Source organism: Cryptomeria japonica, chromosome 4 (genome assembly GCF_030272615.1).
Source record: "Cryptomeria japonica chromosome 4, Sugi_1.0, whole genome shotgun sequence".
NCBI classification, from domain to species: Eukaryota; Viridiplantae; Streptophyta; class Pinopsida; order Cupressales; family Cupressaceae; genus Cryptomeria; species Cryptomeria japonica.
Genome location: NC_081408.1, coordinates 61,149,174 through 61,221,262, shown reverse-complemented (window position 1 = coordinate 61,221,262; position 72,089 = coordinate 61,149,174). Strand labels below are relative to the sequence as shown.

Sequence of the window (72,089 nt, the reverse complement as noted above, 5' to 3'; positions counted from 1 at the left end):
TGTAACTTTAACCACAGGTTAAAGAAACCATTTTCTTAAAAACAAAAGAAGCTAAGACAACAGCCATATATTGGCTGATAGCTTATCCCTTGGTTGACTAGGACTCCATCGTGGCTGAGGAAGCCACTATTTTATCCTACTTTGCTGCAGAACCCTGTCACTCCAAATGTGCAGCTAAGAAGTTGAGGATGACTTGAAAATAGGGGAGTCCAATATGCACAATATGTTGCTTCCAGACCTCCTTATCCATGTTTACTATTATACCTTTTCCTTGTGTGCCTCCAGATGATCAGAACAAACCATGAGCATTGATTCTATTCTAGCCACCTTCGAGAAATCATCCGTTGTCAAATATTTTGTTTCCCTAATGAACTGTATCCTTTCCTGGAATATTTTTACCATATCTATAGTAGCTTCGATTTTCTGAATATCTTGTTTCATAATTTGGATGTCAATTCACTTAAGATATTTTTGCATTGTGTCGATTAGATCTATCAATCCTTTCAGCAATCTTGTAGATTCCTCGTGGCCCTGTTTGATGATTGAATTTCACCACTCTACATTCTTCTTCGACACATATAGTACATTGTTATCCAAACTCTCCACAAGTTTCTCAGCCAAGAATTTCATCACACCAAATTTTTGGACATCATTCATTTGCCCAAGTACTACCACCCACTTAGTCCTTTCCTTCTCCCAGGCAACAACTTCAAATTCCAGTTCTTTGATTACAGTTACAACATCTTCATATACTTTTACTAGACTAACAATATAGTCTGAGCCTTATTGTATTATGAGATCAAGCCATTTATAGAACATCTCCACCACCATTTTGTTCCTCTGAACCTGATCTAACATCTTTTGGTTCATTGGAGACTTGGGGTCGAAGGACACTGCCACTTGTAACAAGGGTTGAGGACTTGGATGGTGTATAGCATTAATGTATTCAGACATCTGAGTGATGATTTGCTTCAACTCTTTTTATCATTTTCATCCTTCCATATTCTAGAAATCCTCCTCTTTGTGGAGGATTCCAAGTGTTTGACATCAACCACTCATGAAGAAACCCCCAAATCAAGTTTGTCCATAGTGAAGTCATCTTCAGTGGCTTTGTCTAAGTCTCTACCTAAGATAGGTTTAGCTATCTCACCTATCCAATGACTTGTTTCCTCATCTACCTCAAGAATTATTTGTGTTTTAAGTTTCTTTGGCTTGGACACTTTTCCAAGATAAATGCTAACCATATCTTCCATAAGAATTGTGATTGGTACCATAATGTGTTTCTTCCCAATGGAAGCCTCTAACCATCATGGAGTGCTTGAAGGCTCTTTGGACAAATGGGTTGTCTGAGTACTGGGTGAATTGACAATAGTTAGGGTGCTCATTGGGTTCAGCTCAACCTCTGGTTATTTACTTGTGTCCATATCTTGTGTCGGGGGTTCATTCAATTCCTGTTACTCCATTATTATTTCAACTTCCTCACTTGGATCTAGGTCTACAATAATTTGGCTCATTTTTGGCTCTTTATTCCTCTTCTTGCTTCTTTCCCAAGTCACTCAGACTGCTGAGGAACTCAGCAGGGACCTTTTTGATCTTCTGGGTTGAATTTCTTCAACAACTGGCTTTGTATCACCTGTTACCACCATGGATCCATGAAACCCTCTTAGTAGAGCTGAATTTACCTTTGGCATCTCCAGTTCATTCAATTATAACAGCTATAACCTTTACAAGTTTGCATATGAATTTACATGTCTTTTTAAGAAAACGAGAAGGAAAATTGAGAGAAATCTGCACACACTTCATAATGATTCATTCAAACATGTGAAGTGATAGTGACATGACTAAAAACCTGACACTTTCTTAATTGCCCATCACCTCCACACAAATAGTTAATGTCCTCATGATTACTTTCTAAATTTAGAATTTTAAACTATTAGATGTTGGGAATATTCCTTCTTACGACACTACCTCCAATGTTATCAAAATCCTTAGAATCAACTTAGAGTGAAATTTTTGAACCTTGAACCATCTCACAAGGATTTCAATGGTTCAAGTTCATTCAGTGAGAACAACAGTGAACTAGCAGCTCAAAACAATACCAGGAATGAGCAATAACGATAACTAACAAGTGAAAGAACTTTGAACTTTGAACTGTTGAACCGAGAATACAAAAGGTTCAAGGTTCAAGTTCAATACTGACTTAAACAAATTTACACTTGCTCGTTAAATAAAATTACATAGCTGTGACTCACGTAAAAGGAATTTTTGAACCTTGAACCAAAAAAGGTTAACAGGTTCAAAGTTCAAAACACATAACGACAACGTGCTTTCTTTAGTGAATATAAAGGCCGCTAAATAAATTACCTAAAACGTGCTTTGAACCTTGAACCTTTTGAACTGTTTAAAGGTTCATCGACATAGGTTCAAAGCGAGGAAATAAAAAGACTGAAAAGAAAAGAGATCCCAACAATTGGTATGAAAGACCGGTGCCTCAGAGTAAGTCTAACAGCTTGAGGAAAATCTTGTAACCGGAATCTATGGAGATAAGTTTAAGGAAGGAACTTCAAGTAGCACTTGAAGAATGTGATGTTGAAAGATTGAGGAACATGAAGTTGCAAGATGAGTTGAGATCTTAAAAGGAATTCATTTTTACTTTGAAGGATAGGTTGTCATTTGCCCAAGCTAAAAGGAAGGAACTTTTACAAAATTAGGATGATGAAGAGAAGGATGCCATTAAGGAAAAATGTTGGAAGCTGAGTCAGGAGAATATTGTCACGAAGAATGAAATGCAAGATATAACAATGAGGATGTCTAAGGAGTTTGAATACTAGAAGAAGAATGAAGAAAATATTGCTATATCTCTGAAAGATAGATTTGAGGAATTCATTAGGTTGGCACATGAGAATGATGTGTTGAGAACTAAATTGGTGCAATAACAGAACAATGAACAAGAATTGGAAAGAATGGTAACAATCCTAAGAGTTGATCTGGATGCTACAAATGAATACAAAGATAAGTTCAAGGCTAGTTCTGCTAAGCTTGATGAATTATTGAAAGATCAAAGGGACACTAGAGAAACTAGAGGTCTTGGATTTGAGCATGGAGAAAGCTCCAGTACTACAAATCAGGATAACACATCCGATAGAAAGGTGAATTGGAACCAGAGGTCACTGGTAAGGTAACCGAATGCACATAAAGTTAATGGTAGATGCTTTATTTCCAATAAATTTGGTCATATGGCAAGGCATTGTAAAAATAGAGAAAATCAGAACAATAATGTAGTTCCCAATTAGTGTTCAAATTATAAGAAGTATGGTCATAGGACAAAATATTATAGAATTAATGTGAAATGTCATGTATGTGGAAAGTTTGAAATATGGCTAATCAATTTAGGTCAAGGAATGGTCAAGGTTACAGTAAGGCATTTCAGAAGAACAATGTTACTTGCTATGAGTGCAACAAAGTACGACATATTGCTAAATTTTGTAGAAGCAAGAACCTACTGGCAAGAAGTGATAATCTAATGAGAAGGGAAAGTAGAAGATTGATGACATTTGGAAGGACCATGAGAAGAAGTTGTTTATAATGTTTGAGGCTCAACTGGAAAAATTGATTGCCCCAGATGTTCATTTGGCTGAACGATATACCTTGGTTACTCAACCGATAGAGCAGAATGTTCCTGCACTGGCAGGAAACTCATTCAGTAACTAAGGCATTCCCCTTAGTGGGAGGAAAATTGATGATAGATCTTGCATTGCACCTGGTAGTGGTCTGAAAGCCTATTTCATATCTTTAGAAGTTATTTTGAAGGTTAACCAACAAATATTTATTGGATCTTGGATCTAGTTTGGTTTATCGAGAAGTCACTTTATGAGTTATGGTTTGGTCATACATCTACAATTAAGTATTTTAGAATCTCAGGTAGTGAATTGGAAGTTTGATCCTAGATGTGATGAAGGGATATTTCTTGGTCACTCTAATAAAAGAAAAGCATATAAATGTTATAACAAAAGATTGTAGAGAATGGTGGAGAGCACTAATGTCAAGGTGGATGAGCATAATAGAAGTCAAATCAGAACTTATGAGCAAGAACTGGTAGTGGAAATGGTCATAACTAAACCGACAACACCTTTACCAGAACAAAATATTGAACTAGTCACTCTGATAGTATCAAAAAATTGAACAGTAACTGAAGATCAAAGTAGATGAATAGAAAGTCAGAAGAATCCTATGTATGTAAGGTTGAATCATTTAGAAGATCAGATAATTGGACGAAAATAAGGTTGGCAGCTAATGAGGTATGCTTAATTTCTTTAATTGTATCAACATCGGTTATTGAAACTTGTAAGGATGAATGTTGGACAAAAGCTATGGAAAATGAGTTGGATCAACTAGAAAAGGACAACACATGTAATTGGATGGTATTGGAAGTAGGATTGATTGGTTTGCAATGGATATTCTCAGAAGGAAGGAATTGATTATGTTGAATACTTGCTTCGGTAGCTAGGATTTTCTTATATTTTCAAGGATTTTCCAGTATGGTTTCTATTTTATGATGACTTTGCACTTTAAGCATGTTCAAATGCAGACTGGGCTAGAGATATAGTTAACTGGATAGGTTCATCTAGTGAATCTTTCTTTCTTGTAAAATGAAACTTGTTTCATGGATTAGCAAGAAGCAATCATGTACTTCTTTATCTACTGCTGAAGCTAAGTATGTTGTTGCTGCTACTATTTGTACATAGGTTCTATGGATGAAGCAAATGTTGAAGGATATAAAGCAGGATTGTAATGAACCGGTAGTTATTCATTGTAATAACTCTGCTACTATTGACATATCAAAGAATCTGATATTTCTATCAAGTATAATTTTCTGAAGAAGTAGGTGGAAGCAAATGAAGTCAGATTGGTTTGAAGAATCATTTGAGCATTTGAGAGACAGGCTGGGGTTTCTACCCCTTTGGTAGATACCTGAGTGATGTTGGTTGCATCAGTCTGATATGCATTATCATAGTTGTCATTCATTCTAGCTTGATGTGGTGATGCTACTACTCAGGGGGAGTAGTTAGTCTTGTGTTTCAGTGGTTTATAATTTTTCTTTGATGTTTATGTCAGATTTTTGGCATTGATGTCAAAGGGAGAGAGATATTTATGTGAAAAATAGAGCTTAATAGAGATATCGGTCTAAGGGGGAGATTATTGGCATAAGAAGGAGAAACTGCATTTCAGATTGGTTGTATCCCATTGGGGGATTTTCATTCAGGTCTATAGATGGTTAATTTGTATAGAGATATTTGGTTCAAAACCTCATTTTCATATTATTTTGTGGGAGATTGTTGGTTGTCTTCCATTGGGGGAGACTTTTATGGCATTTCTTGGCACTTGGATGTTTTTCACATCTAGTGTTTCCATGAATACCAAAGGGGGAGATTGCTAGCAATTTGGAGGAATTGATTATGTGTTGCATTGATGTTTTGTCATTGATGGCAACACCAACTATTTTGGATGTTTACCAGTATCTGGTTGGTCTCGGTAGGATGATTGGTTTCTAGTTGGTAAGATCATGTTGATCCGGTATGCTCTGGTATGCTTTGGTCAATGGAATTGGTTTGGATTGGTTATTGATGTGTTCTTGATGTGTATCACATTCAATTGGTTTGGGATTTGATGATCCAGAAGCTATCATTTGTTCTAGTAAGCCTTTTGGTTACTGCTAAGGGTTTTACCGAAAGTGCTTTGTTGAAGATCACTTTAATAAATCCGATAAGTGGTGTTGGTGCATCTTCTAGAAGGTTATCAGGATGATGATGGTTATCATGTTCGTGTTCCATTTGTTCATGGTGTTTCATTTGGCTTATGGTGACCTATTATAGGTCAGGGGGTTTATAGTCCTAGGTTATGGACTGGGTTATGTAACATGTGGGTTGATGCTCGTGATGTGTTACTAGTTGGATTCATTGATTGGATTATGTTGTTTCGGTCTTAGGCCAACTTGGTTGATCATTAAATTATGGGTTTAAGTTATGAATTAATTGTATTATCTTTTAGATGGTTGACCTAATTGTTTAGGTCTCAGGTTGGTATAAATGTTATGTAAGATTTGTTTGTAGATCATGGGATTATGTATTGTATGGGTTATAGGATTACCTATATGCGAACAATGTTGTAATCATATGCAGAGGTTTTGGTCAATCATAGGTCATCGAAGTGGGTTTGTGGAAGAGGTTTAAGGCCTCTGATATTGACCTTAACTGGAACTGTACTCAGGCATGGGAGATGTTATACTTGCAGTTCAATCTTCATTCTGGATTGTTGTCCGATATTTTTTATGGTTAGTGAGACTCCTTTTGTGATGAGTAGTGTGATCTAGGCTATTGTCCTTCCTCCATGTGTAGGCCCCTTATTGTAATCTTTATTCATCTAATCAGTGGATAGATATTGTGGGTCTCCAATCCCACCGTGGTTTTTCCTCTTTGAGGTTTTCCACATATAAATTTGTGGCGTTATGGTGTTCATCTTTGTGGTTTCAGTGTTGCTTATTGTTATATGCTCTTATGTTTACCTCTTGCTGAGTTGTTGTATTTAATTAGGTTAAATTTCTCCATTCTGATAGAACATTGATTCACCCCCCCACCCCCCCTCTAAGTGCTCTTGGATTAAATTTCTCCATTCTGATAGAACACTGATTCACCCCCCCCCCCCCTCTCACTGTTCTTGGATCCCAACACATAATTCTTTCAATAATAATTTTTATAGCTCCTTCTTATGTCACCATTTAATTTTCTCAGCTACAAGGATTTCTTTGTGAATGAGATTGGCAACCTTCTACATACACCAATAATGGATATGTATGATCTCAAATATACCAAACCATGCTTATAAAGATGTGCATAGAGTATAATCATAATTTTTTAACCACTATGAGAATATGGTCAATTTCAAATCTACCAATCAAATTTTTTATTGAAGGTTTTAAGCATGGAGACAAAGTTCTTGATGTTTCTTTCACTAACTTGGAAACTATTGCTAGTCAACATGTCACTTATCTTTATGAAATTACATTTGATTTGTGTTCCTTCTTCTTCTATCATTACAGTTCTAATTTTTGTACTAATATCCTTCTTAGTAAAAGATCCATCCTCTTCATTTCTTCTCACTTCGACTCCCACCTTAAACTCTCGTGCAAGCTTTGCATTTAACCCTTGCTCAAATTATATCGAAAGAGTTATGAGTGATACCCCAAACCTTAATGCTTCTGTCATTGAATTCTAGCCGCAATGAATTAAAAAGGAAATTATAGAAGGATGATTCAAAATGTGTAACTCTGGAACCCACTTTGTCACCACTAATCCTTTTTCCTATAAAATAATTCAAACAAATAGAAGTGGGTTTGATGCAGGAGCATCCCCTATTCTTGGAAATCTTGCATCCACCAAAAATATTTCCTATCTATTTTGGAGCTTCAACATTTCAATCAGAATTTTTTGGCATTGGCTCAGTGGATCTTAAGGAGTTGGATTTTACTTGAGTACTTGATCATATACTTTATTCCCAAATCGTGGAGCATTTGGATAATTTTCTGGCAAGTTATCACTACTAGTTTCCAAGACAAATTTCTAGTACCGGTTGCTTGAGCCTATTTACATTAGTGATCTACCGGATCCCTTTTGTAGCTTGCAGAGCCCTGGGCATTGATTCTAATTTTCCTTGGCATGTGGATGACCTTCCCTTTGATCTACACTTCATCCTTTAGATTTTCCAAAGGAATTTTTTTGGCAGAGGTTGACCTTGTTTTTACATGTTAGGTCTTGATCTTCAGCATTTGATTCATTTTTGGGCCGACTAGATCCCGTAGATTGTATAAATCATTGTGATTAAGCATTAGAATGTAGGTTGAAGGTGGTAGACAAAACATAGAAGCTAGATCTTAAGATTTGAGGTCCCAGTTGTGACCTGTTCTGTAATTGAGCATGTTATAGTATGCTAGTGAGCCGATTTTTGTAACTTGGATGTTACTCATTGATTGTAATCAGTTTTCATGATATAATTTATTATTTTCTACATTACCTCCATCATATCCTTGTGTTTTTGTTGTGTTTACTCTTGCTGACCGATCCAGACTGATCTCTTTGAGGTCCCTCCTAACCGATGACTACACCAAGTGGTATTAGAGCAAGATTTCATTACGGAGATTGTGTTGTCCTGAGAAATTTTGTTGTAGGGTGGCAGAATATGAATCTGACTTATAGTTGTAGAGGATTGGCGTGAAGATGGCGTAGAGAGGAAATAGGAATGGTGGAGTGCGTGGGGATGCAGACTTGGTTGTGATGAAAATATTGAGAGGAATTGCAGCCTGGTTGGAAGTCATTGAGACAACACAAAGAAGAGGCAGACATATTGAAGATGTGAGTGAAAATGAAGGAGAAGAAGCCCCGACGGAACAAGTAAACCCACCGGTGATTGATCCGGATGAAGAGAGGTTTTTGAGGGTTTTGATTAGGGTGAATACTAAACCACATTTTACCCCACTGAAATATGATGGAAAGTTGGATTCAGATGAATTGATGGATTGAATCTCAGAGATGGAGAAATATTTTAATTTTGAGAACACTGCAGAGGAAAGGAAGGTGAGATATGCATGTACCTCATTGAAAGGACATGCATCTCTTTGGTGGGAGCATTTGTAGGTTGATAGATAGAGAAGAGGTAAAGAGAAGATCAAGATATGGGATTGGATGGTTGCTAAGTTGAAATAAAAATTTGTGCTAGCTGACTACCAAGTGAATCTGTTCCAAAAGTTGCAAAATTTGAAGCAGAAGGAATCTAGTGTAAAGGAGTATACTAAAGCATTCTACAAGTTGAATATTAGATTTGGACATGTTGATGAAGAAGTTGAACAAGTTTTAATATATTTGAATGGATTGTGGATGTCTATATAAGATGAACTTAGTTTGATCAAGTTGCAGAGTGTTGAAGAGGCTATTCAGTATGCCCTGAAAGAAGAAGAGAAGGTAAAAAAAATACATGAACAAAGACAAAGAGGTAGAGGTGGAAGGTTTTCTAGAGGAATATTTCAAGGAGGAAGAGGATATACCAGAGGTAAAGAAACATGTACATATCATAACAAGGACAAGGAAGTAAGAAAAGATGGTGGTTCATACCAGAAGGATGATAGAAATTTCTATCAAAGAAGAGAACCTGATGGTTACTGGAATGAGAATTTTGGAAAAGATGACAGAAGACAAGACAAGAGAGTGTTCAAAGGAACTTTCTTTAAGTGTGGAGGAGAAGGAAATCATTCTTTCGAGTGCAAGAAGGCACAAAATACCGAGAGAACAATAGTGGTGGAAGAAAGCCCCACCAGATCAGCTAATAAACTGGAAGATGGAGAACTGTTGATGATTAGGAGAGCTTTGTGTCATACTGGAGGATATGAAGAGCCATTGTAGAGTAGGAATTTACTCAAGACCAAATGTAAGGTATCTGGTAAGTGTTGTAAAGTTGTTATGGATATTTGTCACCTTTTGCTGGGTAGACATTGGTAGTTTGATAGACATGAAATACATGATGTGAGAAAGAATACATACACTATTGTGGTCAATGAGATGAAGAAAACCTTGTTGCCCTTGGAGGAGCCTTTGAAAAGTGAAGTCTGTATGATTTCTAGAATCTATTTGGTGGATGGAAGGAAATTCATGGATGGGATGAGACATGAGAATGTGTTTTTTTTCTTAGTTTCTAAGAAGATTGGTAATCCAGAGCATGAAGAAGAAGAACTAGAAGAGATAAAAGAGTTGCTGACAGAGTATGAAGACATCATATCAAATAATGTGCTTGATGGATTACCACCTGTGAGAAGTATCAGTCATTGCATGAAGTTGGTTCCCAAAGCTAGTTTTCTAACAAAGATTCACACCGGATGACACCAAAAGAGAATGAAGAGATGAATACACAAGTGCAGGGATTGTTGAAGAAAAGTTTGATCAAAGAAAGTCTAAGTCCTTGTGCAGTACCAACAATATTATCACCTAAGAAGAATGGAGAATGGAGATGTCTATCGATTCTAGAGCAATAAACAAGATCACAGTGAAATACCAGTTTCCTTTTCCTAGGATGGATGACATAATGGACTACTTGAGTGGAGCCAAATACTTTACAAAGATAGACTTGAAGAGTGGATATCATCAGATCAGGATCAGAGAAGGAGGTGAGTTGAAGACAACTTTCAAGATAAATGAAGAACTATCTGAATGGTTGGTGATGCCTTTTGGATTGACTAATGTATCGAGTACTTTCATGAGGCTGATGAATGTGGTATTGAAGAAATTATTGGGTAAGTTTGTTATTGTGTATTTTGATGACATTCTAATTTTTAGTAAGACAAAAGAGGAGCATTTGTTGCATTTAAGACAACTTTTGTAAAGGTTGAGAGAACAAAAGTTGTTGATAAACCTTAAGAATTGTACTTTCATGAAGGAAGAGTTATTCTATTTGGGATTTGTGATATCTAAGGATGGTTTGAAGATGGACCCTGAGAAAGTAAAAGCATTTGTTGAATGGCCTACACTAGAAAGAATTGGAGAGGTAAGATCATTTCATGGATTGACTAGTTTCTACCAAAATTTTATTATAAATTGAGTTATGTATGTAGTCCTATGACTGAGACAATGAGGGGAGACAGGAAGTAGTTCAAGTGGACCATCAGAGCAAACAAAAGTTTTGATCTATTGAAGTAGAAAGTAACTGAGCAACCTGTGTTAGCTTTACCAAATTTCAACAAAGTGTTTCAAGTGGATTGTGATGCAAGTGGAACATCAATAGGAGTAGTCTTGAGTTAGGAAGGGAGAGCAGTAGCTTATTTCAGTGAGAAATTGAATGAAGCTTGGAGAAGATATTTAGTGTATGATCAATAATTTTACACCTTAGTTCAAGCCTTGAAGAAGTGGAGAAATTACTTGTTGCCTAAGGAGTTTGTGTTGTATACGGATCATCAAGTTTTCCAGTATTTGAACAGCCATAGTAAGTTGAATCAGAGACATATGAGATGGGTAGAATTTTTGTAGAGTTGCACCTTTGTGTAGAAGCATAGAAGTGATAAATCTAACAAAGTTGTTGATGCATTGAGTAGAACAAGGAATTTGCTGACAGAGATGAGAGTGACCATATTAGGATTTGAGGAGTTGAAGACCTTGTATGATGCTGACCCAGATTTTGTAAGACCTCTAAGAGCATGTATAGAACCAGTTATGGTAGATAGAAGCAAGTGGTTGGATTATTTCATTCGGGATGTGATGTTGTCCAGAGGAGTTTATTTGTGCATACCTAAGAGTTCTATGAGGAAGAATCTGATAAAGGAGAAATATAGTGGAGGATTAGCAGGACACTTTGGTGTTGATAAAATAGTAGCATTGGTGAGTGAGTGTTACTTTTGGCCTCAGATTCATCAAGATGTTAGGAAATATATGCAAAGTTGTAGATTTTGTCAAGTTGCAAAAGGTAGTAGTTAGAATGTGGGATTATATAAGCCTTTGACAATACCAGAGAGACCTTGGGAGGATATAAGCATGGATTTCATACTTGGATTGCCTAAAATAGAGAGAGGGAATGATTCTATATTTGTGGTAGTGGATAGATTCTCAAAGATGGCTCATTTCATACCTTGTAAGAAGACATCAAATGTAGTGCATATAGCTGACCTATATTTCAAGAAAGTGGTGAGATTGCATGGATTACCTAAGAGCATACTTTCAAATAGAGATACTAAGTTTGTTGGTTATTTTTGGAGCACACTTTGGAAGAAGATGAAGACAGATTTGAAGTTTAGCTCTACTTTTCACCCACAAACTGATGGATAGATAGAAGTAGTTAACCAGAGCTTGGGAAATTTGTTAAGATGCTTAGTTGGAGACAAAACCAGAAGTTGGGATTTAATTCTTACACAAGTAGAGTTTGCCTACAATAGTTCAGTAAACAAGAGTACCGGAAGGACACCTTTTGAGATAGTTACTGCAACACACCCTAGAGGTCTATCATAATTAAAAGATATCAGTAGTGAAGACTGAAGAAGTTTGGAAGCAGAATATTTGCAGATCACATAAAGAAATTACATATTCAAGTTAAGCAACATTTGGAGGACATGAACAACAAGTATATGGAGAAAGAAGATGAGAAGAGGAGACTTAAGGAATTTGAAGTTGGTGATGAAGTGGTGGTGTATCTAAGACAAGAAAGATTCTCGGCTGGAATTTATAACAGGTTGTGGATGAGAAAGTTTGGACCTTGCAAGATTTTCAGAAAGTTCAGTTCTTGAAATGCATATGAAGTGGAGTTACCAGATAGTCTGAGTATTTCACCTATATTTAACATTGTAGATCTACATTAGTATCATGAACCAAAATTTAGTGATGGCAGTGTTGCAGACTAGGAGAAACAATTTCCCCAAAAGGAACCAAATCAGATTGAAGACATTTTGGACAGTAGGATTGGGTGTAGTACCCAAAGCAGTCAGTATAAGGAGTATCTTGTGAAGTGGAAAGGTAGGCCAATTAAATATTTATCTTGGATTTATTAGGTAGAGGTAGATGTCCTGTGTTTTCCTCTGACCCCAACAAAGTGAGAGACTCACTTTTTTAACAACCCCGAATGTTTGATGCAGGAGCATCCCCGGTTCTTGGCAATCTTGCATCAACCCAAAATATTTGGACCTTTCTGTTTTGTAATTTTAGTATTTCATTCTTCACTTTCCAGCATTGGCTCACCAGATCTTAAGGAGTTGGATTTTTCTTGAGGACTTAATCATCTACCTTATTCCCAAACCACAGAGCATTTGGATCATTTTTCGGCAAGTTATTGCTACCGGTTTTTGAGATAGTTTTTGTAGTACCCCTACTCGTTTGGACTCATATTTTATTTTGGTTGTTTTCAATGGATACATTACCATGTTTTGTTATTCAAACTTATATGACATTATTCCATGCTTAATCTGAATATGAGATGCATGATTTATTTACACTATTTTTGTACTTGTGGTTTATGGCATTGTATGGTTTATTGCAATGTACTGACACTTTACTTTATTTATGCAATGTATGTTGTGTATCTGTGAGTGTATTGGATGCAAGTGGACGATTTTACTTCATTCATTTTGGCAAGATAGGGAATGTCACGATTCTCCTTCATCGGTGTGTATGTTGTGTTTTCTATATGGTATATATGCATGTGTGGTTCGGTGATGTAGGATATTGTAGGTACAAGTACCAAGTAGATACGGGGTATCATCTCCACTTGGCTACACAGGTCTAAGTGTGCCTTATATTTTCTGATGGAAGTGGAGGAGATAGTAGTTGACCCTATTTTTATTCAGTTACACTCAGGTGAGTGTCGTTAGTTAGTCGTTCTATCAATTTGTTCGATCTTCGTATTTTGTTGTTTGACCTTTATGAGAAGTCGCTTGATGCTTGATCAGTTTATGTGTTTAGTGTTTTTAACTATTGCATGTCATTGGTAATTGTTATGTTTATTTCATCTATAAGAGTAAAAAGTAGTTTTATATTTCGAAGAAAACAAAGGGGTTAAGTGATCTAGTGTCTTAACGTTGTTTACAAATATATGAGTTTCTTATTCATGTTAGTTTGATAATTGCAACTTGATCGTTTGAATATATATAGGTTGTTTACACTAGGGTGACTGTTAGTTATGTGCAGTTGTTTTAAATAATGATTAAGTGATTGAATTATCATTGGATAATATCATCAATTTAAACTATTACGTTTTCGAATATGCATGAATATAAATTAGGATTTTATATATATCATATTTAATATATTTTGTACATTAGATTTGATAAATCGAACGTGTAATATATATAATTCAATTGTTTGAATATATATATGAAAGTCATTAATCATAAATATTGCAAATCAAAATATATAATTGAGGATTAATATTTAAATGTTTATATTAATGAAAGTCATTAATTAAATATTAAACATATAATAATGGAAATTGAAATCAAATAAACAAGAAATAGTTCACGGGGATTAAAGGAGGTTTATTAAAGCAAATAAGAGGGTGGCCAATGGTAATATAGACCACCCCCTTGTTTAAAAGGAGGGGTTGATATTACCACCAACCACCCCTCTCGCTGTTCATTATACTAAACCACCACTCCTCCTTCACAATGGAACTTGCTCCATGATGAACAAACGTTGACCGCTCCTCTCTCTTGGATAACCAACTTCACAGTGGTCTTTGACCGTTTCTTCCAAGGCTTAGCCAACGTGCTAAATGCATGTATCGCTAGTTAAGGATAGGTTAATAATGAGGAGATCATGAGTATTCCTGGCAGTGTAAGCTTTATACTCGCCATGACAACTACCTCGCTCTGCAAAGGAAGACATAGACTATTACATAGTCTATAACCTTTGGTTGATAACAGTAGAAGGAAATTAATGAGAGGGCATGTGTGCCATGGTAATAGGAAAACCATCAATAGGGAGAGTTGCATAGCCGATCCATGCTCTACGAACTACAGTAACATGTTAGACGTGTAGGGTAAAGGAAGGATAAACAATTAGAATAATCAAAGAGTTGAGATTAAGTCAAGATGAAACTCAACATATTCCATTAAAGACTCCTCATCAATCTCCATTATCAAGCCTATGAATGGGGAGAAGTCATAGGGAATTATAGTATAAATAGAGATGGGAGGAAGGAGGAAAGGAGGGAATTCATTTTTGCATCCAAGGAAGGATGGTAGACTCAAGAGGAAAGAATAGGATAGAGGAAAGAGTAGAATAGGGGAAAGAATAGAATAGAGGAAAGAATAGAATAGAGGAGAAAAATAGAATAGGTTAGAGAGATAGTGAGGATACTTTTGAAGTATCAAAGAGAGATAGATTTGAGATAGAGTTGGGAGTAAATTGGAGATAGGTTCACAAGCAAGGAACGTTACTATTTGATGGAAGGGCATTGAGGTCTTGGAAACCAGTCAAGATTACAAGAGGTCAGAAATTACATTAGTTTTTGCTTATTATTTATGGAAGTTTTTTGTTATAATTTATGATTATCATCTTGCTTATATTATGGTTATGGAAAGGTATCATTAGTCATTTGGGATAGTTAAATCAAAAATCATAGGGTTTTAAATGTAATTAAGTTATTAGCTATAGTAGTGGAATTTTGTTTAAATGATTAGAATATTGCAGTTTAAGAACATATTGTACACTTTTTATTATATGAAAGAAATTTATGTTTGCATTCAGGACCTAGGTATTAAGACTTATTAGTCGCTTCTCTAGGAGAGTTTGGGAAGTAATGGCTTATAGTTGAAGCATTAGGTTTATGACTTATTAAATAGTGTATTAATATAGTTGTGATTCTTATTTCTGGAAGTCTTTATTTGCAAGTTGTTTATCCATTTGACTGTTTTAAGGAAAGATTGCCTGTGTTAGGATCATGTGTAAATGGTGTTTTCTATCAAGTTTAAATTCCAATTCTTGTTGCATTATCATTGTGTCCTATGTTATTATGTTTCCTTGGTCAGGTGTCGATGTATAACTTTATGGATGTGAGCCATTGTGTGTTTTCTCCAAACGGTCAATCTTTGGTTAGTAAATCATGTATCGTTCACCTGTGGTTTGTCAGGATTAGGTATGGTTGTCTTTTTCACCATAGAGTTCTCGTAGAGAGACTTTTCCTATAGTGTCCTATGAGAGAGATTGGCTTTTCAGCGGGGGCCGTGCCCGAAGTGGATGATAGGATAACTCGTCGGAAGTCAGTTAAAAAGTGATAACCTAATAATTGATTAGGGGGTGGTTAGAATATACATTAATTAAGATAATGTGCCTCGTGCGTAGGTTTAGTGCTTGTATAGGGCTCATAATGTAACGAGAAGGTCTGGAATGACAAACTTACCACCTTGTCTTCATGAAAGGATTGGTAAGGTCCGCATGAGACTTAGTTGGAGCCAAAAGCTGGGAGAGATTACCAGGATAACCCAAGATGGGGGTCGGGACCTAGGAGGCTGTACCATGGTAACCATCAAGCTATGTGATGACACTCTTTCCTCAGAGTCACTAGTTTTTTGTGAGTTGAGTCACATGGATGTTTGTGAAGTCTTGTAGTCCTTTCATGCTTGTTTTACTTTGTTTGCTTGAGGGTTTCTACTATCTCCTAGCACGATGGGGTGGTTCCATTTCGGGATCACATGGTCGGGTGGTAGTGCCACTTCCCATTGGATGTTCTAGAATGTATCTTTAGGTGAGGAAAGGCTTTGCTGATGTTCTTGGTTTGTGGTTCATGTACCAGCTCTTGTTCATGACCATTGTTCAGTGGAAATCTTGAGGTCTTGTATCGAAACTTTTATGTAACCTTCATTTTGTAACATTTTAATTCATGGTGTAATTTTTGTAAACATGTATTTTCGAATATTGTAAAATAGAGAAACATTGGAATGCATGTTATTTCAGTTACTTAATTATTTTGTATATATTAAATGATTGCTTTGGAGTACTTTGAATTCTTTCATTGTGGAATTTTTATCTTAAACATTTAACTTTCCTAATTGGCTGAACAATAGGATTTTTTGTGGTGTTATTATAATCTACGAAGTAATCTTCGTTGGTAACCCTTAGGGAATTAGGTGTTAGACTTCTGCTGTGTTATTAAATGTGCAAGTGATATAATTAATGCACATAATCTTTAAATAAAAAAGTATTTCACCCTTAGTTGCATAGTTTGTGATGTTTTCCTTTAGGGTTTCTGGTTGGGCATTACAGTTTTTTGGTACTAGTTGCCTAGACCTATTTGAATTAGTGATCTACTGAATCCCTTACATATCTTGTGGAGCCCTGAGCATTGATTTTTATTCTCCTTGGCATGTGTTCAACCTTCCCTTTAATGTACACTTCATCTTTTGGATTTTCTGGAGGAATTTCTTTGGCGGAGGCCGACCTTGTTGTCTTTACACGTTAGGTTTTGTTCTTCGGTATTTGATCCCTTTTTGGGTCGGCTGGATCCCTTGGATTGTATAAATTGTTGTAATTAAGCATTAGAATGTAGATCAAAGGTGCTAGACAGAACATAGAAGCTAGATCTTAAGATTTGAGGCCCCGGTTGTGACCTGTTCTGTAATTGAGCATGTTTTAGTAGGTCTGTGAGTCAGTTTCTATAACCTGAATGTTACTAGTTGATTATAATCAGTTTTCATGATATAATTTATTTTTCTCTGCATTGCCTCCATCATATCCTTGTGTTTTCGTTGTGTTTATCTTTGTTATCCGGTCCGTACCGATCTCTTTGAAGTCCCTCCTAACTGGTGACTGCGCTAGGGTTTCAAATACAACACTCCCCAATATGTTATCTTGATAAGAGAAAATAAATAATTGATCTCTTATTTAATGAATTTAACATACCTTGATTTGATTTTAGTAGCTTTGAAGCAAGTCATTTTTGGTAAGCAGAACCCAAAGGAATCACACACTAGTCTCCAATAGGCCCATTGCAATAGTAGAAAGCTCTTTGTGGGTTAGAAAACACTCACTTCCATAAGAAATGACCTCCATTGGAGCAATGGGCTACCTATCGAGCCATTGTAAGCAAATTTAATCAGTGATTCTATCTTGTCTTTCTGCTTCTTTGTGACCTCCTTCGTAGTGCAAAAAACTTAGAGCTCTTATTGTTGCATGTTCAGGATGAAAAATAAGTTAGAAAGATGATGGCTATTTTTAAGAATTAGGAAATTAATGCATTTAATTTTGGTGGCTAAGGTATTGTAACATCTCTTGAAAATTGTGCTAACACACTTCTAATGTCTTTTACTATATGGTGTATATGAATACACTGAACTCGCTAATGGCACGAAAAGACAGTGTCTCGAGTGCTGAAAATACTTTGATTTGGGTAGTCAACAAAATATTGAACTGCTAAACCAAGCTAGTGAAGAACACAAATGTTCCAATATTTTTTGATTGATCATCTATGATCATTCATACATCATGAAGACTGACAATTTTCTAAGGAGGGTCAATTTGTTGGGGATGTGAATCAAAAGGAAAGGTTTGAGGACATGTTATCTTGTCGACCAGGTACTAAGGCCCAATGAAATCCTGACTATAAACAAGGCTAGCCAAAGCTAATTGAGCATGTCCCATAGTATAGAGTGACATATGAACTTAGATTATACGCTTGGGGAAGGAAAAATGAAAAATTTGAAGTATTGCTCCAACTCATATGTACATATAACATGTAACATTGAATACTAAAGTGGGTATGCAATTTAAATATTTAGTCATAAAAATAAAAATAGAGATTAGTTGTGAATATTTTAGAGGTTAATAATGAAAATAATTAAGATAAGAAATAATTATGTAAAAGAGGCATTAATTACAAAGAAGACACAAAAGTACCTTCAATGCCATAAGTAGAGTAATGGTGAAATTGACATGATCAATCAATTTGGAGTTTTTAGAATATCATGACTATTAGTACAATGGTATGAAACTTAACTACTTGATGCATTAAAATGAAAACAAATAAAGTGATGAGATGTAAGCAATCAAAATTAAATTTCAAGTGTGTGAATGAATCAAGAACGATGACATTCAGGGTTGACAAATTATTAATATTAACTGATATATTTTTTAATATGGTGAATTTAATATCATAGATGACTATAAAATATAAAAAATATTGCATTTTATAATATATCGGTCAAATTATTAAAAGCATTTAGTTTAATTGTTTTACATAGATCATCTCATAGATTATTGCAAGAAGTGTATTTTATGCTTTGCTTCCTTTCATTTTTAAATATGCTTAAATTTTAGTGTTGTACTGTCAAATTGCAGCTACTAACCATTCATAAAAATTAATTGCAACATTCTCTTTATACCTACCTTTGTATATCCACAAACTTTAGTTCTATCATATGCATGTGATCTCTAGCCTACCTTATTTGTATGATCTATGTCTTCCTCCACTTCATTCCACATCTTTTGTGCTTTAATTGACTCACACTTGAATGGTCTTGAATTATTTTTCTTTATTATACTTAAATTATAAGATAGTCACATGACACATCCTTTCATGTTTAGGAGAAACTATAACAAAGAAAAGGATAAATAATGCACTTCTCAATGACCAATATCTTTACCTAAAAATCTATTTGATGCAAAATATTACCCTTGATTAATGTAAAAACAATTAGGTTGTCTCCTCATGTGAATGGGAAATTGAAATGGAATATGTCACCTCTTATAAGGATATCCACCACATAGGTCCAAACTATATTCAACCACCATAAGGGTACAAGTTTCTTGGTCATGTACTCTACATGACCTTAGGGCTCTATCTTTCTTTGCTTCAACCTTGGTGCAAATCACTTAAAGATTTAATCTATTGATTTAGCCCATAATTTTTTCAATAGTAGTTTTTAAAGCTCCTTGTTATGCAACCATTTAATTTTGTCAACTACAAGGATTTTTTTGTGAATTATCTTTTTAAGCTTTTGTGTCCACTAATAATGGATATGTATGATCTAAAATATACCAAACCATACTTATAAAGAAGTGCATAGAGTCTTATCATAATTTTCTAACCACTATGAGAATATAGAAAATTTCAAATCTATCAACCAAATTATTTATTGAAGGTTTTGAGCATGAAGACAAAGCTCCTCAAGTTTCTTTCACTAACCCAACAAGATCTCATTGCAATAGCAATGGATATGCTCGAGAGCATGATGTCATTCCTTTGGGTTCAACCTGCTGAAAATGAATTGTTTCATGGCTTCCAAGATCAGATTAGGGTATGTTAGCCTCATTATATCAATTATCTATTCTATCTTTTCTCTTGTCAAGATCATAAATTGGTGTGTTGTATTTGAAATTTTCTTTTAATTGTTTGAATTATTTTATAGGAAAAGGGATTGGTGGCGACAAAGTGGACTCCACAATAACATATTTTGAATCATTCTTCTATATGTATATTTTAAACTCATTGTGGGTGGAATTAAATAAAACAAGGGTTAAGGTTTGGGGTGCTTGATGAATTAAATAATTTATTTAAGGTAAATAATCAAATGATAAGAAAAATTTAAGATTTAGAGGTGAGATTAAGTATGCCAAGAGGTATTCTATAATAGTAGTAATACATAAAATCATGTCAATTTCATGATAATGTACATAAAATTTAAAATATAGATGAAAAAACTAAAGCTAGAAAACTATAAATATAGTATGCATCTAAAGTAATTCATTAAACAAAAGAGCTTGCTGAATGGTGCATAAGAGATATTCCTTATTTTACATATTAAGTTTGTAAAAAAAAGAGGATCATACTTAATACAACTATCTCTCAACTGACTTAGGTAAATTATGCATACTTAGTTGCATATTTGGTTCTACTATGACTTCTTATCATCACACATCAAATTAATTTCAGTTACATATAAAATATGGTGACCTTGAAAATAATATAGCCATTATATGTTTGAATATGTATGCAACATACATATTTTATGCTTTAAACAAAATGTGGCTACTTAAAACAAATATTAAAGTCTTGAGATTTATTTATAGGTCATTATTTGTACCAACCATAATCCATTGTTTTCCACTTTACAATAGAATGTTAATATGGTAAATGCACCATTACTTATATTCAAAAAGCTTGTTCAAAATGCTTCAAGAGTTGCATGTGTCATATGCTCAACTCAATCTACCAAGTCATAGATAATTTTATTGATTATTCTACTAAACCTATATTTGTGAACTCTTATATATTTTAATATTCAAGCAATGGTCAAACTAGCCATTTTTTAGTGTTATGTTTTTCTATACCATAAAGTGTATTGTTCAATGTAGCAATAATAGTAGACAATATTGTTTTTATGAATAAGTGTTAGCATTATTGTTGGTGTAATTAATTATTCATGTTGGATATTATTACACCTTACTTAAGTTTACTTAGGAAATGCATTTCATAATAGTTTGGATATGAGACACATGGGTGTTTGTGCCACATTGGGATAGTGTGTGTAGGAGAATTTCCACCTTTTATGGTGTTGATCTTCTTACTACTCTATCATATCCACTTATTGTGGAGTGATAATTCCACCTTCGGTGGGTGATCCACCTCATGTGGAATATTTTATTGTTTCTCCTACCTACCACACCTATTTCCTACCTACCCTTGTTTCTTATTGAGTCACATGTCATGTTTGTGTGCTCACATATCCATATAGCCTTGCCTATATATGTAGGCTCATATTCATTGTATGTAATGATTGATGATCCAGATGATAAGTAATTTCATCTTGATAGAATACAATTTATTCCTATCAATATTTTGTCTCTCTATTGTACTTTTCATTGAGCTCTTGATCTTGGCAAAATATCACAATTATATTAATTAGGAAATATTTAAGGACACATTAAAAAAAATGTGGGTGGATGTACAAAATCACACCTTGAGATTCAAACATGGAAAATCCTAAAATAAAACATAGAACCAAACAAAGTGATTAAATAGTGAGAGTAATAAGACATAGAAGAGGCAGAGGGTTCGAATCACTTGACTTTCCCCATACATTGGTGGGATTCAAAATGATGTTAGGAATATCATATCCTTTATCTATGTCCTTATCAAGTTATCTTTATCCTTAGTAAAAGTAAAAGAAAACATCAAAGCTATTTGAGGAAACAACTTCAAAGAGTTAGCATTAGGCCACAAAGGAGTAGCACTAATTGACATCCTAGTGCACCCATAGAAGGGTACCCAAAAGTGGCACCTTGAGGGGGAGGTGATGTGGAGCAATACTATCTAGGCTACAATGCACTTCTATGACCACCAACATAATGAAAAGGAGCCTAGGACTAAAGGAACTAAGTGTGATAAGAAGAGTGGCTCCTCCCTTGATGATAACCATAAGAAAGAGTATGATCATGAAAAGAATTTGGACTTGGAGGAACTCTAGAAATAGTACATAACTGTGACATTGCCCTAATAACCAAGAAATCCTAGAGGTGACCTAATTCAAGGGAAACCTTATGAGATTGTACCTAGATTCATCAAAAATTATTTGAACAAATAATAGGTTTAAAATAAAGTGAAACATTCTAATCAATAATACAATGAAAAAATAGTAGAATTTTTTATATTTCCAAATGCTAAAAAAATGTTCACCCTGAAAAAGCATGCTAGATCCAAATATATTTATTGGGACTATAAATCTAATCCTCTAGAAGAGCCATTTCCTAGGAGGAATATTTTGATATAAAAGGTAGAAAGAAGTCATGGATCCATTTCCAAATTTTTTGAGCTTTATGATGGAACTACAAGGAATATTTGAAAGATTCCATCTAACCACAAAAAGGAAATGAGGATCCTAGACACACATTTGATGGGGCCTTGACCCTACTATATTAAACTTCATTTAAATTATGAAAAAAAAGACTAAATGAAAAGTGAGATGAACTATAAAAACAGATAGGAATTACTTTACTATACTTCATAAAAATTAAGAACTAAAAATTAACTAAAGGAAATTACATGTTATTCCATTTACCAATACTTCCCCTATGTTTCTACAAGTAGGATTAGATTCCTTTTGGATCCATTATCTTTGTTTAAAGATTTATTATGCTATAAATGATACTAAAATAAGGAATTTATGCCACATGTACATATAACATGTAACATTGAATACTAAAGTGGGTATGCCGCTTAAATATTTAGTCATAATGATAAAAATGAGAGATTAGGTGTGAATATTTTAGAAGTTAATGATTTAAATAATTAAGAGAAGTGATAGTTATATAAAGGAGGTATTAAGTACAAGGAAGGAACAATGGCAAAAGTAAAGTAATAGTGAAATTGAAATGATCAATCAATTTGGAGTTTTTAGAGTATGATAACTATTAGTTTAATGGTACATAACTAAACTACTTAATGAAATGAAATGATAAGAAATAAAATGATGAGATGTAAGAAATGTGAATTAAATTTCAAGTGTATTAATGAATAAAGAAGTTTTGACATTTAGGATTGACAAATTGTTTTTTATTAGATTATCAAGGAGACAACCCTGACCGAAAGAAGAGATACAACATTACAAAATTAATAATTCACCAACTATAAAATAGCTAGTAGTAGGATACTAGTTCTAATTAAAAATGATCAAAAAATTTCATGCACCTGAAACTATTTCTGTAGATACTAGTATCATTCCTATTACTAATTACATAAGTATCATAGTAGTTGTTTCCATAAACCAAACTACTAATGTTGCTACCAACATTATCCTTATCAACCTTTAACGAACCAATCTTAGCATAATTAATTAACATTAAGTCTTTCAAAGTGTACACGTAGGCCCCAAAATACCACTAGTTGCAAAACATAACAAAAATGTTAAACACAGGAAGTAAAATGACCATTACTCCTTGATTAGGTTTCAGTCCTGCTTGAGCTTGCCTAACTTCTGCATCCAGGTATCCTATTGATCTTCTTCCTCCTCATCAGTCATCTTCCTTGCACCCTTCTTGTCCTTCTTCTTCCTGATTTTCTTCAATCGACCTTGACCAGATACCATGCACAGGACTACATTCTTCATTACCCCATCTATTATAGTGCAAAGGGCATTGAAAGCATCGCACTTATGTTTCACCTTCCTGTCTTGTTCCTCATAGTTATTCTCCAACATGGCCATTTTTTCCTTCATTTAATTCAATTGCTCCTCCAAGTTGTTGTTAGCCTCCTGGACTGGCCTCATAGATGAACAAAGAACCATTTCCTCATTCTCAGAGGTGTCAGGGTTATTGGGGTTTTTGAAAGGAGACTCATGCTCGCTTTCTGACTTGTTGTTCTCTTCTTCTCCTTCCTCTTCTTCTTATAGGTCCTCACTGGGGCTTTCAGTTGGTTCCTCTTCCTCCACTTGGATATCTTCATCCTCAGAATTTTCCTTTGAGTCTTCCTCATCTTTCATAAAGGATAGTATTAGTCTTGTTCTCTTCACTCTTGATGGAATTTTTCCTCTCTTTAGCTCGGAGCCTAGTAGACTTTCTTTCCCCTGAGCTTCTTTCAATTTTTTCCTACTTCATTCCCTTCTCACCTTCATCTTTAGAATTTTGTATCTCTAGGTTGATGGTAATGCTCTTTCCTGCTGACTCACTACCATACCTCTTCTCTTTTCTTTGGGTGTTTCTTGGCGTTTCAATTTTCCTCTTGTCAAGTGTTAAGTCCAACAAGGCCAGCTCAAGGGAATTATTTTTCAAGGCCACAATAGGACTTTTACCCATGTTTTTAACTGGACAAGAGAGGTTAGGCATGTCCTTAGGTTTCTTAGGGGTTAAACTGGGGTTTTTTTAAGGGGTTTTCTTGTAGCTACCCTCACTACCAGAGGCCAAAGAAATACAACTCATGGTGGGGGTATGTTCCACTGCATATTTGTACATTATGTAAATTAAACCCTGGTGTAAAGGTGGGTTCACCCCATTTTGAATATAGGCACTAAGGGACGAAAACAAAAAATTGACATATTAATTTTAACATTGTGTCTAATGTGGTTCAGAATGGGGAAATGGTAGCCATGGATAGTAGGAAAATGACCCTCTAAGGTAAAATATTTCATTACATGATAATTGATGAATGGGAAAGGCTTGGGAAGGGTCAAACGATCATACTCGTTTTAAAATGGAACTGATTTTTGACCTTTCTCAAAGAATCTCTTCATGTAACCTTTGTAATCTCTCGTGCTCTTATTCTCAAATTTATCTCCTTTATTATGTAAGCTTGTCACCTCCACAATATACTCTGACGACACAGTAATGGTGATTCTTCCAACTGTAACCACACCATTCTACCAAGAATTGCAAACCCTAACCGAGATATCCTTATTGTAGCCCTTCATGGCCAGGAAAAAAGGAGTGAAACCCGCCATTTGAAAGAGCTCCCATATCTCTCTATTATCTCTCAAGGCCACACAGTTACTGAGTTCAATATATTTCAAAGCGCCCCCATCTTGACATAGGAAAGAGAAGAACTATAACAGACTCTATGAAAATGACTGAGCAGAAGGCAACACAATCAAGAACTTTGGCTTATTTTGGAAGGGATGAATATAAAATTTCTTTTCCTCATATCACTCAAATGATATTTATCTCATGTGCAACACTCGGGCTAATCATTTCCAATAAAGGCAATGTAAAAATCACTCCTTTTTGTGTTCATAGAAAAGGAAAAATCTCTCCTTTTTACAACCCTTCTAATGAATACATTGTCTTCCCAAATCCAAGCATAGTCATCATCCATCACCATCATTCTTTTATTTAGAATATTTCTATCTAGTTCATTAGCCATGTAGGCCATCCAAGTGTAGAAGAGACCCCAATCATCTAGGCATTGAGTCATCATCTTGTAAGCACTCCAGTTGTGTGGGCCCAATGGACAATTCAAAATGTTTGAGAATGCGGACATAAAAAAATTAAAAGATATCATTCCAACAACTCAATAGTCCCACTTCGCGCCTTCTTTTTTATGATTCCTCTTTCCTGTGTAAGGATTCCCTTCAACTCTCTAGAGCTGTTCTCAAACTTGAAGACCTGCCAATCTGGCATATGAAGACTTTGATTGGCAATGAGGTCAGCTGACCTATTGCTTTCTATGTAGACATGTTGTATTCTGATGTCTTCAAACAATTACACCAAACATTTACATTTACCAACTATCTCTCTAATCTCCCACAGAGGAGAGATGACATTAGTGAGGCAGTCAATAATAAGTTTGGAATCTCCTTCCAAAAGTACATTCCTTCTAGTGAAATCATATAGTCTCTGAAGACCCATCCAGGACGCCCAAGCTTTCACCTTATTGTTAGTAGTTGTCCCCAAACCTGAGCTAATTCCAACTAACAAGAAGCCTTTATGATCATCAATTAAGCCTCATGCTCCCCCCTTTCTTGCTTGGAACATCTGGATAGAAGGGAACAACAGGATATTCAGAGAAGAGAAGAGAAGCAGCAAAATCCTAGCCACTACCATTATACAACAGATTAAGGAAAATATTAATGTGGAATCGACTGGTTTCTCCAAAATCCTACCTTCTTATTGATCTCCAATTAAAAAAGGTTAAGGGAATTTGACACAAATTTTTGAATGTTAATTGGCAAGGAATGATCCTAAGAAATTTCTATTTATGGCAACCTCCTCAAATAGGATGGATTAAGTGTAACTTTGATGGTTGTTCTAAAGGTAATCTTGGGATCTCGGGTGAGAGTAAGGGGATAACTGCCATGCTTCAAGGAAATCTTTGAAAGAGTTAAGTTGCACCCAATTAATGTTAAACTTCTTCCACATTTCTTCCCATATGTCCCGAGCAAAGCTACAATGTTAAAAAATATGTTCAATGCTTTCTGATTCCATATAACAGAATTCACAACTATTGATGAGAGAAAACCCCCTTTTGTTTAGGTTGTCAATAGTAATAATTTGACCATGAGTAGTTGCCCACCAAAAACAATTAATTTTTGGGATTAGCCCCTTGATCCAAATTGCCTTCCATATTAAATCTCTGTCATTATTTTCCTCCAAAAGGTGGTAGGTAGACTTAATAGTGAAATTCCCTAACACACTCCTTTTCCATATCCATTCATCCTCCCCACTAAGAGTGTAAAGAGAACAATTAGGAAGCATGGTAGTGAGGTCGGGTGCTTCCTTCAAGATTAACCTTCCAGTGGTGGGATGAACTTTCGGTCTAGAGGAAACAATTCTTCTCAAATCAATCCAGGAAGCATATCTTGTATTCTTCGTTGTCATGCACCTTTCCCCCCCAATGATATCTTAGGAAGTTCTTAATATTCTTCAAGTTTGGGAGGGAATCCATAGACTGTCCAAGCATCCAAGTGTCTTTCCAGAACTCAATATTTCTTCCATTTCCTATAATCATCTTGTCATTTCTTTTGATGTTGTGTCTAGTTTTAGCCACACTATTCCAAATGGTGGAACCCATGGGTAGATCCTCTTGATTGATAAATTTTTCCCCATTGTTACTCGAGAAGTATTTGGCTTTCAAAATTTTAGTCCAGTCTTTTTGTTCCCTAGTTAATTGCCAACCTATTTTAGAAATAAGATCTTTATTAAAAGTTTTAATCTTTCTTATGCCCGATCCACCACAATTACAAGGTCTGCACACTTTATCCCAGGAGACCAAGGAAAGTTTGCCTTTTTCTTCCATGCCTAACCATAGGAACCTCCTTCAGATCCTTTCAATTTTTTCAAAAACCACCCCAAGTATCTTGAACATAGAGAGGTAATAGATGGGCATATTTTTAAGGAAAGGTTTAACAAGTTGTATCTTGCCTTCCAAGCTGAGAAGTTTCCCTTTCTAGCTAGCTAACTTATTTTGAAATCTCTCGAGAAAGCCATTCTAGAAATTTAGATTAGGACTTTTGGAGACAAGGGGCAACCTGAGATAAGAGTCTGGGAGGATGGCAGCTTGGCAACCAAGGATGGAGGATATTTTTGCTTTGAGGGTGGGTTTGACATTTAAAAAAAATAGTTTTCTCTTAACAAAGTTTATGTGTTGGCTTGAGATGATAGCATATTTGTCCAAGGTCTTTTTCCATTGCCTTTCCTTAGAGACAAAAGCTTCAACAAAGATGATGGTATCATCAACAAATTGTTGATGGGTGGTAGGATTTAGGGATGAAGCATCTTTAAAACCTTTTAGAGCACCCTCACATCTAAGCTTTTCAAAATTTCTCCCTAACACTTCAACAACAATGATGAAAAGATAGGGGAGAGGGGGTCACCCTATCTTAGCCCTTTTCCCATGCAGGAAAAGTATCCCTTGGGGAAGCCATTAAGGAGGATCAAGAATGTAGGGGTGCAGACACATTGCTCAATCAAATCTAAGAATCTAACCTTAAACCCATATCTCTTAAGGACTTCAAGGAGAAATTCCCAAGACACTTTATCATAGGCTTTAAAAATATCTAGTTTGAAATCCATCGAAGGTTTCTTGCTACTATCCATGGAGTGAACTAGTTCATGGGCCACCATGACCACATCTAAAATGTGTCTTCCTTCCACAAAACCTTTTTGGTGCTTGGAGATCATTTTATCAATTAGAGGTTTCATTCTATTGACCATGGTTTTGGAGATAATTTTATAAACAATATTACATAAGATGATAGGCCTAAAATTCTTGGTGGAGACAACATTGTCATTCTTCATAATTAAAGCAACAAAGGTGGCATTTAGTTGTTTAAGGAGATTACTTGTTCTGAAGAAGTCTCTGACAGCATTGAATAAATCACTCCAATTATATCCTAGAAGTCTTGAAAAATGGCAGGCGGAAATCCATCAGGGCCAGGGGACTTATTAGGAGAGAAGGAGACAAAGAAGTATACACCTCCTACATGGTAACTCTTTTGTTGAGGTCTAGGAGATCCAAATCATCAATACCTTTTGGTAAATTATATCCAACAAGTTGTTCATATCCTAATTTGCCCCATAAATTGAAAGTTGATTAGGTTTAAAAGAGTCAATGAAAAGGGATGCCATATCCTCTTCATCCTCCACCTTGGTTCCATCTTCTCTTAGAAGATATCTTATTTTATTTTGACTTCTATGTTTAAGAGTGGATTGATGGAAAAACTTTGAATTCTTATCCCCTTCCTTTAGCCACTGGAGCCTCAATTTTTGTTTTCAAAACAATTATTCTTTTATTTTGAGAATAAGCCACTGATTTCTAATGTCCAATTCCTCCTTGGCATCCACCTTTGCATCCTTCTTGATGCAGAGAGTCTTGGATCTTGGTTCTATTCACCTTCTTCAGTGACTTGTCGTACTCAACCCTTTAACTACTCATGTCCTTCCAATGACACTTAGTAGGGGTTATGATAATGATAACTCAAAGGTTTGATCCTCTTTGTATTTCCTCCTAGGTATAGCCAATGGTGTTGGACAATCAACTCCACCACTTGAGGTTGCCACCTCAATCACACACACACTCCTCTCTTGGGCTCCAACCACCCCTACAAGGATCTTAACACACAAACACTTCCTATAGGTCCCCAATGCATCTGCCAGGTTTCTTTAAATTATTTTGAGGTTTTAGGCTCACAAAACCCATTGCTTTAGATTCCTAACCTTTCTAGGTCTCTACCGGCTCAAAATAGGCCTAATTGCATTAGCCCTCCCTTGGTGGTTTTAGGGTCTTAGTTTGTAAAGGTCTCAAAGAAGGATAGAAATAAATCATGTATTCGAGTACCCTTTTAGATTTTATAGGCAATACTAGAAAAGTGCATCTGGGTTATTCCTAAAAGTGGGTTTTCCAATGCTGCACTATTTTGAAGGGTTTAGGCCTCACCGGGTGACTTGGCAAGATGGGACTAAAACTCTTCACTAATAAAATCTCCTACTCAAAAAAATGTGGGAATATTCAAGGGTACTTAGAGGGCTTTCCATTCATATGACACTTGGTCCTACACCAATTCCCATGAGCTTATAAATCACACTTTTCTTGCTATCCTACCTCACCTACTCCCAACGGTGAGCCTAGTCATTGTTCCTCCTCCACAAGGACCTGCAAAACCAAAAATCCTATCCTAAATCTATGTAAAAACCCTAACCTATTATTCTTAGTGATTTCAATAGGTGCCATCAAAGAATGGCTAGGTTAGAGCCATTTCTTGCTCTTAAACCCTTCTTGCAAGGGTTTTGTACCTAGTTGCAAAGAATGGAAGAAATCTCTACAACCTAGGACAATCAAACCTGAAAATCAACCTGAATGACAAAAAATACAATGAGCACTCAAGAATGGAAATTAGTTTTACACCATCTAGTCCGTACTGGACCGTACAAGCAATGAAAACAAGTCAAAAATTATCAAAACTGGTGGCAACAAGGTTGCTTCACAAAACAAAAACTTGCTCTTGAATTTCCAATCCTCCAACCCATAAAATGAAGTGAATTTAATCTTTTATCCTCCTTTTTAATTTGGTTCAACCAACTTTTAATGCCTATAACCAAAAAAAATGCAACTTTTGCAAGAAATTGCAAAATGTTGCTCAACAACTTTTTGTAATTTTTGGCTCTAGGGTGCAATTTTGCATTCTAATGCACTTTAAGACTCTCGAAGGTCCTCAACCACCCTAGAAGACCTAAACACAACACAATTGACCCTTAATACATGAATACATTCATCTGGAGTACTTTACGTGTGAACTACCTAAGCATCACACTTCTGAGGCTGTCAGCATCCTGAACACAATTTGACTCAAACAAAAACTTAGACAACTCAACCATGGCTCTACTAAGTCCTAAATGATTGTTCCATTATTAAATTATAAATATAACACACAAACTTGAAAGAAAACAAAAACTTTCAACTTGGAGTGCTAGGTGCCCTGCACCATACTCCCCTGGGTCAAAGAACTCAAGTCTCTTGAGTTATAAGGTTTGCAATCTCCACTCCATGCTGAAGTATATCTACCTCTTACATCCACATGGCATATGAATCAGGTAACGCTTTCCACTTGACAAGATAGTGCTTGTAGGCTCCTTTCCTTGTCTTCTTTACTATCTTGGTATCCAAGATACTCTCTAACTCAACCGGTTGACTAGGTGGAAATCCTTTATCCAATCTTCATGAACTAGTGATGGCATGTCTATCTAATTTGTTGGTGACTCTCCCTTGTATGGATAGAGATCACATACATTAAAAATAGGAGATATCCCCAAGGTAGGAGGAAGTTCAACCTCATATGCATTCTGCCCATACTTGTGCACCACCTTGAGAGGCCCAATTTTCTTCATCATGAGCTTGATAGGATTCCCTTTTGGAAGTTTCTCCTTTCTAAGGTATGCCAGCACTAAGTCTCCTACTTTAAATTGTACTTTCCTCCTTGTTTTATCAGCTTGAACCTTATACTACTCGGATTTTTGTTGTAAGGTCTACCTTACCTTATCATGCACCTCTTTAATACCTTCTGCAAAGCTCTCCCCTTGTGCACTCTTGGTTGCCATTAAACTAAGATCTCTGAGCTCTAATATGCCCCTAGGATGGAATCCATACACTATCTCAAAAGAACTTTTACCTATGCTACGATACACTGAGTCATTATATGCATATTCTGCCTGTCCAGGTACTAGATCCCAAGTTTGCCCATGTTGTTTTGTAAGACATCTTAGCAAGTTACCCAATGAATAGTTAACTACCTTTGCCTGACCATCTTATTGACGATGATAGGCAGATGAAAAAGATAACTTGGTGCCCAACTTCCTCCAAAGTGTCCTCCAAAAGTGGCTCAAAAACTTCACATCTCTATCACTAACAATGCTGATTGGAAGAAAATGAATTTAGACTATCTCTTTGAAGAAGAGGCCTGTAATATAGGTGGCATCATTGGTGCTCTTGTAAGGTATGAAATGTGTCATTTTGCTGAATCTATCTACCACCACATACACACTATCAAATCCTCTTGGGGTCCTAGGCAAGCCTAACACAAAATCCATGCTCAAACATTCCCAAGGCCTCTAAGGTATGACCAAGGGTTGATATACACCTACATTACTTGAGGTTCCTTTTTCTCTTTGACAGATGACACATTTCTCTACAAATCTTCTCACTTCTGATTTCAACTTGGGCCAATAGTAAAACCTATCAACTTGCTCCAAAGTCTTATCAATGCCAAAATGACCTCCTAGACCTCCTTGATGCTTCTCTTGAATAATATTTTGCCTCATAGAACATTGGGGTATGCAAAGAAGATTACCTTTGAACAGAAAACCCTCTTGTATCATGTATTTTGAATAAGAGACATGTGAGGTGTTAGAAAAATCTAGAAACAAACATTATATATCTCTGCAAAATCCTTATCATCCTTGTACAGGTTTTTTAACTCACTCAAACACACACTTTGTGTTTGCATCTCCTACATAGTCATGACTCTCCTACTTAGTGCATTAGCTACTTTTTTGGCTGTCCCTTTCTTGTGTTTGATAGTGAATGTATAGGATTGTAAGTACTCAACCCACTTTAGGTGTCTTTGGTTCAAATTCTCTTGCCCATTGACGAAACTATGGGCATGGTTGTCAGTGAAGACTACAAATTCTTTGGGCAGAAAGTAATGACAACACTTTTTCAATGCTTGAACCATTGCATACAACTGCAATTCATATGTGGAGTACCTTTTCTTAGCTTTATTTAACTTTTCTGAGAAGAAAGCTATAGGATGTCCCTCTTGGATTAAAACTGCCCCTATTGCCCTTTGGCTTGCATCACATTCTACTGCAAACAATTGATTGAAATAAGGCAATATAAGGGTTAGAAGCTCTGCAATCTTGGTTTCCAACATTTCAAACCCCTTATTGGCTTCCTCTGTCCACTTAAAGTGACACTTAATCCCTCCTTTAATGGTATTGAGAATAGGAGCACAAACATGGCTGGAGTTTCTCACAAACTTCATATAAAAAGATGCCATTCCATGAAAGCTTCTAACTTTACTTATGCCCCTAGGGATAGGAAAATTAATTATTGCTTCTATCTTACTTGGATCCATCTTTAAACATCCATGAGAAATAACAAAACCAAGGTATACAAGCTTTGTTTTCAAAAACTCACATTTTTCAAGGTTAATCTTGAGTTGAGCCTCCTTCAACTTCTTCAAGAACATCTCCATATTCTTAAGGTGTTCCTCCTTGGACCTGCTATAGATCAAACTTTCATCAAGATACACAATAACAAATCTACCAATAAACTCAACTAAGACTTCATTCATGAGCCTTTGGAAGGTACTACGTGCATTGGTGAGGCCAAATGGCATCACCAACCACTCATATAGGCCTACATTGGTTCTAAAGGTTGTCTTCCATTCATCTCTAGGTCTGATTCTAACCTGATGATAACTAGACTTCAAGTCCACCTTAGTGAAGTAGCTTGCACCTCCTAGATTGTCCAATAGGTCCTCAATCCTTGGCATGGGAAATCGGTACCTTATAGTAATCTTGTTGATTTCTCTGGAGTCTGTGCACATTCTCCATTTGCCTCCCTTTTTAGGCACTAACAGAGTGGGTACAACACTTGGAATCAATCTCTTCTTGATAAACTCTTTTTCCAAAAATTCTTGCACTTGTTTGGTGATCTCTTCATTTTGACTAGTTGTCATTTTATAAGCAACTTTGTTTGGCAGATTGGCCCTTGGTATTAAGTATATTTGATGATTCACATCTCTCATTGGAGGAAAGGAATCAGGCATTTCATCATCTATCATTTCTTCATATTGTTTGAGTAGACCTTGCACCTCTTGAGGCACTTCACTCATTGGATCTGCCTTAGCTTCATCTCTAGGCTTCTACACTATAGCATGGCCTTGATGACCTTCTTTCTTCAATACTTTGAGAAACTCTTTACCTCTCATCAGCATTACACTTGAGCCTATTTTCTTTTCTTCCTTTGGATCAAGTAGTGGATCCATTTGGCACTTCTTCCCATTCTTGGTGATAAGATAGTTATTCCTTTCTCCATAATGAGTAGCTCTCACATCATATTGCCATGGACGGCCCAACAAAAAATGGCAAGCATCCATAGGCAATATGTAGCATAGTAATCTTTCCTTATACTCACCAATTTCAAAATCCACCCATGCTTGTTCATCAACCAAGAAATTTTGACCCCAGTTGAGCCATGATAACTTGTAAGGAGTGGGATGAGGTAACCTTTTCAGGTTGAGTTTGTCCACCATTTCAACTGAGACAATATTCTCAGTGGAACTTGAATCTACAATCACTTTACAAATCTTCCCATGTGACCTACAACTGGTCCTAAACAAACTTTTCCTCTATGGTGGCTCTTGAGCTTGGGGTATCTTGAGCATTGTTCTCCTCATCATCAAATTTTCTCCATCTGTCACTGGTCCTACCTTACTGATTGAAGAAGTTATACTTTCAGTGTCCTCCTCTTGCAACAATTGAGTTCTTCTTTCCCCCATGTATGAGCTTGTGGAGGTTGAGGCTTTTCCCGGGCACTTACTCATGGTATGCCCAACTTGATTGCAGTGATAACACCTACCAGTGAAGACTGTGTTTCCTCTTCCTAAGTTTCCAAACCCGCCCCTAAAATTACTCCTTCCTCTATAGGATCCTCTAGATGCTCCTCTCTGAGAGTCCCCACTACCTTCTTGGCCTTGGTGCTCTTCATTTCTTAGTGATTGTTGCCCTTTACCAAAGCTTCCTCTACCTCTAAAATTCTTACTTCCCTTATGTTTATGATTTTGTTCACTTCTCCTTTTGATCTCCTCTTCTTCCCTTAGGGCCAACTGAAAACACTTATGGACAGTGTCTAGTGTGAGGATACTTATCTCATCTTGAATATTCTGTCTAAGGCCATTCATGTACCTGGCCAACTTCTCCACTTCATTCTCATGCTTCCTAGCCCTTGAACTGAGTTTATGGAATTCCTCAGTCTATGCATTGACATCTAACTCCCTTTGTTTCATATTTTACAATCTCTTATGGATTTGAACTTCATAATCTCCTAGAAGGAATTGTGCCTTAATTCTGATCTTCATACGCTCCCATGAAGTTATCTTCTTCTTTCCTTCTTGTATCCTTTCTTCTTGCATCATATTCCATCTTTATTGGGAGCCTCTATCCAATCTAGCAACTCCTCTCCATTGAGGTTTCGTCCATAGGTGGGTAATCCATCCAAGTTGTCTTTAGAAATGGATTTGACTGCATCCAAGAATAGATTTTGATCTTGAGGCATGACTACTACTGCTAGTTCCTCTCCATCTTCCACTTCTTCATCAGTCTCATCACCCCATTCTGTCTTAACCTTCTCCTTCTCCTTCTTAACCTCTCTAGTTCCTCTGCTTCCTTCTGCATCCTTCAATCCTTCTATCATCTTTGCCACCATCTGTCAGATGGCTTCTGGATTCATTGCCTTTGGAGGCATTGAACTTACTTCTGATTCTTCACAATATGACATACACCAAATTTTTCAAAGAATGGCTTTGATACCACTCTGATGCAGAGAGTCTTGGAGCTTGGTTCTATTCACCTTCTTGAGTGACTTGTCCTACTCAATCCTTCAACTACTCAAGTCATTCCAATGGCACTTAGTAGGGGTTATGCTAAGGAGACATCCAAGGTCTAAACCTCTTTAGCTTTCCTCCTAGGTATAGCCAATGGTTTTGGACAATCAACTCCACCACTTGAGGTTGCCACCTCAATCACACACACACACTCCTCTCCTAGGCTCCAACCACCCCTGCAAGGATATTAACACACAACCACTTCCCATGGGTCCCTAATGCATCTACCAGATGTCTTTGAAGTATTTTGAGGTTTTAGGCTCACAAAAACCATCTCTTTAGCTTCTTAACCTTTCTAGGTCTCTACCGGCTCAAAATAGGCTTAATTGCATTAGCCCTCTCTTGGTAGTTTTAGGGTCTTAGTTTGTAAAAGTCTCAAACAAGGATATAAATAAATCATGGGTTCTATTACCCTAATGGAAGTTACAGAAAATACTGGAAAAGTGCATCTGGGTTATCCATACAAGTGGGGTTTCCAATGCTGCACTATTTTGAAGTGTTTAGGCCTCATTGGGTGACTTGGCAAGATGTGACTAAAAATATTCACCAGTCAAATCTCCTGCTCCAAAAAATGTGGGAATCTTCAAGGGAACTCAGAGGGATTTCCATTCATATGAAATTTGGTCCTGCACCAATCCCCATGTGCTCATAAATAACACTTTTCTTGTTGTCCTACCTCACCTACTCCGAGTGGTGAGTCTAGGGCTTCATTGTTCCTCCTCCACAAGGACCTGCAAACCCACAAATTCTATCCTAAAGCTATGTATATACCCTAACCTATCATTCTTAGTGATTTCAACACGTGCCATCAAAGAATGCCTAGGTTAGAGCCATTTCTTGCTCTTAAACCCCACTTGCAAGGGTTTTGTACCTAGTTGCAAAGAATGGAAGAAATCTCCGCAACCTAGGACAATCAAACCTAAAAATCAACCTAAATAAAAACAAATACAATGAACACTCAAAAATGGAAATTATTTTTACACCATCTAGTGTGTACTGGACCATACAAGCAATGAAAACAAGTCAAAAATTGTCAAAACCAGTGGAAATAAGGTTGTTTCATGAACCAAAAACTTTCTCTTGCATTTCCAATCCTCCAACCCATACAATGAAGTTAAATTTGGCTTTTATCCACCTATTTCAGTTGGTTCAACCAAATTTTAACACCTATAACAAAAAAAAATGCAACTTTTGCAAGAAATTGCAAAATGTTGCTCAACAACCTTTTACAATTTTTGGCTCCAAGGTGCAATTTTACATTCTAATGCATTTTAAGACTCCTAAAGGTCCTCAAACACCCTTTATGACCTAAAAACAATACAATGGACCCTTAATACATGAATAAATTCATCTAGAGTACTTTACCTGTGAACTACCTAAGCATCTCACTTCTCAGGTTGTCAGCATCCTAAACACAATTTAACTCAAACCAAAACTTGGACAACTCAACCATGGCTCTACTGAGTCCTAAATGGTTGGTCCATTATTGAATTACAAATATAACACATGAACTTGAAAGAAAACAAAAACTTTCAACTTGGAGTGCTAGGTGCCCTGCAACACTTCTTTTCTTCAATTTTAGTTTGGATGGCCTATAGTTCATTAATTATGTTCTTCTTTTTCTCAAAGATATTATGAAGGGAATACCTATTCCAACCCTTGATTCTTTCTTTGAGGATCTTAATTTTTTGGGCAATTTTAAACATCGGCATGCCCACAACAAGAGTGTTCCACCATTCTTCAACCAACCCTCTTAAATCTTTATGTTGAGCCCACATCAATTCATACCTAAGAGGGTATGGCTTTCTAATCTCAAGATCATCCAATCTTAAGAGGATAGCATTGTGGTCAAATCTCGAGTGAGGAGATAACCAGAGATAGAAAGAATCGAGGCAGTTCTAATGGGAAGAGATCAACACTCTATCAAGTCTCACCTGAATCAAATAGTCCCCTTGCCTTCTATTGGTCCAGGTAAATTTGGACCCATTGAGAGGGATGTCCAAGAGGCTAGAGGAGGTCATAAAATCAGCCAGCTCATTCATACTATCCAAGAAGTCCTCATTTCCACCAGCTTTCTCTGATGGGTAGAGGGGGGAGTTGAAGTCTCCAGCAATCATCCATAACTCATCAGCTCTATTTTCACTCTATAAATTTATGGATCTCCATAAGTTGGCCCTGGTATTGCGGATATTTGGGGCATAAACATTAACCAGAAGCCATTGCAAATTTGACTTAATGTTTCTCATTTTGATAATAAGGGGGTTCCTTTCAGAAGAAACCAAAGTTCCTTCAAATAGATTGGGGTTCGAGAGGGTAGAAATTTCCACCAAGGCACCTTCAGAGTCGCTATTCAAGAAATGAGCCAAGGGCCAGAAAGAGTTAATGGTTTTCTGAAAATTATCCATATTCATCTTAGTTTCCTGAATCATAAGAATACCCACCTTCTATTCCAATAACTTACATTTGAGCATTTGTTTAAAGGGGTTGTTAAGGCCCCTAACATTCCAAAAGATGATAATAATAGAAATATAAGTCTTAAGAGCCCTACTCACATGAATAAGGGATAAACCCATCAACTTTAGGGTAATTTCTCTTTTTCTTGTTTTCTAGGATTCCATCCAAGGTTGACTGCTTTCCTATTGCTACCTCCTATTCCACTTCCTTCTATCTAGAGTCTTTGTTAGTTGGTCGACTCATTTAGATGTTGCCCCCCCACATCATCTTTCTTCTTCTTCTTCTTGAAAGGCACTTGTTCCCATCCCTTTTCTTCTTTTTCATCCTCCTCAAACCAGAGTTTTTTCTTGCTTTGCAGTGGAGTACCAAAAAAACCCAGCATCTGTAAGTTTTCTTTTAGGTTAGCAAAACCACCATTGAACATTTTCTTGGGAGTCACCATCAATGTATTCCTCACTTCCAAACTTAAGTTAGATGAGATGGGGGGAACATTTTCCTTGGGTAAAGTTTCATTTTTCTTTCCTTATTTTGTACTTTATTCCTTGCATTCTGGTTGGTTCAAATCAATGACAATCTCATTAGTAGCTACAGGATTCAATATTAGGGGTTCCTCAAAGGAGAGAGGAAGAGATGGACCCACCACAAGCAACTCAGCACCAGAGGTTGATGTCGAAAGGTCATCCACACTCTTCTTCTTATCTTTGTACAAAGTAGACACAATCACCTCTCACGAGAGGGCTACCAATTTTTGAAGGTCTTCACCTAAGAAGGAGTCTCCCTTTGAATCATTATTAGCATGAGGTGGTTCCTCATTATTTGTGTTCTCCATTTGATGAATCTTCTCAGAGTTAGTGGTCAACTATTGTTTCTTGTTTATGTTCCTTTTACATGTCGAGCTCAAATCACCATATCTTCCACAGTTTTGACATAAGGCTTTCGCGTTCTCATATTCTATCTATTGAACCCAAGACCCAAGTCTGGACTGCATAGTAATTTTGGTGGGTAAGACCATATTGATGGCCACATTAACACAGACATGTGTAAATAGGAGCCTGGATTTACATTATGTTAGACTATCAATAGCCAGATACATACCAAATGAGTTTGCTATCCCTTTAAGAATCTCGATAGACGAATATAGGTCAGATCCATAACACCTAGATCAGACCAAGGGTTGAGGTTCAGTTTCCGTAGTGAGAGGTAGTTCGAGGATCCAAAGAACCATGGAAACTCTGTGAGAAAATGAGCCAAGTTAGCTTGATTTGAGAATCTGAAGAGGAAGAGTCCATTGGCCATGGCATTGGACGAGACACTCCCTTTCAACTTCCAATTATAGGACACCTATTTATTCACCAATTCCGGAGATAGTTGAAAAGCCACAAACTTCCCCACCAAGGATAGGCTTAGTTCAGCAATAGCTTTGTTGACAAAAACATCTAGTACTTCAACTTTATTTTCACTGAAAACACATGTAGTTAGGGGAGATGGGCCTTCCGGGATTTTCACCATTTTTGCAAGACTTTCACCTTTTGGTTTATCTGCATAAGTCCCCGATTCAAGTTCTGCAAAGATATCATGATGGTATTGAGGAACAAAGAGGTGATAGGATGAATCTGCCACTAGAGGGTCTTCTAGAAGAGGGGAACCAGCACGTGGGTCAAAAGTATGGGAGCCCGGTTGGGCCCCTTCCCCAAACTTAAAAATTGCTAACCACAACCCTCGAGGAGGGAAAAAACACAAGGTCCCAAGGAAATGGCAAGGGACGAGGTGCAGGAAACGAGAGTTTGACAGATTGTTAATATTAATCGATATATTTTAAAATGGTGAATTTAATATCTTGGATGGATATAAAATATTAAAAAATATTGTATTTTAGAAGTGTGAGGTAGGAAATTAGGTAAAGGATCGAAGCAACCAATTAGGCAACCACAAAACCTAAAATGAAATGGAATTAAGTCCTAACACATTCAATAAAGGAAATGAAGACAAGACAATCAAAGAAATGCAAACCACATGCAAATGTCTCCTCCATTAACCTCCATTGTTCTTCTTTCTCCTTCAAATTATGTGGGTGTCACCTACAAATGCAAGTGAAAATGAAAGCAAGTTGGATTGCAAAAGATGGATTCAAAAGTGATAGAGTAAGGATACTCGAAAAGTGGTTGGGAATTATGAGAAAAGGTGCTAAATTGTAACATTCTCTCTTTACACTTACCTTTGTCTATCCACAAAATTTACTTCTATCATATGCATGTTATCTCTTCTATAAAAAATTTCTTCTCTAGCTTGCCTTATTTTTATGCTCCATGTTTTCCTCCACTTCATTCCACCTCGTTTATGCTTTAATTGACTCACATTTGAATGATGGCCTTCCATTATTGTGCTTTATTATACTTAATTTAAACAAGCTAGTCACACGACACACCCTTTCATGTAAGGAGAAACTATAACAAACCAAAGGATTTAATGCACTTCTCAATGACCAATATCTTCACTCGAAAAATTTATTTGATGCAAATTATTTCTCTTGATTGATGTAAGAAAAATTTAGAAGCTCTCATCATTTGAATGGTGTATTAAAATGGAATATATCACCACTTACAAAAATATCCACCATATGTGTCCAAACTATATTCAGCCACTCTAAGGGTGCAAGTTCTACAAGACCTTAGTGCTATATCTTTCTTTGCTTCAACCTCGGTGCAAACCACTTAAAGATTTTATCTATTGATTTAGGCCATAATTTTGTCAATAGTAGTTTTTATAGCTCCTTCTTATGTCACCATTTAATTTTCTCAAGTACAAGGATTTCTTTGTGAATGAGCTTGTCAAACTTTTTTGTCCACCAATAATGGATATATATGATCTAAAATCTACCAAACCATGCTTATAAAGAAGTACATAGACTCTAATCACAATTTTATAACCACTATGACAATATAGACTATTTCAAATCTACCAAACAAATTATTTATTGAAGGTTCTAAGTGTGGAGACAAAGTTCCGCATGTTTCTTTCACTAACTTGGAAATTATTGCTAGTCAACATGTCACTTATATTTGTGACATTGTATTTGATTTGTGCTCCTTCTTCTTCTATCATTATGACTTTAATTGCTTTACTAATATCCTCTTTAGTAAAAGATCCATCCTCTTCATTTTTTCTCACTTCCACTCCCACCTTAAGCTTTTCTGCAAGCTTTGCATTTAACCCTTGCTCAAATTGCATCGAAAGAATTATAAGTGGTACCCCAAAGCTTAACCCTTCTGTCATTGAATTCCATCCACAGTGAGTTAAAAAGGCACCTGTAAAAGGAGGATTCAAAATATCTAACTGTGGAACCCACTTTGTCTCCACCAATCCTTTTTCCTATAAAATAATTCAAACAATTAGAAGTGGGTTTCCATACCCTAATTTATGATCTTGACCAGGGAAAATGAATAAACAATAGATCATTGAGATAATGAGTCTAACATAACCCGATCTGATCTTAGAAGCCTTGCAGCAACTCGTTTCCGGCAGGCAGAACCCAGAGGAACGACACACTGCTTTCCACCAAACCCATTGCCATTGCGGCAAGCTCCTGCTGGGTTAGAACGCACTCGCTGCCAAAAGACAAGACCACCAACGAACCAGAGGGCTGCCTATCGAGCCACTGCAAGCAAATGTCATCAGTGGGTACTGGCGTGAGTTTAGGCATGAGTAATCCAACAGGGTACACTAGCCGCTTCACGAGCCTCTGCAAATACTCGACGTATACCCCTTCCAACTCCAAACACGTATTGCACACCACTGCCCGACTCTCCCGCACGCAGATGCTGGCCCTGTCGACAACGCTGAGGCCATTAAAATTCTTCTGGTATAGCTGAAAATGGGCTCTCCGCGCTTCAAATAACCTTTGCTAAATAATCGATCAAGGAAATCCGGGCGGGGAGACAGTGAGGTCCTGGACAGTTGGGTTTCCCAGTGCGCTGTCCAGCTGCCCTTGCTCAAAGCTGAAGCTCGCCACTCCCAATATGAGGAATAGCATTGTGGGAATGGGATTGGCCACACGAGGAGCCCAGGGCTGCACCAAATTGTGGATTACAAAGTCGGGTAAGAGCTGTTTCAATAGCGCTTCAAAGGGTTTCTCCAAAAGGTCCATGGCGGCTATGAGCAAAGGGATTAGGACTGGCGCTTCTCCTCTTTTGCCAACATCTGCGGTTGATTCTACCCCAGCTGGCAGTCCCTCCACGGAGGGCATCGCCAACTCCACCAGATCTATCCCCGGTGCATCGAACATTTGCGGTCTGATTCGTTTAATATTCAGCGGGGTTGAGACGAAGAAAATTTTAAGACCATGAGTGGCCAGGCTTTTGGCGAGCTGGACGAAGGGCGCTATGTGACCGTGGGCAAGCCACGGAAACATGACCACACAAAGCTCTCTCTGGTTTTCCTCTGCCATTGTTGATGCACCTCAAGTTTCAGCGTCCATGGCGTTTTTATAGACGAATTTCCAATAGATATGGTCAAAGGGGCATCCGACTGACTGGTAGGCAGACGTCGTGGGATGCTAAGATTTTTCAATCATTGGGCCCTCTTCCCCTATTTTTGTTTATTGAGCGCATCACTGCTTACTAAGGGTCCACTAATGGCGACTTGAAAATTGAAGTAGTGGAGTAGTTACGGTCATGAATATTTAAATATTTATTAATATTGTGATAAGTAGTTGATTTTATATAATAATATGAGTCCATTTAAGACATTTTTATAATAGGATTGTAAAAGAACTAATCACATTTTTTAAACTGTTGTTGCATGGGATCTTCAACCTTCCTCGACATCCTAACCTTTTCATTGGTGCCCTCACTAACAGTTCAAACTTTTGGTGTAGTGGTAGCTGGTTTTTGTTATAAAAATGGTGACTGTGCTGGGGAGGGAACTTATTCGCCTCGTGGTTGACTATGTTCAGTACGAACTTCTCAGCTTGGGTGACTAAACTGTTGTCACGTGGGACTCTCAACCCTCCTCAATACCCTAACCTCTCTAGTGGTGTTCTCACTAACAATCTGAACTTTTGGTGTAGTGGTAGATAATCTATGTTAACAAAACTAGCTAAATTGTTGTCACGTGGGACCCTCAACCCTCCTTGACACCCTAACCTCTCTAGTGGTGCTCTCATTAACAATTCAAACTTTTGGTGTAGTGGTAGCTAGTCTATGTTAATAAAACTAGCTAAATTGTTGTTGTGTGGGACCCTCAACCCTCTTTGACACCCTAACCTCTCCAGTGGTGCTCTCACTAATAGTTCGAACTTTTAATGTAGTGGTAGCTATTATGTGTTAACAAAACTAGCTAAATTGTTGTCGTGTGGGACCCTCAACCCTCCTTGACATCCAAACCTCTCTAGTGGTGCTCTCACTAACAGTTTGAACTTTTGGTGTAGTGTTAGCTAGTTTGTGTTCACAAAACTGTTGACTTTGCTGGGGAAGGTTTGACTCCCACCGACAATAGCCTATTGGCCTCATGGTCGACTATGTGCAGTACGGACTGTTGGCATTTTGAGATTGTTGGCATTTCACATAGAGATTGCATTAATGATATGTTGTCATTGATGTCAATTGAACCGGTAATGGTATTCATGTTATTGTTGATATTGTTGTTTTTTATATTGGCTAGTAACTAGTAAGAAGAGATTTGTGGAAGATGTTGTAAACCGGTATGTTAAGTTTGTGGGTTGAACCAGTAAAACGGTGTAAAGGATTAAACCTTTCTATGCAATGTAACCGATAAACCCTATCAGTTGTTAAACCCTAACCGATCAAGTTTGTTGGTTTATTATCTGATGAGCAGTAATGATGAAGACATGTGTGATCATTGTATAAGGATAAGTTCAAATTGTTTTGGCGCGTTTGTTTATTGTCTAGGGAAGGAGCAAAGTGGATTGCATCTAATGCACAATGCGTGATGAGTTACAAAGTCCGATGGAGCGGGGATCATGGAGCAGTTGGAATTTTCTTGAAGAATGTGAAGAGATTGTCATGATTTCTAACGGTCAAGATCGTACCAACTTATTTGTAATCTCAATTATGAGAATTAGATTTTTGTTGTGTTACCGATCTAATTGATTTGTATTTAAGGTCAATGAAGTTGCTTGTAAAATTTGTTGGCAAGATTGGTAGAAACTTGTTGAGTGTGTTGTTGCCTAACCAGTGAATGGATCTGCACTTTGAGTGAAGCCAAATTGAAGCTTAAAAGGATCTGATCAAGAAAATGTAGTGCTATTCAGATAGAACAAGAAAACCTATCATTTTCTAACAATTACACCAGAAGTGAAATCCCTTAACCGGGTAAGCTCTAATAAGCTTCATACCATCACGGACCTCTCAGCTCGAGAGGCTAAATTGTTGTCATGTGGGACCCTTAACCCTCCTTGACACCCTAACCTCTCTAGTGGTGCTCTCACTAACAGTTCAAACTTTTGGTGTAGTGGTAGCTGGTCTGTGTTAACAGTAACAACAAAAATCAAGGCATGTTACATTTTTAAGAGAGTATCTTTTTTAATTTATAAAATTTCAACAATTCATTTAAAGTAAATAATCAAATAATAATAAAACTTTAAGATTTAGAGGTGAGATTAATTATACTAAGAGGTATGTTATAATAGCATTAAGATAAAGTATCATGCCAATGTCATAATAGTGTACATGAAACTAAAACATAGTTGAGAAAACTAAAATTAGATAACTATAAATATAGCATACCTCTAAAGTAATTCAAAATGAAATAGCTTGATCAATTGTTCAAATTGCATTCATCCTTTCTACAATTGATCATGGAGGTGTTTTGGTTTAATCCAATGACATTGAAATTAGAATATGACATAAAAAATGAAAGAGATACAGATCAAACATCTTTCCACTATGGAATCTTATAAAGAGTTGCAAGAAAAATGAAAAAGAAGTTAAATAACTAATAGTGTTGTGGCAATTTCCATAGAAAACAACATGTGCACAAATTATTCATAGATGGTAATGCCTTTTCATGGAAAACCTTGCTTTTGAACCTAAAAAAAGGTTTGCTAGCATGGGTGTGTTTACATTGTTCTATCTCATGTTAAAAGCATTGGATGATTGTATTTGTTGAATAAACCACAACATCAAAACTTCAAAGTGTCATATTTATTTGAGATGGTGCAATTACATATTTTGACAACAATGGACACATTAAGGTCTTGTTTCATTAGTTTGCACTCATTTTAACATTTTTTTTTAACAGATAATTATGTTTTGCATGCAAATAACATACTTCATAATCAAAGATCATACGAGAGAATGTGTTATTTTAAAGAAACTAGAACCAAGATATTTGATTAAATAGCATTGCTATGTGTTGCATTAAATATGTTGTTTTGCAATATTCAAGAAAAATTATAATGTTATGATAAAAAAGTCAACTTAATAAAAATTGAAATGTAAGAAAATTTAAATTATTGATTCTTGTGCTTTAATGATTTACAAATTGCGAACACGCATTTGGTGATAGGAGCTCCCAATTTTTAAATATTTGCTTTGATAGAAAATACCCTTGCTACATTAGCATTTAACTCTAGAATAGTTTTGAGTAAAGATTTGAATATTGACATGTTAGAAGAAACAAATAGAAACTTTAGCTTAAAAAATGCAAAAGCATAAGCTCTAATTGGTTATGAGCAAGAAAAATATAAATGCAAGCACTCTAATAGATAATTTTATGGGGTTCTAATTTTGATTATACCAATATTCATTTCCTACTAGTTTTGTTAGCATCTTCTAATGTATATTTGATACTATCAAAATCCAATATCATTTTTTAAAGTACATATATTCGTAACTACTTTTTAGCGTTTTGAATACAATTTTCAGATTAAACTATAAAATATGTCTAACCAAAATAATTTAATATTTGTATATTTCTATCTAGGATTTAACTTTTTTCTAGCATACTTTAATAGTTAAATTAAAAGTATTAGAGTCAAATATTTAGATTTCTTACTTTCACCTTGCCTTTGGTGTTAAAAGAATTCATGTGTAATAAATAAATTATAATTCAAAATTATTATATATTTCTTGCTAGTACTATTTCTATAAAGGATTAGATTCTACAAGTATATTACAACCATTACTACTAAATAATACATTGAGTTGCTTTACAATATGACATTTTTCTCTCAATGAGGTTTTTGACCCATGCAAATCATTATGTTATGGGTATTTATTTTGCCTTTATTTCCTTTTAACTATATGATTAGTTAAATTTTTGCATGTACTCCCTCTCTTAGATTATTGTATGAATTATATTTCACACCTCTAGTTTCTTTCAATTCTAAAAGTGCTTAACTTGTAGTATTTTTATATTAAAGTTTGGCTAGTAACCCTTCATAAAAGTTTATTGAAACATTCTCCCAATACACATAAATTTGAATGTCCACAAATATTCTTACTAGCACTTGCATGCAATCTCTTCTATAATAACTTATTTCTCTATTTCACCTTATTTGTATGCTCTATGTATTCCTCCACTTCAATTATTCTACCTATTTTGTGCTTTAATTAAATCACACTTGAATGATGGACAAGTTCCATTATTCTACTCTATTATTTCTAAATTATAAGATACTCACCTTCTATAGAGCATGTCATTTCATGTAAGGAGGAATTGTTCCATAAGAAAAGGTTTAATAGACTTCTCAATGAGCAACATCTTCACCCAAAACTTTGTTTGATACAAAAATGAATTTTGAAAGGTATCATCCTTTGAATGGTACATTAAAATGGAAATTTATATCTTTCTAGTGCCTCTAATAAGAACATGCACTACATGGGTCCAAACTATAAGAAACAACTACAAATGTGAAATTTTTTCAGTCGTGTACTCTACATGATATTAGTGCTCTATTTTTTTGTGCTTCAACCTTACCACAAGCCAATTAAATTTTTGATGTATTGACTTAGCCCAAAATTCTTTCTATTGTAGTTTTTAAAGATCCTCCCTATGCCACTATTTAATTTTTCCACCTCCAAGGATCTCTTAGTGAATGAGCTTGTCAACCTTCTCTACATATTGGTTCCCCCCAACACTAGTTGGTTGAAATTAAACTTAAATAGTCTTCTAGAGGTAACTTGAGTTGGTTGTGTGGGGGTGGGGTCATTAGAGATTCGAGTGGAAAAGTCATGGTGGCCTACATGGCTAACTTGGGCATTCAAATGTCTAATGTGGTAGAAGTGATGGCAAATTTTTTTGGCAACTCTATTGCCAAGGATAGGGGCTACTAAAATATCATCATCAAATGTGATTCTATAAACATCATCTTGATGTTGCAAGGAAAGGAAAAACCTAGATGGTGGATGGTGGCTCTAATCAACAATTGATAAGGTATTATTGCTATGTTCGACCATGTAAGACCTCGACACACCTACTAGAAGGTAGTAGGACTATGGACAAGCTAGCTAACTTAGGTCCTTTTTCCAAGGGGCTTAAAATTTGGATGCCACAACAAGAATTATTTGAAGATATTCATTTCATGCTCCTTGAAGACATTAATCCAATTGAGAACTAAATATTTAAAATTGCCTTTTTTGTCACCAGGGTGGCCATATTGTACTTCAATCATTTATTCATAGGGAATGGCCTTGTTAAATCTAGTAAAGTTATGTTTTGTGTAATATTAACTTTTTCTATGTCCTTCCCAAAGTTGGCTTTAGCAACCCCTTTCTGGGCCCTATCCTTGACTTTATTGTGCAAACCATGGGTGGGGACCTTATTCAAACCGAGCTAAACAATTATAACAAATCAAAACAAAATGGGGTTCTTTGGAATAAAGTGGTCGAAGGGAAACTTGGAGACTTGTGTTGAAGGAATGTGTTAGCACCTTCAAATTTTAGCAAAATTTAAAGTGCCTTTGATGAAAAAGTTCATTGCAACATTCATAGATACCTCTATCAATTTTTCTCAAGTGGGCTACTTTGAAGGAATATAATTTGAAAAATTGATTATCATGACACATGGCTTGGTAGGAATGTTCATGTGTCATAACAAAACACATTTACTGAGTTGCAAGATTCTGTTATCAGATATGACATGTTTTTGATAGCCCTCAATTTTTGTGTCCTCAAAAGATTTATTATTTGCACGTTGATTGATCTACTTAAGTGGCTCACTTCAGAGGTAGATGCTTTAGAGGCTGATGAATGCCAAGAAAATTTCATTGTCTGTTATGATTTTCCTTATGACGATATACTCTTGCACTCATTCTAAGGACCTCAAGATCACATTTGGTATTTTTTCCTTGCCCAAAGCAAATAGGAGTTTTAAGGTTTTGTTGTTGTTTGTTATATCTATTAAGGTAGCCAAATTTGGAGCTTAATATCTCAAATCAGTGAGATTGTCTTGAGAAACCAATTATTTCCCGCAATTTTCCTCATCTTAATGTGCTTCTGTGTCCATTTTCAAAGCCCCAACACCCCATTTCGTATTTTTCACGAGCCCAAAGCAAATGTAGTTTGTTAAATTTTGCTATCTGCATAGTTTTTAGCTTGTTGGAGGAATTAGTTTGAGATTCAATATTTTGAACTTGGATGATTGTAAAGAAGGATGGATGGGTTCCTATGATTCTCTCCACCTTCATGCACCCCTTTCCTAACTTGCAAAGTTTTTGAGTAATGACTGGTATTTTTGCAAAGCCAAAACCAAATAGTGTTTATAGTGTTTTGTTGTTTGCATGTTCCAAAAGGTTTTGTAGAGGTCAACTTTGGCTATTAATATCTTGCACAAAAAATGGAGTTTGGAAAATCCATCTAGTAAATGTGCTCATTATACCTAAATGAACTAATTCCCCTAGTCACAAACTCCTAGGATGTTATTTGCTATTTTTGCAAACCACATGGATTGCAAGGTTCACATAGGCTCTAGCATGTGTAGTCACAGAAAAGATTAAGTGAACTTTTTTTATAGTAAATATTTTGCAACTATGATAATGTCATGATATACCAATTGGCAGTCATATTTTAATGTCGGGTGTAAGCATATTTGTTCAAGATCGTGTTCTCATGACAAAGTTTGGTCAGTTTTTGAAGGCAACTTCGAAGTCTACTTGCTTGTTTCGAGCATTTGCAAAATAGGTCAAAATTAGAATTCAACAACTATGCACTTCATGTTTTTTTTATCAGGATGCATGCAAAAGATGTTTCAAGGAGTTTTCGAGGTCCAATTGTCTCAAAACGATTTTTTTTTAGCTGGGCCCACAAGGGACCCAACTTATATCTTGACATCTAAAATTGATTTTAAATTTGATTATAAAGTTTATATGATTTAAATAATAAAGTGATTAACATATGGGTGAAAGTAATAGATCTCGTTTAATTTTGTATTGCTAAAAGATTCTATTCTAAAATTGAAAATATTTTTAACCACTTCCATTCCCTGTGTAAATTTGCTGCACAATATAAAGAGGTTTTGATTAATAATTTACAAAATTGTAGGCCTTTGGTCAAATAACCATAAGATTGAAAGCTTATTATCGGAGAGAAAAATAAAATGTCTCCTCTATTTGCCTAAGTCTATTCGATGGACAGGAGATGATAGACAAATCAAGTCCCCTAGTGATAAATAGGTTTATGTCTCATCGATGGAGGTTGGAAAAGTTTGACAGAGGGGAAGATCATGTCGGCGAAGAGAGAAAAATAATGTCCCTTCGAAATGCTACTGTCTCTTCGATGAGGAACGATGAGGCCGTAAATGACTCCACATGCGATATGTGGAATCATGGGCAAGGCACGTGAGTAATCTCACAGAATGCCTCAACAAAATGCCATTGCATGGAATGAAACGATTGCATTATGTGCACACAATGAATTTTACAGCGAAGCTCTCAAAACTCTTTGAATTAATGAAGCACTCTGGAACCCATCTTAACATTGTAAGCTTTGTTTGTGCTCTGGGCCCATACAACCGCATAGGTTTGGGAGATGTGGGTTGTACATACTTTAATTACGCGAAGAACCCTTAATGCATTACATATATAGTTGATCGATCCTATATGAATTGGGTAGATGTGTGAAGTTCACATAATAAGGATATCGATGAAAGAACATAACTAAAACGGTGCCTGGATGGAGTTGGATTGAAGGTCATCAAATGGCATAGATATACATGCAGAATGTAACATCATAGACTACGCATCTGAATTGTTTAATAGAATGCTGCTTGAATTGTTTGATAGAATTCCCAGGGAGATGTCATATCAAGAAATGCAATGATTGTAGGATATGCATGCAAACTGCAGAGTCATCGACAATATACTTGAATTATTTGTTAAAATGCCTTAGGAAATGTGGTCTCACAACATGGATACAAAACGTGGAAACAAATGTTTGACATAATTCCTCAAAGAAATTATAGCTTCCTGCGATGCAATAATTGCAGCTAATGCGTAAAGTCGATATTTTGAAAAGGCTATAGAAGTTTTCAAAGAAATGCAATTGGCGAGTATAGGTATAATGAGAAGGTTTTTTGTCAGATATTATGGTTCGAAGTGTTACAGAAAAGCATGCAAAATGTGAATACTAAACAATGCAAGTGAATTGCTGATAGTATGCCATAAATGTGGGACATCATCTAAAAGAGAGTAAAAGTTAAAATGAAGGCCAAGATAATCAGAGTTAAAGGCTATTGGGGCATGCTTACCAGAAATTTTAAGCACTTGAAGTGCAGGGAATCAATTTTTAGAGAAGGCAAAAGGGGGGAATTATTTTATTGTTAACGTATTTCTATCATGGAGTTTATTCATGGGAATGTGAGGGGTGTAGTTGAAAGAGAAAATTAAATAAATCATTTCGGTTGTATTGTAAAGTGCTAACTTAACTGAATGTAAACTGTCTGAAGGGATCCCTTGTTCTATAAAAGGGAAATCAAGATTGTATAGGGGTTCAGAACTAGAGTGATGAGGGCAGATTGAATAGACAGTATTCTAGCCAAGAAGTGGATGTTCTTCATGAAGGATCAATGTATATTCTTGTGCAGTGTCAATTAGTTTATGAGCATTAAATAACCAGTTGTAGTATTGTCTTCAAATTGTGTTTTCTAATTATATATTAATCGTAAATATAGTATATTTCTGATTTGTCATTGTAGTTTCTTTTTAATTGTGCAAATTTGTATGTGGGTTCCTTTCAAGGAAAGCATTAAATTCTATGTGCAGGTTGTCGTGGGTTGGAAATTACAATCTAGATTAAAAAATATGATTTTGCATAAGCATAAGAGGTTGCATTAATATCGGACATTAATGCTAAGAGGCCCACTAATTAGATTGGATCTGCAACTTGAAATTGGATTCATATCCTAGTATTTGACTCCATACCCTAGGGATTGGGTACTGGTGTATGAGACTCTTGAAACCATAGTTGAACTACTCGCGACTCGGCTCGACTCGCCAAGCCCTTGAGAAAAAAACTCGATGAAAACTCAAGAAAAACTCGGCGAAAACTCGGGAAAAACTCGGCGAAAAACTCGGCAACGTAAAAACACGCTTAATTTTAATAAAAAATGCATTTTTTTTGCAAAATTTAATGAGAAGATGCATCCAATGAGTCAATAAATGATAACACAAAAGAAACAAGCTGATTCTAGATATATTTAAATGCAAAGTGTCTACAAAATCGCATCCTCATGAGAAATGCTGATGGCTGGAAGCAAAATAGTAAATAGTTTTTGTAAAACCAAAAGTAAATACAACTTCCTCTTCCTAGCTCTAGCTAAAACTACTTTCAAACTTTCATCATATTTGAAATTTCATCATTCATACTCATAGTTTCAAACTTTCAACTCTAAAATGTATAATACCAGGATTTCTTCAATGCTAATTATGTTGTTATATGAAGCCTAATCAAACTCGGAGGTTAAATTTTCCCTACTTCCATCAGCACAGTTTCCCCCTATATTTTTCGACAGGGGTTTGGGGGTAGCGCCCCCAAGTTGGGGTCAAGGGGCATCGCTGAAGGATCCTGAAATTGACTAAGTCTGGAAAATTGAAGAATCCTCCAAAAACTAGATTTTGCATTATAACTCCTGGAGGTCCGAAACCACTCTCAAACATCCTGACAATATATATGGAATATAACTTAAAGTATAATATTCCATATATGAATCCTGACGGACAGACCAAAAAACTCGACGATTACTTGAGGGCATAGTGGGCTCTCAGCGTGGCCCTTCCAAGTGAGTTTACCCCTTCTCAGCCCAAAACCATATAGAAAAACAAAAAATGCATGTATTTTTGGCCATTTTCTGCTGTTATGCTAACCCAGGCAAGTTTTTCTTTAAAACTCGCTGAGTTTTTGACAAAAACTTGCCAAAAACTTGGCGAGTTTTCCTGGCGAGTAGAAGTCATTACTACTCGCCAGGTCCAAAAACTCGGCGAGTTTTTGTCACTCGCCGAGTTTTCGGCGAGTGTGCCATCTATGCTTGAAACTAGTTCAGATACACCCAATTATATAAATCCTTTTGTTTAGTTTATTTTAGTCCTAACATCTTCATGGTGTTTAAAGAATACAAAGGTTGAATTGGGAAGATTTTTATCTAAACTACCTTTATGTGCTGAGATGAAGATGTTTAAATTATTTGTTCTCAAATGAATTCAATGTAATGGGATTGTGCTTGAACTTGGTAAACTGTGAGATGCCCACCTCTCATATGCCTGAGAACCATCCACATTTGTAGGTCTGAAATTCAATGTTCAACATATGTTTAACATTCTATCAGGCCTCCATATAGGAATACCCTCCCGAGTCTTGTGGAGCTCAACGTGTAGAAGGTTAAATTAAGAATCTTTTCCATTGGTTTTTCTTGTCCTCAATTTGTTGATAGTGCAGATCCTATGTCTTAAATGTCTAATCTCATGGTTTAAGTATTGTGCATTTCTTAGGATTAATGGTTGCAAGAAAAAACACCAATAGAATGAAGGTTACAACCCTGCTCTATCTAAGTAGTTTGCTCAATCATGGGACAAAGGTAAAGTTCAAGTGGGTAGGGTAAAATTAATTGTGTCTATGGAAACCATTGCAACTCCTAAGGGTCTTGTGGTGGAAGGCACGACCTTCTCAATTTAATTGAAGGGTAATCACAAGGAGAATTTCAAGAGGTTCCTAAAGCGAGGGGAGAAAGTGGCTCGCTTGCAAAGTGGTTTCAATAGGAATGACCTACCCGGGGTTTGGAATGGGATGATATACATAACAAAATATAGTGGCTTCTATAAGCCTGATCACATTATCTCACATATAATTACATATGCTATTATTGTAATTACTCACTAAACACTAACACATATTAACTTATGAACCTTAGTTTATAATCTATAACAAACAAACACATTATAATAATCTAAACCTAGTAAGGTCTTTACATCATAAGGACCACAAAATAAAACACTATTTAGATAATAATTTTTTTAAACTATGTCGATAAAGATAAATTTAGGTGTATTAGCCTAATTATTTGTTCAATGTTCTAAGCATGGAGACAAAATTTCTCATGTTTCTTTCACTAACTTGAAAATTATTGCTAGTCAGCATGCTATTTATCTTTGTGACATTATATTTGATTCATGCTCCTTCTTCTTCTTCTTCTTCTATTAAGACTCTAATGGCTTTACTAATATCCTCCTTAGTAAACCATCCTCTTCATTTCTTCTCACTTCCACTCCTACTTTAAGCTTTTGTACAAGCTTTGCATTTAACCCTTGGTCATATTGCATGGGAAGAGTTATAAGTGGCACCCCAAACCTTAACCCTTCCGTCATTGAATTTCACCCGCAATGGGTTAAAAATGCACTTGTAGAAGGATGATTCAAAATGTGTAACTGTGGAGCCTAGTTTGTCACCACTAATCTATGGTTTAATTTGTAACTTAATGTTCAACAGAGTTGAGACGAAGAAGATTTCAAGACCTTGATTGGACAGGCTTTTGGCAAGCTCAATGAAGGGTGTTATGTGACCTTGGGCAAGCTAGGGAAACATCACCACACAAATCTCTCTTTGGTTTTCCTTCGCCATTGTTGGTGCATCTCTAAGTTTTGAGAGCTTATCCTATATAATAATAGGAGGTGGACATTCATTCCAGAGCTTATCGTATATAACAATAAGTGTCAAAGAACTATCTGAGTGTCTGTATTTTTAAGATTGTAATAAAAATATTTATTGTCTAATTGATAGATGAATTGTTGCAACCACTTAGATGAATGGTGGCTACCACTTAGAGGTGTGATAGATAGAATTTGAGATAAATAATTTTTCTTAGATGAATATTATATTATAGACGTCATGTAAACATGTGTAGCACTCACAAGCTCTCGAGTCTAATGCGGACGAGATAACACGTACATAGGGATTGCACCACAATGAAGGACTTAACACAGGAATTCGAGTCACTAAACCAGAACAAAGTGGGCTCAAGAGAGTATAGATTGGGATGACTGCTCAAATCTTTGGAGATTCTCCAGAGGAGCGAAAATCAAGTTACAAAGAGAGACATCAACATTTCTGATGAAGAATATATGTGGGCCTATCTGAGACAATTTTTCAAACTAGAACATACTGTTTTGACTTATGGTCACTAGTAGTAGTTACCTTAACTCTTTTTTTAAAACAATGTAATGACAAAAATAAAGCTACCATCAGGTAGTTGAAAGAAGTATGAAACCATAATTTGTCAATTTTTTTTAATTCTGATCAAAGATGAACGAAATTTTTTTTAATAAGTTTTTTGATTTATTGAAGTTTCAATAGTTGTTACATTAACATATCCAACTTTCATATTTATCAAGACAAAATATTTGTGATCTACCCACCTATTTTGATCTACCCACCTATTCATATTTTTTCGCAGATGCCCAGTTCCATTATGACAGAAACTATACCAATGATGACTCTTCTACTATTTAAAATGCAATTTTTGATGAATAATGCACTTTAATTCAACTGTTTTCTCAAAAAAGTAAAAGCAAAACAGTTCCAATCAATTTTCACTATAATTTTTATTAAATTAATGAAAAATTTAAAGTGCTTGTCTTATATAAAAATGATCTGATCTGATTTACAAATCTTTTGTTTTCGGTCCCACACTACCAACTTTAAATTTTAGTAATTTTTTATTTATGCTTGAATCTATTTAAATCAATTTCTAAAATGATTTAAACTTTAAACATATTAAGTTGATGGTTAAATTTTTCTTCATATTTTATGTTTAGTTAAGTCCAATCAAATTTAGAAATGTAACTAGGGAAAGGTTGAATGGAGACATCTTTTTTATTTTTATTTAAAAAGTTATTATAATGTATTTAGAGTAAATAACTAAATATTATTGAAACTTTAAAATTTAGATGTGAGATTAATTATATTGAACGATGTAATATATTAGTAGCAAGGCACAAAGCATCTTATCAATCTTTTATCTTGTAATAGTGAACAAAAAAATAAAACATAGTCAAAATATAATTGAAAAAGTTAAAACTAGAAAATTATAAATATAACATAGCTCCAAAATAAATCTAAACAAAATTGTTTGGTTAATAATGCATATGGCATATTCAAGATTTTAACAATTGACCATGAAGGTGATGATTAGGTTTGATCCAACGATAATGAAATTAAAAAACAATGATGTAAAAAATGCAATAGCTATACAGATCAAACATCTCTACATTGTGGAATCTTATAACAAAAGTGACAAGAAAAGTAAAAATAGAGAAACAACTAATAGTGTGGTTGCAATTTCCATTGAAAATAACATGTGCAAAGACTATTCATTAATGGTAAGGACTTTCCATGGAAAAACATACTTTTGATCCTAATTTATTTTACTAGCATGGGTTTGTTTACATTGTTCTATCTCACATTAAAAGTATTTGATCCTTGTATTTGTTAAATAAACTACAACACAAAAATTTCTAAGTGTCACCAAAAAGTGTTATTTGAGATGGTGAAATTACAAAATTTGGTATATTGGAAACATTATGTCTTTTCTCAATAGATTGTACTCATTTTAATATATGTTCTTTAAACACATCCAATTTTTCCCTGCTTTCAAATAACATAATGATCACAATCTTATGAGAGAAAATGTGTTCTATTTTTAAGAAACTAGAAAATAACATTTGTTTAGATGGCATTGTTGGATGTTGCATTGAACGGGTTGTTTTGCATAAATATTTTAAATCAATTTCAACATGTTATAACAAAACAAAACTTAAAATGATAAGAATTGAAACATTTGTAAAATAATATTTAGAAGCTCTCACTATTGATTATTATGATTTAATAGTTCTCTATGAATTGCATAAATATTTATTTAGTGGTAGGAGCTCCCATTTTTATAATCTTGGTCTTTGTAGAAAGCACCCTTGCTACATTTCCACTTTAAAGATCTAAATTATTATTTGCCAAATATTTCAACATTGACATGCTACAAGAAGAGGTAGAGACTCTTTTTAATAAAAATTCTCATTATTTATGTGTAAATGTATTTCCTATCAAATATTAGTTAAGATTTTTAAAGAAAAATTTCACTATCTCTCCCACTAGATTAGTTTTAGCAAGCATTTTTTGTACCTTTTTTTTTTCTTTCAAAACCTAGTAGAGGTTAAAACCTTTTTTTCAAAATCCTTGCACCTATCCATGAAGGAGTAGTGGGGAAATTACAAAAATGAGGATTTAAAGGTGTTTATGAGAATATTTTGTGATAGATATATACAAAGGTTGTGATAGGGGTTCATTTAATAGTATCAATTATAGCTTCTTGGAGTATTCAAATGAAGAACAATATCAACACTAGAGGGAAAGCCTTATAGAAAACATCAAGTTGAAATAAACTCAACATGATAGTAGGATTTTTATATCAGGCCAAGTCATAGTAAGGAACAAGAATAGAAAATGATAGTCCTAGTATTAGACATAAAGCATGAAATATTCAAGAGGATATACTAAGAATTAGTCATGTGGAATGAAGGTTAAAGATCATAGAAGGTTACAGTCATGTAATGTAGTCATATTTATGATAATGCACAAATGGAGAGGGTAGAACACAATCATAGAAGGTTGTAGAAAAGAAACAAAAAAACATTTTTAAATCTCTTATAAAACCCTTAACATGAATCATTTTCTAATTTATGAATGAGCGAAAGGAGAACTATAATAGATAAGTATATTGCAATCCCACATAGGCGTCCATGGTGACTTCAACCCCCAAGAACATCAAACCCGCGTCGAAGGCAATCCCACATGGGAGGTAGATTCAAATTGCCCTAGTTTTTAATTTCATGTTGCAAAAAAATATACATGTGGTGGTTAATTGTCCTAGTTTAATCTCGTAAAACCATAGAACTGTGATTGAGGAGTGAGCATTCAATTTTGTATCAGCAATCCCTTCCTCCCATATATGCGCGTGTTGATTGTTCACTTGAGATCACATCTCTTTGTGGCATCGTATCAAACAATTCACGAGCCTTGTCCATGTTTCCACATTTTGCATTCATGTCAAGCAGGGCATTTGCAAGTACAACACTTAACAAAATTCCTCTATCCGTTATGCTTTGATGGATGTCCATACCCTGTTCCAAAGCTCCCATTTTTGCACAGGCAGGGAGGGTGCTGGCAAAGGTTGTGGAATTTGGCTTTATGCCTTCCAATTTCATTTGCTTGAAAGTGTCTAAATCCTTTTCGACAAATCCATTTTGTGCATATCTAGCAATCGTTGTAGTCCACGAGATAACATTTCTTTCAGGCATTCTATCAAATAGTTCACATGCCTTGTCTATGCTTCCACATTTTGCATACATGTCTACCAAGGCAGTTACAACTACAACATCTAACAAAATTTCTCTATCCTTTATGCTTTGATGAATGTCCATACCCTGTTCCAAATCTCCCATTTTGGCACAGGCAGGGAGGATAGTAGCAATGTTCATGGAATTTGGCTTTACACCTACCGATTGCATTTGCTTGAGAGTTTCTAAAGCCTTCTCACCAAATCCATTTTTTGTAGTTGCAACTACATCTAACAAAATTCCTTTATCTTTTATGCTTTGATGGATGTCCATACCCTGTTCCAAAGCTCCCATTTTGGCATAGGCTGGGAGTAGGCTAGCAAACGTAACTAAAGAAATGCAATGATTAGCTCCAAAGACATCAAACCACTACTAACAAAACCGAGAGTCTAAAATATGATAGGGAATAGTGTGAGTTGTCCTGAAATAAAATATTTTATTTTCAATTTCTACTAAAACATAATTACTCAGCCATTTAATGTTATTAATAAGTGTTTAATTTATGAAAGAGATAAATGGTTGGCCACAAGTACATGAGTTACTAAATGCACATGAATAAGTGAATTTGATATTCAAAACTATCTACAATGAATTCAATTCTTGTCCATTAGTCATTTATGTTTGCAATAAGCATATTTCTTTGTTTTTCTTAATCTTTATTCATAGTTATGTGCATATTTCACATTCTATAATTAGGATATCAATTGTTATGGTTGAACACTAGCATGATGTTTGTGTTGTGGTATATATGCGTGGAAACAAAATTATTGGATTGTTATATTATAGAGATCATAAATCTAGATATCGCATATTAGTTATAGCTCTTCTTGGATTGAGTCTAAAGTTGACATACAGTCATAAAGCCATTATTAGCAGATCTATCCATTTCGAGTAAAGACAATTGAGAAAGTCATTTTGATATTGAGAGTTTCTTATCTGTTTACCTATTGACCATTATTAAGCCATAATATTTAGGTCTATTTATCTCTCTTGCAAAACCTCCGTAAGTGTCCTAGATTGTCCCTACTACTCACTCTTCAATTCAAAAAAATGGAGTTCTAAAGATTTGTTGCACAAGATGGTGTTGAACGTATCAACAAGGCTAGCATGGAAGGCATGTTCAAGCTTCCACTTGTACAACTTACAACAAATGATTTGTTGATAGAAGAAATTCTTGAAATAGGGATACAATCGAAAGACAAGTAAGTACATACAAACCTCCTTAGTTGAAAGTAAAATCTATGTATAGAAAAAGTACATTGAATCCCAATCCATAAACACAATAGAGATACCGATGGAGACTTAATTGGGTGTAGCATGTCGCACCAAAGTTGTTAGAGTATGCTAAGCTAGTACATAATGTTTCATAAAGCCACATTAGTATTTTACCTAGATCACTATCTACCAAAACTAACTATAGTAATCCTTTTGAGGATTAATTTCATGGTGCTAGATCTTCATTTAGTTCCACTTCTTGTTGGAGATAAGAACAATTATTTCTTGAGGTAGATGAATGTCCCATCAACAAAGCACAAGACCCTTTCTAGAATATAACAAATTCTACTCCAACAAAAGATCAGGGGGGTTTCACTAGAGATATTGAATAAGAGATAGACTTTTACTGCTGCATTAAAAGCATTGGCATGTTCTTCATTTATTGATGTAAACTCTCTATGACGCCACCACAACCAACAAAGGTGTAAAAAGTTGTTTACAATGCATGGATTTTTAGGATTGTCCTTTGAGAAAATAGAATTAAAGTATGGAAGCAGGATCTGCCAGCTCCTGAGGGAAAGACCATGTCAGACAATAATTTCTATTTTCTTGCTTGTGAAGAAAAACCATGTCAGACAATATCAACGAACAAAAAAATAAGGAGACAATTGCTAGATTGTGGTCTAACTTGAAAAGAAAAGGTGATGGAAAATGTTATTGTCCGTGCAAAATTTGCAAGGGGTTAAAGACTAGAAGACTTCTAATCAAAACAATGAAGAAACATTGTAGGCTGCATGGTCACATTGAAGGTGGACATGATTATCATCCATTGGTAAGTTTTTCATTATATTTTTTTGACAATTTATATACATAATAAATCACGTGATGATGAGATCATGATCATGGTTTATTTATGTATATCAATTTTATATAGGTCGAGCACCCCGGAGCACATGGTATGGATCAACACAACCCTGAGAATATGGTTTTCGAAGTGGATGAACATGGAGGTGTGAATATCGAAGCTGAAGATAATGATCCCATGGAAGATGACAATCATGAGCTAGAAAACACAATTGAAGATGATGGTACAAATACATTGATCCATGACTCATTTAGTACTCATGCAGCTAATCATGATTATGAAGATGACCTTGATGTTGTTCATGATGTCCCTCTACTTGAGAAGGCATCTGAGGCCCTTTATGAAGGCTCACAGGCAACTCTTCTCTCCGCTGTATTGTTGTTGGTGAACTTGAAGGTTATGAATGGTTTATCCAACATAACAATGTCACGTATGTTAAGGCATGCCATATATGTCATAATAAACTATGAATCATGTTGTACCATTAATATTTGTTATTATAACAAATTATATTTTATTTCTGTAGATTGATAGGTGAGTTTTTGTTACCACCATCAAATATTCTACCTTGCTCATACCGAGAATTATCTGCCGTTATGAAAGATATTGGAATGGAGTATCAAGCAATAGATGCTTGTCACAATGATCATATTATATATCACAAACAACATGAATTTTGAACTAAATGCCCTGAATGTCATATCAGTAGATGTCAAACATATCAAATAACAAAAAGGGTTCCTCGCAAGGTTCTTCGCTATATTCCCATTATTCCACATATGCAATGATTATTCAAGTGCACTACCTTGGCACAATTTATGGATTACCATGCACGCAATAGAAGTCGAGATGACATTATTTGAATGCCTGTGGATGGTTCAGCATTTATGGACATAGAGGAAAAGTGGCCACACTTTAAAGAAGAACCTCATAATCTCAGGCTTTCATTGGCAGCGGACGGTGTCAATCCATTTGGAGAGATGAGATCTGTTTACTCAGTGTGGCCTGTTTTTGTTATCAACAATAACATTCCTCCATGGATGTCAATAAAGAGGGAGCACATAATATTGGCAATGATTGTTCCAGGCATTTTATCATTTAAATATAGTCATCTAAATTTAATTATAAATATTTCAATAAAATGGTCATAATAATTATGTAATGTTTTTGTTCATTCGATTAGGTAAGTACCAAGTTAAAGATATGAATGTATATATCGAGCCTCTTATTAATGAGTTGTTGGAGTTATGGAATGGTGTCACTGTGTATGACGTCTCTAGACCAATAGGACAAAGACAATTTCAATTCCATGCGATGCTTCTATGGACAATACATGATGCCCCGGGGCTAACACATTTTTGTGGTATGTTATAGTGTTTAAGTTGTGTATGAACATTATAATTCAAAAAATTATCATATTTAATCCAATTATACATTATCTTGTAGGTCTTCAAACAAAGGGAAAATTTGCATGTCCTGTTTTTGGTCCAAAGATGAAATCTCATCATTCAAAAAGTTTAGGAAAGCAAGTGTTTGATGAGTATAGGCACTTTCTCCACAAAAATCATAAGTATCGAAATAATGAAAAACATCTTTTCAATGGGAAAGGAGAGAATACATCAAAGCCACGAAGAATGACACCTCACCCGTGGAAGTTGGAATATAATAGAATTAATCATCAAGGTAATGCCATTCCATCTATTGGTTTGTCATAAAACATCTTTTCTATTTTGTTTTGTTTACTGATGACGTGATTGATGATCATGATGGTCGTGAAGGCATAAATGACCACCTTCCTAAGGGAATAAAAAGTTATCCCTGACAATTTAGTAGGTTGCCCTACTACGAGCAGTTACAAATTGTTCATTTGTTTGATAGTATGCATATTGGAAAGAATATAACAGAGACATTATGGAAAATATTGGATGGAAGGCGTGAAAAAGAAAAAATTGTCAAAATATGTAGTGACATTCAGGATTCCAATCATGCAATGATAAATGTCATTCAATCAAATAGCCATGGAGACCAGATTAATATAAGTGAGCTTCCTTGGTTATTAACGAACCAGCAAAGCAATGCTATAAAAGAAGTCATACGAAAAATTCCATTTCTCACACGATTTGCTGCGAACATAAACAATTTCATATCAAAGAAAAGTGAATTTGGGCCAGGGATGAAAACATATGATTGGCATACCTTCATAAAGCTAATTCATGCTCTTGTGTTTTTAGTATGTATTTAAGTACTGAGCGTACGTGTACTTTTCATTATGTTACAAAAAAATGAAAACATAATTTTATAATTGTTGCAGTACGTTCTACCTCTATCTCTCCCAGACAACTTTGACAATAATGTCAAGCAAGTCATATATGATCTTGGAAAATACATAAGGTAAGTAGTGATATTTGTTTAGTTTGTTGTATAGATATTATATTTGTGATTTATTTTACTTCTTATGTAATATATTTTTTTGCATTTTGAATACCTTGTAGGTGGTTGTCATGTAAATAAATCCATAAAGACGATATAAAATATTGGAAGAGAAAAATTCCTCATTTAATGTGTGAAATGCAAAAGTGTCTACCTCCAGCTTTTTTCAATGCACAAGAACACTACCTCATACACCAAGTTGAGGAGATTGAATTGTGTGGACCTGTACACACTAGGTCAATGTGGATGGTTGAGAGGCACTTGAAATTTTTGAAGGCTTTGGTTCGATAAAGAGCACATCCTGAGGGTTCTATGGTGGAGGGATATATGGTATACCAGACTATGGTGTACATTTCTGAATATCTTCCTAAGTTTGCAGCAAAGATCCACATGGATCGCATTTGGGATCCCAACACCATTAACAAATTCGAAGGGGAGTACTTGACGGGGAAAGGTAGATTGAGGAAAGTGAGAGGTAATTATAAGATGTTATTGTAGTTAATTAATTATTAATCTTCAAAATAAATTGATTGTAAGACATCTATTTATTTTTTGTATAGTTGGTCGAGAGTGGGATGCACTACATTTGTATATTGCAAACAATCTTGATTGGATGACGGTATGGATTGAACGTTGTCAACATTCTAGACGCACGTTAACATGGGAAGGTGTTGCTTCATTGGTTAAAGAAGCACATCGTAATGGAGATTCCAATGTTACGCAAAGGGAAATTGATTTAGCATATGGTTTAAGAGATAAACAAGTACGTATAAATTTATTAATCACCCATATGTTTATCAACTCACAATGCAATAAATTTTACATGTTTGACATATCGCAGGTCAAACACCACAACGCTATGTGCTGCAATGGTCATAAATTTCACATAAAAAAGTTGGATGACACGAAGAAAACTTGTGATTCTGGCATCACTGCAGTCTTTGAGGTGACAAATATTTCATCAAGAAATGACATTCATCCTCAACAGTCTCAAAATCGATACTATGGCATTTTGGATGATATACTTGAGTGTGACTTTAATTCCTTCAAATTAGTTTTGTTCATCGTCAAATGGTACAGGCTACGATTAAATAGAAATGATCCTGATAGAACTGTTATTGAACATGATAATGGTTTTATAATGCTAAATACAAGGTCATTTGAACCAGTTGGAGATGAGCCCTATTTTCTTCCAAGCCAATGTGAGCAAGTATTTTACTCTGAGGTTCCACATAAACTGGGTTGGTCATTTGTTGTTAGACATGATCCAAGAGGAAGGCCGATAAAGTATAATGTGATGGAAGAAGAAGATACCGAAGAAGAAGATACCGAAGAAGTAGAAGATGAAGTGGATGATGATCACGATTGATAGTTTCACAATGATGATGAAGAAGAACAAGAAGAAGAAGAAGATGATGATGATGATGATGATGATGTTGCTGATGATGATGATGGTGATGGTGATAGTGATGATGGTGATGATGATGGCAAAGATGTTGATGATGATGATGACGACGACGACGACGATGATGATGATGATGATGATGATGATGATGATGATGATGATGATGATGATGATGATGATGATGATGATGATGGCGATGATGACCTTGATGTTCATGATGATGAGGAATGAAATGTATGAGGAATGTGATTAGTATATTATTTATTGAATATTGACTTCTTGATAGAATTTTTTTTACATAATTAATTCATTTTGTTTTGAATTCTAATGCCATTACATAATTAATTCATGATGCACCTTTTAATATGGAGATGGAGATAGGGGTGTGACTATTTATGTGACAATTTTTAAACTGTGTTTATTTATGGAAATTGGATTGTTTATTAGCTATGTGACTATTTATGTGACCATTTAGTTGAGGATCTTGCATAGTCTACATAAAGTAAAGGTAAGGAATTACAAAATTTACAATGATTTTGATGACAACGTCTTTTTATTATTTAATACTCTTTTTGTCTACAAAGTTCATGTTGTTCATGTTGTGTATGATGTAATTTTGCTAACGTTTTTTACATTTTTTCTTTCTCACAGGCCGACATGGATCCATCACATATCGCAGACAGAGATGTACCTTGCGACACTTCTACCAAGCAAGTAAACCTCATTGTAATTGTACAAATTAGGTAGAAGCAAACTGTTACATTATTATGTTCCTTTTTTTAGTGATTTATACTAATTTTTTAATTGTTAATGATATTCTTGACACAGACGGATGTTTGGGGAAAGGGAAAGGGAGTTGCAGTACCTAAGCACCTTTCTATGGATGTGGAATCATTAGGGTTAAGCAATGATGACCCTGAAGATCCCACAGACCTTGTGAAATTATTTAAAATGCCTCTTATAAAAATTAGAAAAGAGATTGTTGCTTTGGTAATCGTGCATCCTACCACTAATGAGATATGACAGAGGGTGGAATTATTGTATAAGACAGTAGAAAACTTGCAAGTAAGTAGTAATGAAAGCTTTAATTATTACAAAAGTTCAATAATGGTTTATATTTTATTCTCTTTTTATGTCATTAACTAAAATATGTACGTATTGTTTTTACAACAATTTATCCGCCCTCATGAAAGTCGTTCCTATGATCAGGGTGTTGCAGGATTAGGTGATGACGATTTTCTTGTATTATCACTTGCTTGGCTTATCACTCTGAGTACCCAAAACACATCATACTTGATACTGTCAATTTTCAAAATAAAGGTTCATCCTTGTTTACAATTCTTGCACTTTTCATATATTTAATGTTTGATATATTAATGTATTATTCTTTAGGTGTTGTCAATGATACTGTGCAAATGCCGACACCACCTCATCAGAGGTCACCCTCACCTATATTGCCGACTACAATGTCAGCAACACGTAGCATGCAAACATCCTCTAGTGCACGTCATATTGGCCCGCCCACTATTGGTAGATCCCTCTTTTTCTCTATCTTATGTCATGTGTTTATTTCCCTTCAAGCATTCTTTCTTAAATTATAATGCCATTTCATAGTGTATTCATTTTTTGCAGGAGGAGATGCACATGAGGATGTGCCATAGGCGACTATTGCTGATAACATAGCATCATTTCCTAGATCTTCTCGTATTGCTAGTACGGGAACATTGTAGGCCACATTCATGGTGAGCAATGAAGAAATGCTTCCCTTAAAGATACAAAAGGTTCTAGGTACTTTAAAATTATTATTATATATACTCTAATTGTAATTTACTTTATGATCACTCATTTTGGACTAATATTGATCCCATGAATTTTTTGCAGGCAATGATATTTTCTATAAACATCTTAGTGACATTGCATTGCAGATATTTGGGCCCACCATACGTAAAAGGTGGTACATCATATGTGAACTAACCCTTATCCACTTTTGATTTCATATCATTGCTAGAATACTTTTCCTTTGATCCATTTCTTCAAGTGTAATAAATGTAGCTTCAGTTCATTTCTGAGTCTAACAGGTTTGTTTTTTCTTTAAAAGGTGGAATGACCAAGAAAAAAGGTTAAAAGATGAATTGACAAACCAAATGGTTGAGTGGTTTGGAAATGACACCTTTGACAAAACCAAGCTCCTTGAAAAAGCTGGCATATATCTAAAGTATGTGAGGGACCAATACAGGACCCATTTGGAGAGGAACCTAAAGTACGAGCATCCCCCCATGATTCCAGAGAGGGAGTGGAAGGACCTAATTTTGGATGCCAAGGAGAGAATTGAAAGGAAAAAAGGAAATACACCAGTAGACGCCAGAAGAAGGTATGGGATACTATTAAGAATGTAATTATGTACTAATTAATTACTCTTTATATTTATATAATCTAACATATTTCAAACTTTTTATAGACTGAGTGACACGTCAAAGGCAACCAAGGCAAGGTAAGAAAAGCACGGGCAACACAAACTCGGCTCTGGTGGTTACATGAAACTTGCTACATGAATTGTAAGTATCTCATGTAAACTCCCATATTGTCTCAAAATATTAATAAATTGCAAACGTTTTTTTTATCAAATAATGCAAGCAAAATTCATAGTACCAAGCAAAAATGAAGGGCTCTGAATTCAATAGAGCGCCCACAGAAGATGACAAGAGAATTGCCTACCAGCAAGGCTATTCAGCCGTGGCTAATCGGCTATGAGAATTGAGTGGGCATACACAACATTCGAGTGCATCCGTCACATAGGTAAATATGGTAAATGGAAGTTGTTTCAGATTGAATACTTTACCAATAATCTAATTGATGTTGAGTTCCAACATAAAGTGACTATATTTGTTTTAAATAAGCAAGCAATGATAACAATGTGCATGTCATTGGAATGCAGCCTACTAATTGTGAAACACCACCTGCACATGAACATCCGGATGTGCATCCTAGTACTGGAGGTATTCATTTGCTATTCAAATTTATTTATTTAGCTATTAATACAATTAAACATCTTAATTTGTAATTAGAATAGTAATTAATGTAACCTTTCTTGTTAATATTTTAGAGCATGTAGTCAGTGGTGAGCAAGTGGAGCATGATCTGGGTACACAGCCTCAAGAACGTGATGTTCCCCACTCAGGTGAAGAGGACCGTGGTGTTCAACATGTTGAGGTTGAGGCTACACAAAATGATGTGGCCCCATCAAGTAAAGAGCACAACAATTATGTTCTCTAAATTAATGAAATACTTGTAACAATAAATTTTTTTTTTTTGAATTTAACCCGTTTCTTTGTTATTGCAAAGGACCCCCCTTCACTTCAGTGTTCTCGTCCTTAGTATAGGACTAGGCATACATTGAGATCATGAGTAGTTGGCGGAACATCTGTAGAGGGGGGAAATGATGAAGACATTGATGTTCCACTTAGTCTTTTCATAGCTTCAAAGAAAAAACAAAGAAAGAAATGATTGTAATCTAACTTATTTGATAATGATTGATTTTTATGTGTTAGTGAATGTAATTATGTGCTAATTAATGGTTATGGATGATATGTGTTAATTAATATTGATGAATGTTGCATGTTAATTAATGTTAATCAATGTTATGTGTTAATGAACGTTATTTGATATTAATGAATGAATGCTATATTTTATTAATGGTAGAAAGAATTAATGAATGGATGTTATAAGATGTTAATGGGGAATTTAGAGTGATGTTAGGGGGGGTGGGGGAGGGGCCAAATGAGCTTCCACCTTCGCATGGTTGGCCCTATTAAGTAGAGAATATTAAACTATTCTCGAAACCAAGCGAAGCTCAACAAGGTAACACACTTTTCAATATTTCATTATGTTGCACAGTTAATCTTATTGAATAATGTATATTGAATCTTAATTGTAGGGTCCAACAGAGCCAACACGAACAACAACACCACAAGTTGCTAGGTATAATGAACTCCCATATTGTCTTGTCGTTACACGAACAATATGAGTTGCTTCTAGTGTTGATATCCAAGGTGGGACTACAAAAGTTATGAATATGCCTCATCCTTGTAAGTTTTTTTATTACAACTCCTAATTCTTGAGACTAAACTTTTTGTTCTTGATGTTTTTCACTAGTTGTCATAACCTCTGGCTTTGATGCTTGTGCCTTAATAGAACTAGATGTTTCTTGTATGCATACTTGGTCAAGGACTACATTATGATGCTATAGGGCTACAAACTAAGATTATTTATTATATTGAGTTGCACATTTGACATGAGTTTCCCTATGACTGCTATGCACATTTATGTATATAAACTATTTCTAGTTTGTATATTGATATTAATTTGGAGAAAATATTACAAAACTTAGAGTATTCTCCATAAGACTAGAAAAAAGCTCAAATAAATTTCTGCAGTGTTTTCTTACAATTACTTGCGATCATTTTTTTAGGAGTCCTGGTATCCATTTATAATAGTATGGATGCATACAAGCTTTGGACCCTTCAAAAGAAAGTTTGTTACAAACAACCGGTCATTTTCAAGAAGCGGTTATAAGTCCTTTTCAACATCTGTGACTTTCTCTGCTTGTTGTTCTGTTGCAACCTCCTGTAACTGCTCCCGAGCATCTTCTTTTTGTCCCATATACTTATCTTTCCACTCCTAATACACATCATCACTAGGCCAAGTAAAACTAGCAATCTTCTGTTTCATATCTTCTAGCCACTTCCAAGTGACTCATACATGCCCAATCTCAGTTTCTATGATACCATAATGAGATTTCACTTTTTCAATTTCCTCAATTGTTTGGACAAATAAGGATGTGTCATCAGTACTAATAATCTGATTGATCCTTAGGGACAAATTGTGGTCCACCTCCTTTAACCAAGTCTTCTCTTCCTTTAGCTAGACAAGACCAATGAAACCTCCTGGAAACATTTCAAATTTATGATTTGCATATTCTTTCCTATAAAGTTGGGCTTTTCTTTTTATACTTCCTCCTTCCACTAAAATAATATTCATCTCTTTTATAAACTCACATGTGGACCTTAGATTGTCATTCTCTTTTGCATCTGCATGGGAAGAACACATGAGCTCTAACTCTTTACCTCTAGGCACCCACTTATTCAGGATTGGTTCCAAAGTGGCTTCTTCTTCTCTCAATTTGATCAAAATCTCAAGAATCCTCTTCATATTTATGTATACATTGGAGGTTTTGACTGAGTCAGCAAACTTCAAGATGATGGCTTTCACCTTTTCCTCATATTTGTTTGCATACAATGTCTGAGCTTGTTTCAATTTTTCCAACTCATGTTGGACATTTTCAGGTAATTGGGAACTAGAAGGCATAGGAGAAGGGGGATATTCAATGATGGGACTAGTAGGAGGGGGTCTTGCTGAAGAGGAGGCTATCATGAGTGTAGAAGATTCACTGGGATGATATTGACCTGCTAGTTGACTCTAGAGTCTAGCAATTATGTTGTCTTTGATGGCTATTCCTTCTTTAGCATCATTGTAAGCTTTTAAAATAGTCTCCAACTTAAATTGTAAATTAGCCTTTTCTTGTGCCTCTTTCTCTGCCACCGCAACATTGAATTTTGTAGTCTCTAGGACTGTGCTTGCAGCTTCCACTACCCTTGTGTCTTGGACTCTTTTAACTATCATGCGTCCTAAGAGGCTAGAATCTGATGCATCCTTCCTTCTTTTGTTTTCATCCTTCTTTAAAGACCACATGACAAGAGCAGCATTAACTTTGCTAAATGTCACTCCTTCCATAGGCTCTGTTTCTTTCCTCACTGCATCAAGCACTAAGGCATTAGCTGTATCCCATTCAGGGAGAATCAACACACCAGCCTTTGCTACCATTTCTCTGCCTTTCTCAGGGGTGATTGCTTTGAACTCCTCCATCATTTCTTGCTTAACCTCTTCTTCTAATTGAGTTGTAATTTTAAGAGGTTGTTCACTTTTCCTCTGTTCACATCTAGTCTTGAATTGATCAATATTTTGCTTCCATAGAAACTGTATAAAAGCTCCTAATGTGACAAAATTATTGTTAGCTAGGAATTCTTCACTAGCTTGCTTAACAGTAAGGTCCATTTATTGGCCCTTTAACTCACCATCAGTCAAATCCATTTGAGCATTAGGTGGCTCTTCGGTCATCCACTCTTGGGTCTCCTCATAGGTATAGGCAATCTCACCGAGACTCCCTAACTACAATAATTGTTTAGCCACAACTTGTTCATCTCCAATGTGGATAGGAGACGGTGATGGAGAATATTGAGGCTCATCAGTTTCAATTTCCTTTCCCACTCTCTGCTTCTTAGGGGAATCCTGGATGTCAATGACATCTTCAATTTTCCTCTTCCCTTTTGAAGTGGAAGGCTCACCTATCACTAGCATTATCACAGTGTACTTTGACCTTTTGTGCATTACATAGTCACCGCATGGGATATCTCTAGCAAAGGCAGGCTTAGCCAATACCATATTAGCCTTATCAGGCTCATTTTGCATTATGGCCTCCCTCTTTTCTTTTAAGGTTTGCATGAGATCTTCAAAATAAAGAATCAGGAATTTTATTTTCTCCTCAAATGGATTGAAGCTGGAAAGGGGGTCATAGCTAGTGTCAAATTGATGGATAAAATCAAGGGCTTTCTTATATGCCACCCACTTCTCCTTCCTTGGTTCTTTCTCATCTAAGCTGAATTCATTTCTAATCAGATCTTCTAGGAACTAAAATTGATGTGGCCTACCTCTGCACACTGCTCTTTTTTTGAACATGCCATTGAAAAAATCCTCGGGGTCTGCACATCTTGACACTGCAGTAGATAGCCTATATGGCTTAAAGAATTTTTCAAAAAATCTCCATCCACCCTTAGTGATCACAAAATGGTGAGCCATGGTAATAGTTGGGAAAATAGTCCCTTTACCTCTATTGGTTAGCTCTGCTTCTTGTACTCCCCCAATTTGTCTTAGGACTTCTACAATCCCTATCTTCAATGGGACCTGATAGGGTAGTAAAAAGGGGATGCCTCTAAATCCAAACACTCTAAAAATAGTAGACACAGGGTACAAATATATGTCTCCCCAATTGTGAACAATCTTGATATCCTCTGCAAACTCCTTTGGTCTGAGAAACTCCAAAAGAGCCTTAGGAATTCTAGGGTTTTCTCTGCATAGAAGAATCCTAATTTTAGATGCAAAGCATCTATCAAACTTTAAATAACTTGCATCTTCTCTATCCCAAGATAGAATAATACTCCACAATTGCACTGGCATCTCCTCTTTATCCTTGACCTTAATCAGGTCCATCTCCTTTCCAAAATAATCAGCCCCTTTGAACAAAAACATATGCATTAACATGGAGTACCATCCAAATGGCCTATCCACCTTACCATTTTTTATTCCTACTAGCCCTTTATGAATTGCATCAGCAAGGTATGAGGCATAATCAAATGTTATTTCTAGGGAGGGGTTTAGAATTTGTGCAATCATTAACATATAATGGGTTGGCATATTCTTTTCAGCATCCTTTCCAAAAATCTGGCATAATGCCCAATACATACCCTTAGCTCTCAGAGTGAATAGGTTGAGAGAGAATGGTTCCATTGTGCTGGGGCCTACAACTATTAACCCCCCTATCTTTACAAAGAATTCTTTCAATGGGCCACTTCTAAGATGATCCCTTTGTGTGTTGTAAACCTGGGCTAATGACTCAAATTCAATAGGTTCTAACAAATTGGAGGACTCACTGAGTTTAAACACTTTCCTAAATTCATCTTCATTTATCTCAATCTAGACTGATCCCTTTATGTTCCTGATGCATCTTGCCATAGAGTCATAATTATGTGCAATCAGGGCTAACAAATCGACATCCATAAAAACACCTGGGACCACAAGCTTTCCTACATCCTGCTCCCATATGCCATTCAAAGGAGCTGGGGAATTCCTCTACCCAAAACCGACTTTGAAGAGTCCTAAGCTTGACAATCCTATTTCAGGGTCCCTTAACCAATTACCCTTATCATAAAGACCATCTCTAATTTTTAGATGAGGGTTCTTATGTACTAGCTCTTTGGCCTTAGCCCTAGCATTGGTGGACATGGTTAATTGCTCTAAAAAATCATCACAGATATTTTGGTCTTGGTAATTCACTTTCTCTATAAATTCTCTTTTGGGTGCCATTCTGGTCAAACAATTATACCACTAGAAGCTAGCACAGACCTCTAATGAAATAATTCACACAACAGTATTTGAGAACAAACCAAGAGTTATCAAGAAAAGCACAAGAAACTTGATTATCCGCCTAAAGAAAATCACTCTGCAACAATTCGCTTTGCAACAAACTTTGATGAAACAATACTTAGAAATCAAGTTGATGCGAACTGAAAAGGGCAAGTTGGCATTTAAGTTTTTAGAAATTAACTCTGCATGCTTCGGCTTTCTTTTCAGAATTAAATTCACCAAATCGAATTCAAAACTGGCTCCAATGGGTCATAATTTCTCTAAGTCTTTCCTCTGTTTCTCTCTTTCGCTACTTTGCAGAACATAAAACCCATGCTCTTTTCTTTCACGAAACAACGCTAGTCATTGGATCTCAAGAACTTACATCGCCTTTATCTCCATTTAATCTCTTTTCTTTAGTGTCGGGCCCTACCTCCTTTTTGCCACTTTGCGGAGTTTAACAGTCATGCACTTTTCCTTTGTGAGGTCGTGCCAAGCGTTAGATCAAACTCAAACCACCTGGCCTTTAACTCCAACCGGGATCGTCAATCCTCTTAAC

The 72,089-nt window shown here is 35.7% G+C and overlaps 1 protein-coding gene across 1 annotated transcript; it reads right to left on the bottom strand.

Annotated features, from left to right (window-relative positions):
- Window positions 1-40,516: 40,516 nt before the first annotated feature.
- LOC131040570 (UDP-glycosyltransferase 91D1-like) lies at window positions 40,517-41,993 on the bottom strand. Its single transcript, XM_059218827.1, has 4 exons — window positions 41,487-41,993; window positions 41,269-41,385; window positions 41,029-41,154; window positions 40,517-40,918 (listed from the first exon to the last, which is right to left on the bottom strand). Exons 1-4 carry the CDS (start codon window positions 41,991-41,993, stop codon window positions 40,517-40,519), a joined length of 1,152 nt encoding a protein of 383 aa, XP_059074810.1.
- Between the last annotated feature and the right edge of the window lie 30,096 nt (window positions 41,994-72,089).

What these genes read in the sequence shown, in the direction of transcription:
- LOC131040570 (XM_059218827.1), bottom strand. Translation starts at nt 41,993, where the DNA reads ATGGCAGAGGAAAACCAGAGAGAGCTTTGTGTGGTCATGTTTCCGTGG. An exon ending in AGGCTCGTGAAGCGGCTAGT is followed by an intron (nt 41,155 to 41,268) that starts GTACCCTGTTGG and finishes GTCTTTTGGCAG; the next exon opens with CGAGTGCGTTCTAACCCAGC. An exon ending in GGCTTCTAAGATCAGATCGG is followed by an intron (nt 40,919 to 41,028) that starts GTTATGTTAGAC and finishes ATTATTTTATAG; the next exon opens with GAAAAAGGATTGGTGGAGAC.